The sequence below is a fragment of the Macrobrachium rosenbergii genome, chromosome 5, assembly GCF_040412425.1.
Source record: "Macrobrachium rosenbergii isolate ZJJX-2024 chromosome 5, ASM4041242v1, whole genome shotgun sequence".
In the NCBI taxonomy this organism is placed as follows: domain Eukaryota; kingdom Metazoa; phylum Arthropoda; class Malacostraca; order Decapoda; family Palaemonidae; genus Macrobrachium; species Macrobrachium rosenbergii.
The window spans coordinates 63,534,467-63,606,555 of NC_089745.1; positions in this window are offsets into that span (position 1 = coordinate 63,534,467).

A 72,089-nucleotide genomic window follows, 5' to 3' on the forward strand; every position below is an offset into this window, starting at 1 on the left:
TCATGGACAGCTCTGAAGCATCGACTAATCACGTTCCTTACACAACGCCCTTCTTGAGTACGATGGACAGCAATACCCCAAAAACAAAAACTTCAATTAATTAAAACAGCATTACATCCATTATCTTTATAAATAACATCAAGAGGCGCCATTACGACACGAGAGAAAGCGCAAAGGTCTACATGTCATACACCGAGATAAACATCCACAGCAACAGTGCACAGGAGACCATCGTGACCAAGGAGGCATGAATCTCCCAGCCCAGATTTATAATAAGACCAATAAAGTAAAATGTTTATTGATTACGAAGTCTGATTGAAACCTTATAAAGCTACAACCAACCATAACATGGCAGAACCTCACCGGAGATCATCTTAACAGCAACGTAAGAATTTTACACCTATTTTTCCACAAGTCTGTTAAATCATGACTGAATGTAGGTAACCTGATGTTAATTAATAAAAGTTTGCAAATAACAAATGACTATGAGAATTTATGTACATAAAAGTTTTTCACTTAGAAAATAGGCCCCCGTAATAAAATGTGTACAGGATGAACAGATTTACTTGAAAATACAGGAATACACGTTTGTTTTTCAGTTGGAAAATGCTACGATTTTACCTTACTAAGAAACAGTTCTATAAACAGATATATATATATATATATATATATATATATATATATATATATATATATATATATATATATATATATATATATATAACTTTTCTGAATAAACACTCCATTAGATACCATCCAGTTTGAATGAGGTTCTTTTAGTAATTCTACTAATACACAGAACAATTGTGTATCTGATAAAATTAATATATATATATATATATATATATATATATATATATATATATATATATATATATATATATATATATATATATATATATATATATATATATATAATGCGTGTGTGTAAAACTGGCCAAACGAGACACTGGGGAAACCTTTGTTCTCCTACCGCGGAAATATTGTGTTGTTAATTGCAAAACTGTTCAAGTTATTCAGGGTCAAATTCCAGAAAAGAATAAGAATAAGCAAAAGAAAGGAGAAACAGCAACCTTATTTACTCTAATGTTTGATCTATTATAATGTTGATCTTTTACTTGTATTCATTAGTCACAGGAAACTCTTACAGATCCAGCGAGATGATAGTTACGAGAAACAAATCACGAAAAAAAAAAAGGTGAGACATAAAACCATAACAAAAAAGATGAAAAGCCTAAACAAATAATTATCATCAACTTTCGTTTTCTAAAGATTCAGAAATAGCAAGTAATATTTATGATACAATTATTTTTTTCCTTCTTCTTTTGCGGATGGCACAGACCGAACTACACGGCCCGACCGAGTCAGCTACAGCACTGCCGACAGACAAGGTGGTGTCATAGGCTCGCTTAAAGCGAGCAGGAACAGATACGAACAGAAATCGAATATTACAACGGCCCACCTCAGCATCAGTTCAGCTGTCAATCACTTCGAGGAGACAAAATTTGCAAGTAGGGCAAATTCGAAGTGGGGTAGGGGCTGGTGTACACATATACTCCCTATCACTACGGTACCTTTAATTTGTACCGAAAATATTTGCAGGAACACAAACACCATTTTCCCAACTGCCCAGCTTTAACCGGCAACCGAACAAACGCGATAACGGTTGGTGTCCCGTGGCAACAATATAAATAAACGACCAGGAAACATTTTTTTACTGAAAAAGACCATGCGAAAATCCTTATATGTATAAAATATACAATGCATAGACAACGGAGAGAGAGAGAGAGAGAGAGAGAGAGAGAGAGAGAGAGAGAGAGAGAGAGAGAGAGAGAGAGAGAGAGAGAGAGCAATGCTAGCGCCACAGGTAAAAGGGCATGACGCTGAAAATTCTCGAATGTTGTGACCATTTACGATACAGTGAATTACACGTCACCTAAAGGTTTGTTTGAGAGGAAGACAGAGTATTGTATCATCATAAGAAATAAAAGGATGACATTGAAAATTGTAAAATGGGATGCATTTATATGGAATTGTGACCTACACTCTACATTACATGCATTTTCTTTTGAGAGAGAGAGAGAGAGAGAGAGAGAGGAGGGGGAATTTGGTGCTACACTTTTCAAAAATTTCTATAATTACACGTTACACAGAATCCTTGAGAGAGAGAGAGAGAGAGAGAGGAGGGGGAATTTGGTGCTACACTTTTCAAAAATTTCTATAATTACACGTTACACAGAATCCTTGAGTGAGAGAGAGAGAGAGAGAGAGAGAGAGAGAGAGAGAGAGAGAGAGAGAGAGAGAGAGAGAGAACGCAGGATTTGCATAATTATTTATGATACAAAAGGAAAAGAAAATTAATAAAAAATCACAAGTGGAAGGACTTGTCTTATCGTACCAGTTCAAAGACACAAACACTCTTGGTCCAAGCCTTTACATAAAAATAAGTCGTCTTCCCTTATTCGTGTTTTAGAGGGTTTTCAAGATGGAAGACACATCTAGTAATGAGATACACAGGGACTCAGGAGTTTCTTGCGGCATCTATGTTTACAGAATAAGTAAATTAAATTTGGTATTAACATGCAAACAATTTTGAGTAAAAGTACAAAGGAGTTGCGCACGCTACTTCCGTGATCGGGGCCATTTTAAAAGCATACAAAAACACATACTTCAATAGGGATACATCTTAATGTAAACTTCTCTTAACCTTAACCTATCCTTGACTTCGAACTCGGTGCCCTGACTTGGTCGGGGGAGGGTGAGAGACCGGTTTCCTTGCGCCGGCACCCCCAACGTGACACTTTGCATGGCTGACGACGTCTGCACCACTATTCCTGAGTATTACCCAATTTTGTGTTGAGATGGGAATGAATTGACCTACTGGTGTCGAAGTAAACGATTTAATTTTTCCATGCCTAATTAGGGAGCAGCTGAGTACGATACAGCAAAAATGGCTGCGTGGAATTACTCTAATTCTAGAAATAAAAAACACCTACAGATTTGCTATTTACATCCTCTGCAGTTGATGAATTTAGACAAAGGCGTCCTTTCGCAACGGTTCAGTGTGGAGGTACGAATAGAGAGAAACGAGTGAAACAATAAACTATAGGCTTTCCTTACGGTAATATAAATAAAAAAAACCTGTAATAAGATTCGTAAATTTAGCGTATAAATAATTCCGTCTGAATATGCAATTTCGTTGTTGCCGAGTAAACGAATAACATTAAATAAATTTGCTAAAAAGTAATTCTAAATAAAAAAAATTAGTTTTTATGTATGTGGGTCACGCCGCACAAAACTAGCAAGTGCAGGTCATTACTAAGTGTATTGGCAAAAATCTCGCAAACAGGCATGAAAATTACATAGCTATAGACATAAAAAAAGTTACAAAAATTTACTTGAAAATCACACGAAACTAATGAAAAATTCCAGTGCCGGCCACAAAATTCAGCTAAAGATAACAACCCCTTCAAAAACCCCAGAAACAGAGTAATTACAATCCTCGCTCAGACCCTCAAACTGGATACTCCTTCTGAGGCTCCCAGCTGGAAAGCTCAACAAACACTGATCCCGTGGCAGGGAACTAGACAATGATATCACAGGCTGAAGCAGGATAGAGTCATCGAGATACTTTCTCTCATACAAGACCCCCAAAACGTGAGGTGGCAAGAGCCGTTGCTAAGGAAAAGATAAATTTGCATCGCTTTCAGGTTACTTCAAATCATATTTTTCCATGGCATGTCCCACGTTTATCCAGCTTCTCTTGTTAATACCAATATAGAACGCTAAAGAAAGGAAAAATGGAGTTTCTTTGTTTTGAATTATAATTCCCCGCAGCGCTATTCCAGCGAGTTCTGAGCTCTACAACAGACCCGGAAGCACAAGTAAGGTTCATCTGGAAATGCGGACATTATTATGAAATTAATGTATCATAAGCCGAAAACTTTTATGCTGTCAAGAAACACAACGACTCTGTGAATCTGTTCATATGGCATATAAATGTGTCTAAAACAAGCATAATTAAAAGGCCACCTTGAACATAAACACAACACCTAGCGTTAAAAAAAGAAAAATGAAAAAATGAGGACTATTTAAGAGAAGTGGAATGATTCAGTATGTAAATCAAATGAAGAAGGAGAAGGATTTTCAACTTTACAGGTACTTTAAAGATACTGGGAACTAAAAGAGGCAATGATATGACAAACTGTAATACATTCTTTTCAAAAACCCGAAGATCTATTCTTTCCTTCCTGTTTGGAAATCTCTCTCCAAGGACGATGATCACCACCTACGGAAAGAACCGAGTCACGATCATTTCCCTTTATTACGACAGCTGAGCTACAGTCCAGACATTTTACAATTTTGGACAGACTCTGCTAAAAATAACTTTAACAATACATGCCTACCTTGTACTGCTCCCAAAGTACCTGTCAGTCGTACATCTTGAGCATAATTTGGCCACCAAGACTTGTGAAGGAGATACGAGTCGAAGAATGGAAAAAAAAAAATCTGTCCACACCAACCCCCACGGAATATTTTAGATAGCTGCAAATAATACCTGCAGCAACAGAACTAACAAGTCCCACAAAACAAGATTTATCATTATTATCTACAACCTGCACAAATTCATATGGAACAATCCCCTCAAAAAGTAATTACCAAATCTCCACATAATATAACAGATTATTATTACTATTATTATTATTATTATTATTATTATTATTATTATTATTATTATTATTATTATTATTATTATTATTATTATTATTATTATTATTATTATTATTATTCACAACGACAACAAATTCAAATGGAATAACCCCAAAAAAATCGTAATTAACACGTTCTCACAAAATATATTGCAGAAAAAAAAATAGTTAAGAGAATTATTATGAAAGCATATGGAAACAACACTTAGTGATATATGCAAATGAAAAACGTGCAAAAAAAGACGAATAGACAGGTAATCAATGCATCATAAACTTTTACAACATTCAATTTACGCTGTTTGGAAGTTTCACAGTAAAACAGAGAAAACCCCTTTGAGGTGGCCAATATGATATTGTGGCATCTCAAAAGAATTGAGTTCCTAACAATGTGTGAAAGGAGTAGCACACACTAGCCCATGAAGCAAAAGCAATAGACGTGGTAATGAATATGTTTCCGAATGAAATTACGGTTTTGGAAGACCATACATTATATCTTTCAATGGTGACCTATTCATAATAGTCGATGGTCTGGAAAGGAAACCATTACTTCAAGCATTTGTGTCTAGAAGATAAAGGTGCGAGGACACTGTACCATGCGCAGAAAATATGAACACCACTAGAACAAAAATAACAAGAAATATATGAAACTAAATATATTAAATTGAATTAACATCTGTGTAGATAAGAGACTTTTTTGGTTACATTAGATCAAATCTATTTCAGCGGCTGAAAACTAAAGTCGAAGCTAACAGTAAGTACTGTAAGGCGTCTCTATACGCACTGTTACCAATGTCCAGGGAATTATTTACTGGAAGTATTGTATCTGTGGTAGATATGTGTTAGGAATAAGAAACAACTTAATTTTACAGTAAGGGGTGAGAACAGGAGTTGTATCCAGTGAATACTGTGTCATCAGGTCTTCAAGTCCAGCAATTATTTCACTAGGAAAGACCTAAAGGAAAAATGCTCCACTATACTTCACTAACCATCAAGAACTGCTTGCTCCTGGTCACTTGAAAAAACCGCGAAGATCAGTTTTTTTTTTTATTTGTAAACTAAAATTTACAAATAGAGTAACTTCAGGTTAACCAGAGGACATTATTTTCAAAATGAAGGCAATCGATACTATGAAGAGCCAAAGGGCCACATTTGAACAAACATTTGGTTGCTAAACTGCACTGCAGTGACAAAAACCTATTTGCCGTCCTTGGACGTAGAGACACCCCGAAAGATATACACTACTGACGAGTATAACATACAAACGACCACACAAAAACAAAAAAGATAGCGGCTTACCACTGAAATAAATGTGGCGGTTGCAAATAAAGTATAGTATTTTAGTTCTAAAGCAATTCAGTATAAATTGCTGGATCTGAGAACAGTAATTGTTTAGCGACAATACCACAAGCACTTCAAAGCGTAATGGTTTAGTAAATCAGATGGAATTATTATACCTCATAAGAGCTTCTTGAAAGAGACATGCACCTCCCATCACGGGTGGAACTTGGAACAGCATATGAAGAACCTCTACTTGGATCCCAACCTTTGAATCAGTGCTAGTAAAAGATATACAAAGAGGAACATGGCGCCGAGGACATAAATACCTTATTCACCTAGAAAATGGAATCAAGACCATCACAAAAAAAAAACCCACACTCAAAAAAGGGAAGAGGAATCTACAAGCCATATTGGACTGCTGCCATTGTAGTAACAATAGCGTAAGAACAAATCTAAGGCAATGGCCGAGCCGTACGCCTGAACCAGACCTAATACAAAATATCAGTCACTTGACCCATTTAAATGGTTCATGTAACTGAATGCAGGCTAACAATTTGCAACACATGTAAAACAAACCCAATCAGACGAGAGAAAAGCAAAAACCAATCAGACGAGAGAAAAGCAACTAAGGCAAAAAATAAATACATGCCGGCAAACATATCCGCAGTTTATAATGCAATAATTTAATCAGAGAATCATGAAAACAGTTTATTACAAAAGATATCAGTATCTGAAATGAATGAAAGAATGAATACTACGGATAATACAATTTTTTTAAACTAAATAAGTGCTTCTAAAACAACATTCCAAATATCTAATAAAATTCAGACACTAACATCACAATGCAAACAATTAATCACATCATTAAAACAAAATATAAAATCCCGCAAAAACACGCACTGGCAAACTCATAAAAACATTTCAATGCTGATGTTTATCGCAATAAACTAAATATCTGGCATCTACATGTTACTTTCCTACTTCTAAGTTAAAAGAGTGTATCTCCATCTTATTGCTGTTCACTGTACTAGGTCTTTCTAAGACGGAACGTAAACAAAACTCAGTCTAAATCATGGAAGTGGAAACACACATACACACGCACGAACTTCCTAAGCCAAGTTCATTTAGAAAGCAAAATACGATAGACAAAGATTGCGTATAAGCATGCATATTGAATGGATCTCCTGACTTACCCACAACGATCAATAATGTAAAATAAAGCGTACTTATGAAAGGAGAAATAAACACCAAATAGTTCAGCTGGTCAAGACTAAAGGTGTCCTCGCAAAAGAATACGAATTACATAATTACGAATAATATCCATAAGTAGAGTCTCGAGCCGTAAGCAGTCCAAGGGGTTCAAGTCTGACGATCTCATCATTCCTACTTGAAGCTGGAATCGATCTGGGACACAAACACACGCTCGCTCGCTCGTTCGCTAGCAACTCTCTCTCTCTCTCTCTCTCTCTCTCTCTCTCTCTCTCAGCGTGTGCGCGTTCATCACCATTTCGCCATCGGACATATCTTTTATTTTGCGTTTCACTTTTCTCGTACAATAATAGTCTGAAAGGTTTGCAATTAAATTACCATCACATCATTCTTGACTGGAAATATGTTTTCAAAATCCTTCAATTCCTGTAAATAAATCCGTTTGCACTCATGTATGTATGTATATCATTGGGATATTTGTTGATCTGTGCCGCCCTGTTGACTATTCTGCTTCGTTCGATGGTTAAGCAATTCAAATATAGAAAGCTGGTACCCAGGCCGACTATATATATATATATATATATATATATATATATATATATATATATATATATATATATATATATATATATATATATATATATATATATATATATATATATATATATATATATATATATATCACCATCAAAATTAACAGGATATCTTGAGCTTTCACACATATTTTGTAGGTAACGATATAATGCACAGCAATATAAATCCTTATTATTATTTTCTGTGTGTAGCTAACTCAGTATAACAACGATATTCTACAAGTAAAAAACTGAAAGTTTAGCCTTGCCGTCCAATAACCAGGTTGTCCCTTTTGTAGGTCGTTCTCCTACTGACGTAAGCAGCGATTCAAGTATCTGATAGTTAGGTGATATTGATGGGTTGCAATCAGGGTGGCTAGCAACCTTATCCTAAATGGCATGCCAGTAATTATACATATATGTTAGGGGCATGGGGGTATGTAGCCCTACTCACTGTATAAAGAAAATACTGTTAAGTTTTGGGGTTTTTGACTGCTTGGATATGATGCCGAATAGAATAATAAAATGCATGACAGTAGATTAGTTTAAGAGAGATAGCTGGATGTTTTGGCACTTAGTGGAGAATTGTGTGTGTAAGTAAGGGATGGACTAAAGATCATTGTCTGGGGTATCTGAAAGATTAAGAGACAGAAGACTACCACTTTTATTGTCAAGAAGGCTGTGGGTGTGTGTGTGGGGGGGGGGGGGAGGAAGCAGTAAAAATGTACTAGTTCAAAGACAGTATGGATAGGCTTGAGTGTGACAGATGAAAAAGATGTGACTGGGGGCATATATGGTCAAGAAATGAAGAAAAATGACTGGAAAAGAGTAGTGTTAAAAGCGTCTGAACCAGTGCCTGGTTAAATTTATTAAATACTGAAAGGTGTTTTTGCTACGTGATTTAAATACAAAGAATGAGATGGCAATGTTTGCAGGTATGGAATTTCAGAAATAAGGGGAAATGTGCCTGGAAGGGTCTTCATTGTTGGCTGTATACGGTTTCCTACAAGAACATTCCTAAGTATGATTGGGAAAGAGAAAATGTAAGGAAAATAGGCTGCTAGATCAAGTGTTGTACACAGTTAATGGAAAAGCAGATTGTTGGATGCAATGGGGAGAAGAGGAGTGGCCAGCTGTATATCATTATTTGGACGATGCAAGAGTCAAAATATACCAGCTGGAGAGGAAGAGGAGAAAATGTAGCTGTAAATGCAAAAAAGGCAAGCGAGTTTGATATAAAGGAAGTGAGAATTAAGGGCATAAAAGGAGAAAATTGATGACACGGACTATGGCTAAATAAACAGATGTGAAAGAGGTAGACAATGAGCATATAAAAGTCAAGGATGTGGTTTTAGAGTCAGTAGAGAAACTGGGTAAAGGAGGGTAGGAAGGGCCAATATAAACTGTAAATAGCTGGATAAAGAAGAGATGTTATTGAGGAAAAAAAAAAGAGATTATCTGAGGTGCCACTGCATAACAGCAGTGAAGATCCTGTTCAAGTATAAGGAAGGAGGACAGGGTAGCCGAAAAGAAAATGACTGAGAAAAAGGTTAGTAATAAAATTAGATGGGAGAACGTGAGCCATGGTTAATGGGCAATTGGATCTAAGAATAAGGGATATAATAGAGAGGCAGTGTCTCAAGTAAATGGATTCCTGAGTCAGTGGCATCAATATGTTGAAGATTTACTTCACTGAGGAGATAAGAGAGAGGGCCAGTTGAATGATGCAAGAGAGCACATGTGAAAGTGGCTGTTAAGTACAAAAGGAGGGAAACTGAGAGGCTGAAGACTTATAGGACATCAGCAGTTGATGGGATTATATATTACAGGTGAGATGCTGCACAGTGGTGGTGATAGCGTGACTGAGTATTGACAGGGGTTTGTAAGGTACGACTGTATGAGGAAAATCTCCCATACAAATCAATGAAAGGAATTAGGAGCAAATATAACAGCTGATGGAAGGAAGAGAGACGATATGAGTCACAGAATAAGTGAAGCAATAAATATGGTTGGAATATACATGATTTGGATAATATTTGTCTGTTACCCGAGGAGTGGAAGAGAGGAGTAACATGCAAAACTGGCTAACTTAGAAGCTGTACAGGGACTGGGAAATAGCCTTTTCATCCATAGAGGTTCAGGAGGAATGTATGAAGGGATTCTTAGCCAATTTTCCTCTACTACAGTGAATTATGGTTGCTGAATGCAAATGAAAGAAAAAAGGTTGAAGCTGATGAGATGAATTCTTTGCATAATATATGTGGCATATGAAGAAATGAAGGGATGTGAAATACACAGGTATTTATATAAGTGGAACGCTTAGTAGTGTGACTGAAAAAGGATTACGGTGTTCTCAGATAGCTTGGGCATTTAGAAAGAATGAAAGACAACAAGTTTGTGAGAAATTACGAATAGTTCTGAAGTGTTAGAAGTGGGGAGAAGAAGCAAACCCAGAAAAGGCTGGATGATTTAGTGACAAGTATTGAAATAGAAGGACCTTAATATCCAGAAAGTGAGAGAGTGCATGCAAGAAAGCCGTGAATGGTCAAGTGTGTGTCGGGGGTTAAATGTGCCGCTGAAGAGATTCCATAAAAAGCAGCTAATTTTGTGGAATTTTCTGCATGGCTGGTCCATCTATAATTCGGCAGTTATAGTATGAATATGTCATTGACCATTTATTGGTTTTTCTCTTGGACAGCTTAATGCTTAAAATGACTCAGTCTTTAGCCGCCCAAACCGGACATCTAACCTGGAGGTAGGAAACAAAGCGCCCCTGGGAGGTCCAAGAAAGCTGGGACCCGTGTAGTTTGCAAACTGGAATTCGGGGGAGGATATATGTTTTCCATCACCATGGTGGCTACCACGTTGGGTGACTGAAGACTTCCAGCAGTGGTCTATTGCAGCTGTGGTCTCCTCTCTCCGCGATGAAGGTGCATGCTTCTGCACGTTCTCTCCATATTATGTAATAATAATAATAATAATAATAATAATAATAATAATAATAATAATAATAATAATAATAATAATAGTAATAATTCCGAGCCCTTTAAAGAAGAACCGGGGAAAAGTAATTTTTTTCAAGTGTCTGTGATGTCAGCCAAAGTCCTGCGATTAAAATGAGAAGAGTTTTAAACAGCGTTTTGTCGACTTCTTTTAATTCATCTCATCTTTTCTTCTGCGTGCGGGGTAATGACGCAACATCAATTAAGGAAGAAGCCGATGCAGTCCAATATCAGTCAAGTCTTTGTTTGCATCTTCTCTATTCACAGGATTTGGCAGACAATTCGTATTCTGAGAAACAAAGTTTCCTGTTTTTCTCCAACAAAGGCAGAGAAGGGAAAAAATCCGTCTTTGTTCGAATTCTGTTGCTCGCGTTGACCGACGCTCGGGAAGAAACCTGAAGCCCAAGGCATATAAGGTGTTTGACTCATCACAAAAAAGCAATGGATCAGATTCTTGAGCTAAAACTTCAAATGTCTCTGTTGGTTTTGAGGTTCCCCATGTCCACATCAGGCTCCTTATCCCTTTCAACACCTTTTCAGGCTTACCTGCCTTAAGGAGCCCCCTAGGGTAATGGATTGTGCTAGCACAAAGTCGGTTTCCTCTGCACTAGCAACCAAACTACAACCAATTAACGTCAAGTTGTAATGTTTCTCTTACATTTTATGATAACCTGCACTTATAAATAGTGTCTCCAAGGTCTGGCATTGCAAATTTTCACCCAAGAGTCATTTCAATTGTGAAATTAAGTGTTGAGAACGCTGAATCAATCAGATAAACGAAGATATAATGGGATCACAAAATAACGAAACCTACACCCAAACGAAGATAGAAATAATTGGAAAATTCGATAAAAACCCCGTGAAGCCGATTGTTTCATGAAACTTCTGCATCCCAGTCCACCTGGATCCCATGCACAACGTCCAGTAAGTAGATTAACTAAAAAGGCAGCAATGTGAAATAATCCACCTTCAGAATAATACTGCAGTACTTTCATTCACAAAGAAAAAATGAATTACTTCCTGAAGTAGAAAGCTTTCTGAATTCCACCTAGTATGAATTACAATGGTTCAATCGAGCGTTACTGCCCCTGGTGTGCGTGCAACTTATGCCTCCTAAAAGACTCTCAAAGACTCTCCCGCTCCCCATCTCCACCAACAATATGGCCCTTCTGACCCTCTCTTTTCAGAGACTTCGGTCCTGGGCACTGTCTTTACAATGAATTATCAAAGAGGTAACTCTAAAGAGTAGAAGAACCCACTGAGATTGGCATATGACTGTCTTCAAGCACTCAGAAATATATCTTTCACTGCCTATAACATCAGAGTGTGAAGGTGACAGCCGATATCAACTTTCTGGTTTCTATCAATCTAAATACAAACAGGTATATATGCTAAAACTTTTCCACATTCATATATAAATGCGTCCTAGGGCTGCTTTGTACTTTCGGACTTGGAGATTCCTTAAAACGATCAAATTTCTCATGTAACAAAAACCTAAAACAAATTATACTGCAGTAAATTTAAAAGCTGAAATGTGCTTGTTCCAGGAGAATCTTCGTTGTTAAATCACAGGGAAAAATCTCTTAGAGAAAACGAATATACATGGAAATTAGCACGAGGGCATGTATCATAGACTCTCTGTGTACTTTATGCGCATACTTTACACATACATACACAAACGTATATATGCATACGATACAAACATATATACATTTGCAGGGTTGGGTTGTCGCCTGTAATACGACTTTTTGTGCTATTTCATAACTCCATTTCTTAGATATTTTTCAAAGAACATGGGAGAATTGTGTATATTATGGCCGGTACTGTTAATGCATAAACAAAAATCCTAAATTGATCTTCAGATTACAGCCCAAGACTTCTGCGCTAAGGAAAGCCATTCAAATTCAGTGGTTTATTGTGAGATTTTCTTTCTCATGCATAAAACCTGACAGATATTTATAAAACCTTAACAAGTTAAGCATCCAAGCAAATTATTAGCTGAAAATTAAGATAAACTGTCCTAGTTCACGAAACGAGGAGGTCAAATAAACTGAATTACTTTCGACTTAACGAAGAGAAGTTGAATAAATCTCGCTCTGTTTATTATCATTTCCTGTAAATGGTCACTCTTAAGCTGAACATTGGTTTGCTAGTTTGTGGTCTTCTCTGGCGTGTTCCGCACGTGCCCTCGATGAATAACAATCATGATAACAACAAAACTGGCAAAGAACCACTATCGATATGTTCGAATTATGTTTGTGCGTTTGTGAAGCGTTTAATGAGTGTGTACATATATGTGGCACAAACATTAGCAGAGATAACAGTAAAGGAGGCGACTCCATCACTCTTAAAATATCCAAAATCAATGGCAAAATGAAAGGGGGCACAGGTGCGCCCACAAACGCATAAACACTACTACTTCCGGATGGACGGACGGAACAAACAGAGCGCACATGAAAAGAAAGTCTGAATCGAGCAAGGTTTTTATCAGGCTCTTTGTTCCGTTGGTCTGTATTTACTAATTAATGAGAGAGAGAGAGAGAGAGAGAGAGAGAGAGAGAGAGAGAGAGAGAGAGAGAGAGACGCCCTTTCACGTAATCAGGACAATGGCCTACCTAGGGGGAGAGAGGAGACTGCTGCTGAGGCCCGACGTCAGAATGTCTCTGTCTGTTTTCTGTCTGTCTGTACAAAGTCAGAACTAGAGCATATGCCGTATACCCAGTTCAAGCATACGGAAGCTTTTCTCCCCATTTTGTTCTCTTCGGCTGACCTTCAGAGTTCTGCTAAATGATTAATTAGAAACTCAATATACACTTAATAAATACCCATGAATTTTCTTCTAGGTTTGTCGTGAACGTAATAATAAACTTTACAATAAACTGCAATACTCGTATTATTCTCTCTCGTAAGTTCTCTGTTTACTTATGTAAGTTAGACCAATGGACTTGTCAAAGCAATCAATTACAAATGGAGAGAAACAGAAGCAGCTACCCATAGCTTGTGAACCGTTAAAAAATAAGCACAGATAAATACGCGCTCGCGCGCACACACAGATAAGTGTTGCCTATGAATCATTCGCAAGGAATCTCACGTATGACGCGTCCCTTGCAGTACGTCTTGTGCTCCAGTTTAGTTTGTTTCTTCTCAAGTGCTTAAATAGTTAACAGCAACGTCAAGAAGCCTCATTTTTCGTGTAAATACAGAGCGCTGCGAACTGACCTGATTTTGAAAGATTTCAAAATCTATGGAAAACAGAACATGGCCTTTCTTAAGTCAAAGACCAAGGCTTGAAATGCCAATAACAGTGATTAGCAATGATGAAAATATGAAAAAGAGCAAATAAATTTAACTACTTCTGTCGCTTCGTCAATCTAATATGATAATTTTACGATCACATAAAGCTCTTGAACTAATGACGAAAGCCTAATGGAGAAAAACTATCTTGCTTTTACTTTTAGGTTGTTTTAATAGCTTTTTGTTCATTTAATGGTAATAACAACTTCCCTGTTTAAAGACGCGAAGATACGCATTATGAAAATAACTTAATTTACCATTCATATACAATAACCACACAAAGAGCAGAAATGAAGCGAGTTATTGGATCTTCCTTACGGCTACTTGCCTCTTCAACATTCGTTGCAGTAAAGCCCCATAAAGTAACATCTTTACCAACATACCATTTTATATAAATGATCAAATTTATGGCTTTCTAGCAAATACTTTCTTAAGATGCCAATGCAACTCGCGCGTGCCCTTATGAATAGGGCATTTATATCCTCTTGAACATGGCACTTGACAGACAAATGAAAAACGAGCCAACTCTAATCCTCACGAAAACAAGACAATAAGATCTGATATGGATAAGATCTTGAATGAAACTCAATACAAGCAGAGGCTCCAAGATCAAAGCTCGCGATTTAAAATACGGCTCCAAGGCAAATTAGGAACATAAAATCCCATTTCACTTACCGTCATCGACTCATCTTTCGATTCTGTTAGTATCCATTAGGCAGCAAGACGTCCACCTCAGGACGCTGTAAAAATGAAAAGGAGAATCAAGGAAAGATTGCATAAGCTCTGACGTACGTGCACGTGTGCTTAAATAAAAAAAAAACTTGCAATTATAAAAGATATCGTTATACGAGCCATGGTTTATTTCCTTGCGAGGAAATGTTTATTCAGTTGGAAAAAGAGATTCTTATTTCTTAAACATAAGTTAATAATTAAAATACGATATTTGCATTTCTCCGATAGGATTTATGACCTAACAAAAGACTGGACTTTGTCTGACAGTCAACTTACTTTTCACAGAACGAAATTCAAACCACACAAAATCTTTTTCACAAGATACCGAAATAACCGTGTATGAACTCATGAAGTACAAATTAACTTCAAGTTTCTAATTTACTTTTCTTTTGACATACGAAAATGGAATTTATCAAATACTAGTTACCTCATAATGGCAACACTGACGAAGGAATTGGAATGCGAAAGCTAGGAGTCTGGCACAGGCAATTACGGAAACAAAGATGCTCAATTTCGCTAGGCAAGAAAACGTTTCTGAAAAAGGCTGAATTATAAAAGTGATAAACTAATGTCTGAAAAAGTGACTGAACTATATCAGACACGAACCACCTCCCAGCAAGCACGGTATAATTTGCAAGACAATATATACCAACACACAAGAAACGGATTTGCCAAACACGGCCTACATCTTGACATAGCAATTTCAGGCAAGATACTTAAGATGCAACGTGTAAAATGAGTCCATAAGAAACTGCAATATGAGAGACAGTAATTACTTATTGACACGAGAGACGAATCTAATATTAATGAGCTATTTCCTGAGATTGGTAGTATAAAGGGCATCTGCACAGCAGAAACATGTCAAAACACTCGTTGCAACACATCGCATGCATGAGCCAACAAATTTTTTTATTAACCGGTATTTCATGCCATTATCCAGTATTTGCCAAATGTTAGTCCACCACTTACGGTCGTTAACTTGTTTTTAACCTTTGTGTGACTTATATGAAGTAAACCCCGTAGGGAGGTAGTGCCGTAGGTGCACCTCACGCGCTGCACTGTAGGCATTACTTAAGGTTCATTGCAGCGTTCCTTCGGTCCCTAGCTGCAACCCCTTTCATTCCTTTTACTGCGCCTCAATTCATATTCTCTTTCTTCCGTCTTGCTATCCAATCTCTCTTAACATGCTTGAGAGTGCAACTGCAAGGTTTTCCTCTTATTACACCTTTCAAACCTTTCTATTCCCAATTTCCGTTTCAGCGCTGAATGACCTCATAGGTCCCGGAGCTTGGTCTTTGGCCTAAATTCTATACTCCATTTCATTCCAATATGAAGTAAGATGACGACGTGTGTTTATAAATGTTTTACTGAAACGTGGAAGCACCCTAAAGCCACTGAGTAAACTGAACTTCAAGATTCAAGAGCCCATTCATGGGTAAAAATTAGTTGTGCAAACAACAGTCAATACCAGTCATAATATATATATTAAATAATGTTTAATATCAGTATTATAATAATAAGAATGGTAAAATATATTCTTCATACAATCGCAAACTCTCCTGTCAATGTAAGGATTTTGATTTCTCCAAATTTGATAGAATGATTATTCATTCAGTAAATCTTTCTTCCTTGTTCCCCCCTGAGGGTTTCTTGTTAAAAATTCAAGAGGACACTGCTATCCATCATCTTTAATTACTTTTGCCACGGAGGTTATGTTTGTGATTCAGTTCGTTTGTTTGTTCTTAAGGAAGATTGCACAAAAAGTTGCATGTTCACGAACGTTTTACCAAAGCTAGGCCTTGCGATTAACAGGAGGTAAATTAATTTGGGAGAACTGGGGAAGCTAGTTCTGAGGAGAAGGGAACTTCTGAGAGGTGGTTTGCTCAGCTCTGGCAAAGTTTGTGGTGTACAAAGGCCTTTTTTCCTCAAGTAGCAGATTATTGAGTCATTTAAAATTCTAGAGATCCCTTCTTCTCAGAACTTATCTAATTACTTGCTGTCAGTCACGAGGTTTACATTTGGTAAAATATCTGTAAAATCCATGTATAGTTTCTTTACGTAAACATACACTGAACCAATAACATAATCTTCATGACAAAGGCAATACATTTTTATTGATAGCTATAGAAAAAATGTAGGTAACTTAAACGCTCTTCAGTATTTTAGTTTAAGCTCTTGAAAAAACTTTTTTTGGTGAGGTCATATAATTCAAATTCAAAATCATCTTGTCTTTTCTTTAAATCAAATTACTAAAACTTTCTATCAACCTTATCCACCATGCTGGGGATGCGCCGTAGGTTTAAATTGGATGAATTCAAATAAACAATAAATCTATCCTCATCTTTTCTCTATGTCTCCTTATTTTCACTGCAAGGTAAATTATACGTTTTTTCTATGCAGGTGCTATTTTGGTCCCTCTTTCGAGAAGCTGGAGGGGACGAGTACCATTTCCAGTTGGGCAGTCTCATAACACATGCTAATACTGCTTCCATTAATTTTCATTGGAAATCCACAATTCCAGAATGATTGGTTCGACGACTACAACACTCTCAAATCATATTCGTGCTTCTGTTTTCCTTCTTTCCTAAAATCTTAAATTTCTTTCATCGCCCGGGATTGCCTGCCCATCGACTTTTGCAAAACAAAATCAAAATTTGTCTCGATTATTATGGAAAAATCCTAAGTTGAAACATTAAATGTTGCTTTTACAAGTGCATGCTTTTTTGAAACCCACTTTAAAGTATCAGACCTTAAATCTAGCATAATAAGAAGTCTGGGAATCATCTAAGTTCCTCGTTGGGCAAGTGGGTTTCGTTCTCAGCTATCACCCTGCTGGCCGCAAGTTCGCATCTTCGACCAGCCAATGAAGAATAAGAGGAATTTATTTCTGGTGATAGAAATTCATTTCTCGCTATAATGTGGTTCGGATTCCACAATAAGCTGTAGGTCCCGTTGCTAGGTAACCAACTGGTTCTCAGCCACGTAAAATAAATGTAATCCTTCGGGCCAGCCCTAGAAGAGCTGTTAATCAGCTCAGTGGTCTGGTTAAACTAAGGTATACTTAACCTTTTTCTATGAAATTGTATCAATGCCTCACGGCTACTGATTTTCTTGAGCAGTAAAAGACAGAAATTAAAGACAGGTCACAGAGACAGCTCGCGTTTTTTCTTCGGTTCAGGTTCTGAAACCGCGTAATGGGACTTCTTGGTTAAGCAGCACCTAAGAGTTCTGGGCTATTAAGCCAACACGACACTTGCTGAAATTGTCTCTTTGAAAACATATTAACCATCAGATCGATATTATCACTTTGCCATATTACTGGTATCTTATTTTCATCTTGCAATCTCTTCACGAGTGGCGATGCTTCTTCCTACTTGGCGGTTTTTTGGTTCATTCTTCATTTCTCATACAAAAATACATATACGTAAATATGCATATGCATGCTTGGGTGCGTTTACACACATACACATACACACACACACACACACACACACACACACACACACATATATATATATATATATATATATATATATATATATATATATATATATATATATATATATATATATATATATATGGATACGAAGCTTATCATACCCATAATTATTGAACAATAAATATCCCCTTAACATTGAATTCATTTAATCTTGGGAATGACTTGCATCCAATGGCAATTATAAGTGCTACGTGCACCTGCCAATCCTGGCCGGAGCAGATGCACTTATCAGTTATAATTCCATTTGGGTGTAAGTTATTCCCTAGGTCAAGTGAATTAGCTAATGAGGGAGTACACACACACACACAGACACACACACATATATATACATATATATATATATATATATATATATATATATATATATATATATATATATATATATATATATATACACATATACATATACATATACATATATGCTGCGTACGTATGTACATTTCAACAAGGGCCATTTTTCTTCATGGTTGGATGATCTGGAAACAAATGACAGAGCCTCCCGTTTCCAAGCCTCTCTAAGAATGAGCAGGCTAACCCCACCTGCCTTCCTTGATCCATATTCACAGCTGCTGGGTCCACTGGTGAGTGGCAGAATGGGATCGTACTACAACACTTACAAATACTAGGCTAGTGCTCTACTACTGAGTATACATAAGTATACATATGGGTAAAGAGAGAGAGAAAGACCAAGAATATAAACTTTGAGAATACTGCAACAAAATGCATTTTACATGCAAGACCAGGGTAAAAGGAAGGGACATGCTCAAAACCATGGAATAAAGGCAGAACCTGAAAATTTACTGTATGGTGGCATATCAATATGAAGTGATCAGCTCACAGGCAGATTGAAAAACAACGGGTCGTAATTTTTTATTTGAGGTCCTTACAGTGCACATGCTTTTATTATACCGAAGTATTACTCGTTAAATGCATATGAATATAACGTAAATTTTTCTTAAATTAAAAGTTTTGTAACCATGTAGTGTAAAAAAAAAAAAAAAAACCTAAATTTGGTAATTGGCACAAATCTGAAGTTACAGTTGTTATAAAAATATTTCATCAATTTCATGTCTTGCATGATAAGTCATTTACATTTGTTATATAGGAAACTCAACCATGAACCGATCTTTGCCTTTCCGCAAGGAACACATCTAAGGAGTTTTTCTCCCCGCGACAATGGACTATTTTTGCTCGGTCGCCGAGAACTTCAGCCGCACCATCTCTTAATCCCTGTCTGATAAGAATGAGGAGCGAAAGAGCATGAACTAACAACATGGCCACCGCAGTTGTACCTTGTTAAGAATATTTTCAAATATGGTGACGACAGAATGCAGTTACTTGACGCAACTGGTTTCTTGTTCTTTGAATGGTATACAACGCGTTCCAGAAGTCGAAGAAAGGGAAGTTTGTGAAGATTTAGGAAAGTACTTCCGTTCAAGGTAGAAGTAAAACTGCAAAAAACCTTAGTTATTTGCATCTTTCCTAAATGGGAGAGATTTTGTTTGTCCGTGGTTTTGTATGCAGGATTGTTAAGCGTAAATTTTCATAACTGATTTCTTGAGCCATATATGGCCATCGACGCCATGTGTTGCGTAATACTTTAGCTACTAGAAAATAGAATTCTACCCCATATCACTTGAGGGTGAATCTTATTCTGAAAATCCAATGTGTTTGTGAATCACAACGACCATGACCACACTGCTGATCGGTTTCTTTAGCGCAGTAGGTTTGCCAAATGCGAAGCTTGATCTCATCTAGTTGACCAAGGAAATTAAAGTACGGCCATGATCATTTGATTCTTCACTTAAAATTTGAATCGGCATCACCCATACACGTTATCTATGAAGTTAGATATCTTTGTCTTCAAAGATATGAAAATGATGGTTCTTTAAAGAAGGTACAGAGAGACAGACATGCAAATTACTCTACTAGATGCCCCAGATGGTGAACTGGGGCATAAAGAAGTTTTTGTGGATCGCAGTCCTCAAGCAGTGGCAAATTCCTATTTGACCTTTGACCTTCAAGTATGACATTCACCTTGAATCACTCTGCACATCAGTATCATTATTAGAGTGTGCATGTCGAGTGTGATATTTATATCTCTGTAGTTCAAATTTTATGGCATGGGTTGAATCCTGTATGACCTTTGATTTTTAAGCATGACCTTGACCTCACTTTGCAGACCAACTTTATAAGTGGAGTATACGTGCCAGGTATGAAGCTTCTATCTTGTATTGTTCCGTTTATAGCCAAATATAAATCCTCGCTTGCCCTTTGGCCTTTCAAATGACTTAGAGAGTAGGAGAGACAACATACGAATGTTTAATCTCTGTCACCAATACGTGTTATAAGACAGTTTAAGACTTTAACCTCAAAAATACTAAATCAGAGGGACTGACATATTTTATCCTGCAGAAGGATAGGCACAGAGACAAGGGGACAAATAAATTACTGGATATCTGCGAACAGCAAACTAGGGCAAAAAGCAAATGTGCAGGGATTTCTGTCCAAAAAATTTCAAGTTCCGCTTACTAACTGCAGCCATGCTTCCATACAGATTTGAAATGTACAAAATTTGTTTCTACAGGGAAGTTTGTTGAAATATTCATAATCACTGCTAAAGATAACTAAGCCAAAATGTTTCAAGCAATCTTCCCAAAAGGCTTTGAGAATTGAAAGGATAACACCTTCTGGAGTGACCCTTTAGAAAACAAGGCGCATGGCAATTAAATGTTTATATATACTGTATATATATATATATATATATATATATATATATATATATATATATATATATATATATATATGTGTGTGTGTATATATACTGTATATACATACACACACAGTATATGTATTGTACATCGTGAGGTTTGTTGTGAAAACCAAGGTTCTCAAAATGTATGTCGTGCCCGAGTCCTGATGTTTAAGTTATATTTGTATATATACGTACACAGACACACGCACACACACACACATATATATACATATATATATGTATGTGTGTCTGTGTGTGTACGTATATATACAAATATAACTTACACATCAGGACTCGGGCACGACCTACATTTTGAGAACCTTGGTTTTCACAGCAAACCTCACGATGTACAATGCATATACTTAATTTTCTTGTCATTGATGCGTTACCCAGCCGAGCACAAGTGCAACTGTATGCCATAATGTAGGCATAAACACACTGAATAGTGTGTGCTCGTGGTTCTTGTAAGAGTGTGCCAGCTGATTCCACTTATATCAAGAACTCTGCATATTTTTTCCTGGTTCAACTTGAATGGACCCATTAGGTATTATTGCTCATAATGATTGAGCAACGTGGTCATCTTAGCAGAATTGAAGGGTTCTGTCCCTCTTTCTAAACATACAAGAATCATATTGAGGTTTTTGCCATTCAGGTGTAGGCAAAATCTATAGAGAATGGTAGTTTATTTTTCACAAGACACATGATAAATCAGAACAGCCAGTATGTGGACCACTGTAACTTCTGCCAGAACTGATGTTAATTTCTCTTCTTTCTGGCTAACATGCCCACAACTGCAACTTAAAATATCTTTCAAGGGGTGGGGGTGGTGTTCCATAAGTCTTGACTAAATACCCCTCCACCTAGAAGTGAGGCTGAACCCTACAGCACGGGTGCCTCACAGGCTCTGCAACTTGCCCAAGGGATGACCTAGAGGTAGCTGTAATTAAAGGGCTCGAACTGTGCGCACGGAAGGCATTTTTTTTCTTTTTGTGAATGAAAGGTCAATAGAGCAAGCAAGCCATTGCTCTTTAATACCCCAGGCCAGACAGAAACAAGAAAATGGACGGATGGGGGTGGCCTTAGCCGGACAAGAGCGAAAGACCAGCGTCATACGAAAGAGGGAAATTTGAAAGCGGGAAAACAGAAGGAAGCACAGCCTGAGAAAGCATACCAATAAAGCGGACAATCTGAGGATTGCTGATGTGTCGGGGAATGCATAGAAAGTTCGTATTTCGTGAACCTAAGGCAGCAACAATCGATTGTGTATCCTGGCATATGACGAAACTATGCATATAAAGGTGTTATAAAAAAAACTTTTGTATTTAATGAATGTTATTTGAACCTACATGCGTGCGCATTTATAAAGTTCAACAGATGATTACACAAAGTAAGAATATTGATGCATGCGTATATAAATGTGTATGAACATATACATCAGCAGGAAGATACAAGAGTACGTCAAGTTTTCTGTTTACGTATGAAATTGCACAACGTACAGTGAAACACACACACAGAAGAGCTGCACGTGTGTGCGTGTGTCTGTCCGATTGGGGCCACGGGTGAGAACATGGGGAGTTTCCCTGAACGTTCCCCTCTCTCTCTCTCTCTCTCTCTCTCTCTCTCTCTCTCTCTCTCTCTCTCTCGCTCGCTCGCTCTCGCTCTTGCTCACTCTCCCTTCTGGTGGAGGGTGTGACTCATTCCCCAATCCTGCTGCAGCGTCATATCCGCCACATTCACTTACAGGCCTCACTCACTCACTCACTCTACTCACTCACACTCGAAGGACACTAAATTTACACTGAATGTTGGTTGCAAATGAAAATAACCACTAAAAAAACCCTAATCTCTTCAGGTAAGTTTTTACTGCTTGCAAGACGAAACTACCCGTCAACTAACTCAGTCACTTATTGTTGTAAACAGTTTTCCTGTGTATTATGTATACTAAGACTTGCCTCAGAAACTAAAATTTAACACATACAAAAACCTCGCAAGTAGAACACATCGAATGAAACTAACGCGACTCATCGTCTTAAAGTTTTGTCGCAAGGGAGCTTTGAGAGAGAGAGAGAGAGAGAGAGAGAGAGAGAGACCGTGTGTGTGTGTGTGTGTGTCTGTTTGTGAGGGAGAGATCGCGCGCGTGGAAGTGTGACGCACGAAACATCGGTTTTACCAAGAAGTCAACCTCGGGAGCTGCTGGCGTTGTTTGCTGGGGTAACTCCAGGAAAACTAGTCACATCGCGCGGTAACCAAGACTCTGTTTATTCTGTCTTTGAAATTATTTTCTCTGACGGTAAAATAAAAGCAGTTGATTTAAAAGCAATTTTTTAAAAATCCACGGAACTTACAAACAATATTAACAGCATGAAAACAGTTAATGTTGTTTGTATGGTTTGTAGATTTTACAGAAAAACTTCGGAACTTTGTCACTTAAGAATATTGTAGTCGGGGCACAAAATCTTTATTTTTATTCTTTAAAAAACTGTTCTTCTGACAAAAGACTCCACTTTAAGAGGAGAGACACCTAATTCGATATCCACATGCAAACTTTATATCTTACAGAATATGCCGCTTTATATACTCGCAGATACATGTATGTACAATATACAGTGTATATATACACACACACACACACACACACACACATATATATATATATATATATATATATATATATATATATATATATATATATTTACATACATGTATATATATACATATATATAATATATATAATACACATATATATATATATACTATTTATAAACCTATACATATTAAGCTGTCCCCCTACTAAAGGGTTGTTACTGCCACACTGTGCTTTAACAGATATGATAATGAATCCTTGCACAAAAAACCTCCAATAGTTTTAGCTGCTTCGTACATCTACACAGATGGCTCACGTAGCGCTTGAAATATCAATGCACGCTGAGCCATTTACAGCTTTCTTGCACACACTCCCTTGCTTCCTAAATATTAAGGCCCTCTGTTCTGATACCTCTTCCACACCAGCATTTTCTAGATCATTCCCCCTCCCCACCCCCGCCACCTCCCTCACAGCACTTCCGAATTACACTGATAATCGTCCTCCATTCTCTCCACATGATCGAACAGTTTCAAAGCATTGTGATTCTTCTTTTCACCTACACTAACATTGCTAACATCTTCACATTTCTCATCCGTTCAGTCCTTTTTATGCAACATATACTAGTAGACAACTCATCTCAATAGTTTCAACCTTCAATTCTTTCATTCACCTTCAGAACACCTACACTCCAATTCCCTAACAGCAAGCTTGATCGACTACACCATCAAACATCCCAATTTTCACTTCCCTGACATACCACCTCTCTTCCAATCTTTTGATGCCACAAACTACTTTCTCTTTAACATCCAAGCTACTTACACAATTACTGTTTCCTAATAAACTCTTGACACCTGCATCCCCTCATTGGTCTAACCCCACATTTCTCTTCCCTTATCAGTCTTTCTCTCACCTGCCATACTTCCACAATGAAAACTCCTTTTCCAGTAAATTTAGTAACAATATGCATTTGCAACACTTACAGTCACATTGAATTCCTTTCACCATTTCTTTTGGACCTTTTTCCTTATTCACACAAATATCACAAACACACTGGACATTCACTCTATCCCACTGTTACTCTATATCGCAGCATCTCACTTATAATTCCATGAAATACAGGAATCTTTCTGTTCCTCAACATCTTAAATGCACTCCTTACACCCTTAGCAGTCACTTAGACAAGTATTCTCAAATTTACATGAAACCAACTCATTTTTGCATCACTCTGCTCTTCCAAATACTATTGCATCAGACAGCTCTCCAAAATACTCTTGCATGAATTAGCTCTTCAAAATGATCACTCCATCAACACAAGACTACATTCTCTTTGAAATGCTGACAATAAAAAACGGTATACCAAAGCTATTACATTTGTTTCTCTTCATCCAGGCATCCATTTCAGAAGATTCGGTTGATAGAACTATGTCCCGAATCCTTAATATTTAATTATTCATTTGAGATGTGTGGGTGATCCGATATAATTTGTTTTACAGTCTACTTTTTGGAAACCAAGAACATTAACCGCAAGAATAAGAAGAGTTAATTTTCATTAGTGGCAAAATATTACAGGGTAAATGTATTGTAAATGAGGAAAAATATTCTGCTAGGTATTGCCACGACCTTCTGTCTATGATGACACCTTTGTCTAACCATTCTCCTCCTCTTCTTGTTTCTCTGGGTATAATGACGTGCATATATGCATTACGTACCATCACGACCACCTCTACACATTGTGCGATGCATATCTTTCTTTTTTTTTTTTTTTAGTACACACACTCCTGCATCCTAGATATTAGCCATTCTTGCTAATATCCCTTTTCTTCCACACAAGAGCGTTGGCTCAACCGTCCTTTCATACATTCTAACTTGGCTTCTGTGACTGCTCTATCTTCTTGCTCTTTTGCACACATCTGCTACCTTCCTTGCTTCACCTATTTTTGATCTTCATCTTCTCTCATCCTGCCATCACCTGATATATTTACTCTTAAATACTTATACAAATCAACTGTTCCCACTTTTCCACCGTTATTATTTACATTAATATTTGCATTTATCCCTCTATCTTCCTGGTTTCTGTTTTATCTTCACACTTACACTGAACTCTCTTTTCTTGAAACTTTTCAAACTCTCACAGCTTATGGAGCTTCTCTTCACTCTTCCAAATGAGTTGTATACCATCTGCAAATATCAATCATTCCACATTCCATTCACGATTTATATTCATATCACGAAACTTTGTACCTACATTTTATTTTTTTCTCTCTGACTTCTCGCTTCATTCAGTCCATAACAATACTAATGCCATGGAAATATAACACATTCTTTTCTCAGACATACTTTCATGGCTAATCCGTTACTCTCCAATCTTCATAATCTTACATACATGTTGCTTCCACCACATAAACTTCAAAGCACCCTCAGAAATTTACCTTCTATTCCACAATACGGATTCTGTCATAAGATTTTTCTAGGTCCATGTATGCTTTTACTTTCAAACTTCTCACATAACCATTTAAAAACAAACACTTAATCGAAACAAACTTAATCCATACTGTTCTTCAATGAACAATCCGTCTGTTAACACACTTTCTCAATCAAATTCCTATAATACCCTTTCTACAGTATGGTTAATTGTATTACGCCTCTACCGTTCTTACTCGTTCCTGTATCACATTCACCTTTATACAATGGAACGGTTGTTCTTCTCGCCCTATCCTTTGGAAACTTTGCCATCTAAAAACACCTTAACCCCTGGGCAGCCACTCAGTCGCACTATCTCTTCCTAAGGTATGTATATCTATCTACACACACAAACACACACATACACACACACATATATATATGTATATATATATATATATATATATATATATATATATATATATATATATACTGTATATATACTACATTTTCTCTATAGGTTTTAAAACATTTAACCTACAATAAATGAAATTATTAGAATGTACACCAAGAAACTTTCATATAAAACAAAACAAGACAATTAAGAATACCAAGAGAAATTAAATGACACACTAGACTTGATGGAACAGCTTCTAGGCACAGTGCAACACCTGATGAAGAACAGAGTCGAAATAGTTACGGATACGGAAATTAAAAAATGAACTACAATGAGGGTGTTCCAAGCTGAAGCAAGTACTGCTTACATGGTACTTAAAAATTATCTACCAGGTATGAATTTTGTAATTCAAGTCTTGTGATCTAATCAACTGAGAGGGAGAGATGTTTCAAACATAAGTGATTTTCATCTGAACCCGCTTCCTAACATATTAGTGGCAGACTGTCAAGTTTGATACAGATTTTTGCATGACAATTCTTCCTATGCTATGGAAATTTCCGAAGAGTGATATCAATGGGTTGCATTTGGTTCATGTTCTCATGCCTAAAATGTCTTTCACATTTATCTGAAGTGTTTTAAACAACTGTCAGACTCAGGACAGGCATTCGAGGATACATTTACTAAAATTATTACCAAAATATTAGGGAAATTAACAATGAGAATTTTAAAACGTCACATGTGTTAAAGAGTAAGATAATGGCAACAATTAACTTTTATGGTATACTAGCAGATGCAATGAAAGATGTAAAGCCATTCAGGAGGGATGGATGGATAGACTGTGACAACGGAGGGCACAGCCCAGGACCAGGACCCAAAAAGCCATTCAGTGAAAAGGTTAAATGATACGATAATGATAACTAGAAATATCCTTATAGTCTAAAAATTTCAGACAGATTCTCCATGAACATGGAATCTCCATCACTGATCACTATACTTTAAGCAATATACCAAAGTATGCACAACTGACAGCAACTCATCACAGTGACAACAAATTCGGGGATACTGCTGCCTTTTGACAAACATTTTTAAGGATTAGGAGAGTGCCCAATCCTCAGATAATTTAAGACAATTTTTCTTCCGTTCTGCTTGGAAAGAAGACACCCAATAACATTTGCAGCTTTTCATGTTTTTGCATTCTGTATCGTTGGTTAGAAGAGGAGCAGATCATCTTTCCTGTCATTTCCTTAAAACATACTATTTTTTTTTTTAGATAGTTTATGTCCAAACTGTAAATTGTTTATTACATGAACTACTGTGAGTAGCTGTTTTTCACATGCTTTTCAACGTCCTCTTTTCCAGAATCCCAAGACGGGCTAGCAAGAACAAGAAGTTTTTTCTAACTAAATATGCAGCAAAGCTACTCCTGAGCTTAACAAAATCAATGGGCATTCAGCTGATTTTATCTGAGATTCTAATGCATTTCTAATATAAAAATTAGTAAAAAACAAAATCTTCATTCATCGAGTGGCATACAAGATCCTAGGCTTGGACTAAACGGGTTACCTCTGCTGTATATACTGAAGGCAATCTGGTAGTTTGGCCTCTTCACGCACAACACCAACTTCATCTTCTGACCATTGCGCTTTACATCATGTTCTAAAAAATTTGTCTACATCTCAACTTCTAACTTTTAATTTGTACTGATGCTCTTTAGCAACAAGAGATGGCGGAACTGGAAGAGCTTTCTCCTCTTCAGTTTCTTGATGAGAACTGTTTCATAACCAAGAAACTCTAACCCATCTTTAGATGAATTCTGAAGATCTTAAATTTTTACAATTCAAAATTCTGTAGCACTCATTAATGGGTTTTTGTGCAATCTTTTGAGGTGCATGGTGTATTGCAACCCAAGTCTTTCTCTTCTTTGGCCTATGGGTAGCTCACCAGAATCTACACAAATGCTTGCAACTGGAGAGGCTTTCAAACCTACAGTGCAAATTTTATGTATTGTGTGGTAGACAACATTCAGCTCTTTCAACATTGACTGAAAGGCAGAAGAGTATATATGATATCCATATTCAACCTAGACCTACACCTTTAACAAAAATTTCCCATGGCTTCCCAATAAATCTGAAAAAAACCTTCAACAGATTTAGGTTTTTTATTTAGCTTTCAAGGTATTCATATGATTCGTCCAAGTGAGTTTTTCATGTTACATCATGCCATAATACTAGACATCACATCTTCAAAATCTCATGACAATAATTTTTGATAAAGAAAATTTAAATCCAAGAATGTTCTGCACAAACTGATAGGCAAAGATAGCATCACAGCCTGTACAATACAGGGAATAATCTTATAAATATAGTGACCCTCTGTCAGGTGGCATAACTTTAAACTCCCAAGGCAAAGCAAGTAGCATTAAGAAAATTTCCTTGGTGCCATATGAAATGCAGTTTTCAACCCCTCTTTCAAGAATCTGTCAGATAAAAATGTATTTATGGATCTAGTCATTTCACTTTAGGTACCAACGTTCTAAAGTTAAGTAATATCGAAATGCAAAGTAGTAGCATAGGATTTCCCAGGTCTGAGAATACACCAATCGTTTGACACTGCTTGGCAAGACCTTGCTAGATTTAATTGGATGATTTTAGTAAAGGATCCAAAGTAAAATGATCCTTGTTAAAACCTAACTGGAAGGAGTATGGTAGTCCTTTGGTTTCCAAATGCCACATCAGCCTAGTAATGGCCAACTTCGAGATCAAACACAAATCATTTGTGTAACAAATATAAATTTCTGCCTCACATTAGATCAAACACAGGGCTCTGAAATGATTTCAAATGTCAGGATGATCATCTTTTCCATACACTTACAAACAGGACTTGTTTGTATTATAGGTCTATGGCTGGTGGCTTTGAAAAAAAAAAACTTTATTTTTGGCAAATTTCACAGCTTTCTGGCATAATTCCAGTTCCAATATCTTATCACTTATTTTTACATGAATCTCCTGGTATCTTCTGGTTGGCTTTTTAACATTTCATAAAGTGTAGCATCTTCTGGGAAGATGCTTCGGTGTGGTTTACTGTATTTACGAGTTCTTTCATAGTGAATTTGGCACAAGGCTCATTACATTCACCACTTACCCAAGGATGTCTGGGTTTCGTGTATTTTCTAGAACTGAGAACAGTTTTAAGCACTAGAAATCTATAAAAAATGTAAACTTTGTTCATTTCCATAGCAAAACCAGACTCACTTGTTAACTTTCATAAGAACTTTCACGGGTTATCAATGTTACACTGTTATGTAATTGTAGCATCTGAGGAACTGTCTTTTTATCTTCGGGAGCAATTCCTTGATATTTTTCTCAGTAAATCACAGGACTTGTTCCACCATGGAACTGCTAGCGTTTGTAGCTTACTTTAAGATTTGGGAATGGACTTATTTGAATCAGTAAGAGTATTCTTGCTGAAGCAATCCTATGCTTCCGAACGAGAACTGAAAGATTCAGACTAGATCCATAAGAATCCTTGCTTTGAACTTATTCCAATCCACTTCTGTTTTCTTCCACTTTGGTGGAAATTTGTGTGGGGATATTTCTCACATAGTTGAGGTGGTTTAGAAACTGGTCACTTCCAGTCAGATATTTACTTACAGACCAGAAAGAGCCATGATGAATATTGGAAGAAGATATACTTGAACCTATGGCTGACAATGCATTATTGCGTCCATTTGGTATGTCACCGAATCATTATATAGTCTTAACTACTATAATGACGTCTTATATGGTTCTTTACTCAATATCAATGTGTGCTTGGCGGGAGAAAGTTTTTACTCGTTTACTTCCACTTAAAATGAAAAACGCTTATCATGTTCAGTTTGTTCATTTTCATCTCCTTGATTTGAGGATGCACTGTCATTTTCAGTTTCAATACAGGGGCATACAGCTTCATTTTGGCCTTATTTCCTCTAACTTATTTTTTGTGGCATTTCTTCCCCTCTAAATTATATATTTTTATTCGGTGGTCTGTAATTCTAATGGGATATTTCCTCGTATCCAGTGTTAGGAATTAGGCACAGTGAAGGGTTAGAAGTTGTTTGGTCAACAGCTGAAGGTTGCTATTTTGTTTTGGGAAAGGTCTGTTGTCACTTAGAAGGGATTTGAAGCTTTCTTCAACATTTGTTTTTTCTGTCTGAGATAGCAGATGATTTTGGAGAAAGATTTCTTTTGCAGCTGGAACATTATTTAATGAAATTACAAACACCTTCAAGAACGCTAGAATAACCAGAACATTTTTTGACACATAACAAAAACTTCTTATTTCAGCACTTAAGGTTTGGATTGTACCTTATCAACTTCAAACAGATGAGTTCCCTTAAATGATGTCTAGTTAGGAATTTAACTGTAATTACAAGATAATAAGAATGCTTTCACCGCTGCCTCCTAATTTTCTTGATTTACATACGTTTGGTAATTCATCATTACTGAAAACTTCCATAGTTCCCGTGAACAGAACAGTATTAACGTTTCCTTGTTGATGAGCTTTGAAGGTATCTAGAAGCTTTATCTGCTAAAATCCCCTGCTTTTAAAATGATATTCTCTTTCATACTGTTTTAGACTCCTGTTAGGAATACTGCTAGCCTTCTTTCCTAAGAGTTCAGTAGCTATGACCATGTTCGTAGCCTCCAACTTGGTGTTAAAAACCATACAAGGGAGAGCGTTTTTTTTTTTATTGTCTTCCTTTGCCTCCTGTGGAAAAGTTAAATGGGCCAGCCTTAAATGTTGATATTCAACAGAGGGCCAATTAAAAAGGCCTTTTCCTTGCATAGCAGATTCGCCATTCGTAAATGCAACAAAAATCAAAGCTCCATTGCTTATTAGCCAATATTGTTCTTATTCTTTCCATTTCACCACTTATTTTTATTTTTAGAAGATATACCTTGTATTCTTTGCATTTCACCAATTATTTTTATTATATTAGAAGATATACCTTCAAGCAAGGACTACATCCCAAAGGCTTGTGTGTCTCTAGTTGCACAACAGGATCCTCAGGGGATGACGGAAATGTAAAGCAGATAACGCTGAACAGCTAAATAGAAGATATAAGACTGGAGCAGTTAAATAGTAAATCGTTTTTGTACACACACTACATTCGGTACAGGGATAATAATGTATAGAAGAAAGAATAACTGTAAGTAGGCTTAAGGCAGCTAGCTCAATGTGTGTCTAACTAGTAACACTTGTTCTATAAATTCTGTGAGTACGAATATACCAATTTCCTCCATTTCTGACAGAGGATAACCACTCGTGAATGACATAAGATTTCCACCTAGATCTTATTTAGTGGTATCCTGATTAGCGATAAGAAAGACTGGCACCATATTTCCACTGTAATTATCTATATATATATATATATATATATATATATATATATATATATATAATATATATATAACACTTGCACTGAAGTGTTTGGCTGTATCAGGTAAACGGTTATTTAAAACATGGTACTCTGGCGATGTAAAGATGGGTAAAAAAATAAAGGCTTTAATCAACTCACAGTTTCTGGAAAGGGAAGTGAAGGGTTTAATAAAAAAAAAAAAATGAACCGACGAAGATATACTCGATTTCCAAAAAAGTACAAAATACAAAAGATAACAGCATGGGCATCAGTTCCAAAGCCTTGTGAAAAAATGTGGTGTTTAACTAATGACAAAGTTCCTTTGAGAATGAAAGAAGCAGGAGCAAATTTCTAGACGACCAAAAATAATGACTTTATTTTTTATTGACCAGTAAAGGTTCTTTCTTAAACCATTCTAATTTGGAGAAAATATTTTTAAGGCAGTATTGAAGCATTTCAGACATCCAGTTTCTATTTATATTTGCGTTTGATGCATGACCTGTAATATGGCTACCAGTCCTGGCGATCACTAAGAACAGAGAGCATTTCTTTATTCCAGGAGCCAGTTGTTATACTTCCCAGCATGTCTTTCCAATAAAAGCAAAATTACGATAACCAAAAGGTTATTGTAGAATATTTACATGAATGCATAGTACTTATGTTGTTCATAGGTTGAAATATTAAAGCATATTCATTACTTGTGCTATTTATGGAACATTCATGTCATTTCCCATTAGTGGGCTAGCTTATGGAACATTTCCTAGTCCTTTTTATCCACTTGAACATTTCCATTTTGCTGATGTTTGTAGGCCCTTTCCGGAAATGTAATGATTGTCAATGGAAATGTAAGAAGTGTCAAATTTAGACCTTCTAAACCTGGAAACCACCAATATAGTGTGTTTTCTTTTTTGTATTCGAGGGCTACTAATATGGAAATCAATGACCATATTTAAATATAAGTATGAACATCCAGTGCAATGAAGCATGCAAACTTCGACCAGCTCTAATCTAATTACGTCCTCCACTTTTAAAGACAAGCTTCGGAGAAGAAACAAATGAAATATATACAACTTTCAATGAAACGGGACAAGAATAGTATCTCATTTACAACTACTGCAAAGAACTGAAAACTATCTGTAAGGGCCGACACCTTCTCTCCAGCATTGTAACAATTCAGTCTATGTCCAGGAAATCCTAAGTCAGGTTATGCCTTATATAAAAATGTTCGTAAAATATGAAGCGAGTGAGTTTGTAAATTATTTCAAGCAGCAAAAGACCAAAAATGTAAAGTTTCCCATCAAATTTATCGACAGGACAAGGAAGGAACACACAACAGCTTCTCTTCTTCCGCTCCCTTATCCGTGGATCTACTCCCGGTTAACCTATACTTGCAAGGTTTCCTACTAGAAGAATTATGTAGCTGGTGATCTGCGATGCTTGCACAACTTAGGAAAGTATGCTCAGCCTAATGAATATTTCCCGGAAAACCATCTGCACACCTTGTTGTTGATATAAATACTAGACTCTTGCACCACTCTTACCTGTGTACTTATGTAGGATTACTAGTGTTATGTTAGCTAAAGACTATATGTCCATAAGCAAGCACCATTTACTCAGCTTCCTGAATTACCAATAGGTGGTATCACGTAATCATTGTAAACTATGGTCTGCTGTGGGAATCTCGAAATTACAATTTTTCTTCTTGTTTCCTAAAAAATACATTTTCAATAGGAATGAACAAACATACAAACGTAAGTGTCACCAAAAGCAGTGATAATTTCATCAGCTCGGTCAAATCAATGGTCATGGAACACTCACCTTTACGTGTCCAAGTTCTCAATATGAAAATTCCACTAAAGTGAAAAGATCTATCTAAATATAATTGAGTGACGTAAATTCAACAACAGATAAAAGTATGTTAACTCGGTAATTAATTTTGTATACATAAACGTACGCCGGCGAAATGAAAGCAGTCCCAGTGATCGGGGAACGTTTTTGAAAATGTCTCGTCCGAACGCTCGAGCAAAGGGGAGCGATGGCTGAGCGAAAAGAGCGCTCCATTCTTTTCACTGGCTGTCGGCGCGGGTGAGCGAATGGCTGGCTGACGTGCACCTGATACCACCAGTGAGGTGGCATTAATTTCAGTTGACGTCGGAATTTCAGGGCGTTTCTTATCGACACTGTCTCTCTCGGACTGAAGTTTGTCAAATCATACACTGGCTTTGCCACCGGTTACAAATTAGGGAGCTCGTCTACAGGTGAGGAGGGAACAGAAATGGCTTGGACCTTTGTAAAGTAAAGGAAGAGCAACGTGCAATGCACACGCACGCGTACACACACACACACATACACACAAACACCACACACACACACACACACACACACACACACACACACACACACATATATATATATATATATATATATATATATATATATATATATATATATATATATAATGGCAAATATTATGCTAAAAGCACATATATAGTAGTTTGGGTCTGCTTTCCGCATACGCATAAAAAAAAAGGCTCATTTGTTGAAAATTTCAGGAAAAGGCCCTTGTTTGGGACAATGAAATTCTGTTATAATATTCAGCTACCTGAACTCACTCATTTTTTAATGTATAAATGTCCTCAACTTCTAAAGCTCTGATTAGATTCCCTTGAAGAAGAATATACAGTATGTTTGTGAAGCACATTTACCCGGTAAATTTCAATCTCAAGAATTTCCTATAACGATACATCTGTGCATTCCTTTGTTGCCTTTGCTCTGAGATACTACTAAATAACAAGTATTTATCAGTTCTATAGTCTGTTTATTATGTCTAATAATAATGTTACATAGCTGAGAGGCAATGTATTCCCAAGTCCAAGAGTAAAGAGAAGGGTCGCCGAGGTCAACGTCTTGAAATGGATTTAGGATACACAATATTCCATACAGAACGTTTTCATGTATTCCCCATATACTTTAATGCACATTAGAATAAACACACTAAATATTATAAATAATATGTAATTATCGACATTTTCAAAAGACTAGATTCTGCTTAGAACCTGGAGCTGAAGAGAATTACTGCAAGTGAAAACTTTCGGGTAGGGAATTTAAACGGAACAGCCACTGTGAGTTTGCGTGAACTCCCTTCTAGTTTAGTTCACCCAGTCTCTCCTGGTTGATGATGTTCGATCTCCTCAAGTTAAAAAGTATACCTTAGTTTAAACAGACCACTGAGATGATTAAAAGCTCTCCTAGGGCTGGCCCGAAGGACTAGACTTATTTTACGTGGCTAAGAACCAAATGGTTACCTAGCAACGGGACCTACAGCTTATTGTGGAATCCGAACCACATTGTACCAAGAAATGAATTTCTATCACCAGAAATAAATTCCTCTAATTCTTCACTGACCGGTCGGAGACTCGAACGCGGGCCCAGCAGAGTGCTAGCCGAGAACTATACCGACCCGTCCAACGAGGATCGATCTCCTCAAGTCACTGTGATATTATGCGTGGCCATTTTTCCCATATTTTTTCATTCTTCACCTATATTTACCTTGTTTTCTCATCATTCTCTCTTTTCCATTTTCTGAGAGATGCCGACCAGATATCTTTCTTAAATCGTCCACACGGACGATTTTTCTGTTATCTTTTAATGGCGTGATCACTATTTCTTCCTCCGTGGTAATAATACACTAAATGTGAATGCAAGTGCAATCCATAAATCAAGTGTTCGAGTAGTTTAAACTGTACCTCTGTAAACACCATCCTTTGTTCATCACAGAATAACAATCCCAGACATGACGTCATGGAAGAAGAGAAAAGAGCTTTCAGGTACCCTTAAACCTCAGCACTTTCAATCAAGAGGGAAGTGGGAAGACTGAACACGGCTATTCCAGTACTACTGTATATCTCCTCCTCGTCCCAAAGCAACAATCAGCTAGAAAATTTAGACCTCGAGGTTGACGTTTTACTCATGTATTTGCAGATATAAGAAGGTTGACGTTTTACTCATGTATTTGCAGATATAAGAAGGTTGACGTTTTACTCATGTATTTGCAGATATAAGAAGGTTGACGTTTTACTCATGTATCTGCAGATATAAGAAGGTTGACGTTTTACTCATGTAATTGCAGATATAAGAAGGTTGACGTTTTACTCATGTATCTGCAGATATAAGAAGGTTGACGTTTTACTCATGTAATTGCAGATATAAGAAGGTTGACGTTTTACTCATGTATGTATCTGTTAGATATAAGAAGGTTGACGTTTTACTCATGTAATTGCAGATATAAGAAGGTTGACGTTTTACTCATGTATCTGCAGATATAAGAAGGTTGACGTTTTACTCTCATTTTACTCATGTATCTGCAGATATAAGAAGGTTGACGTTTTACTCATGTATCTGCAGGTTGACGTTTTACTTATCTGCAGATATAAGAAGGTTGACGTTTTACTCATGTATCTGCAGATATAAGAAGGTTGACATGTATCTGCAGATATAAGAAGGTTGACGTTTTACTCATGTATCTGCAGATCATGTTGACGTTTTACTCATGTATCTGCAGATATAAGAAGGTTGACGTTTTACTCATGTATCTGCAGATATAAGAAGGTTGACAGTTTTATCATGTAATTGCAGATATAAGAAGGTTGACGTTTTACTCATGTATCTGCAGATATAAGAAGGTTGGTTTTACTCACATTGATATATCTGCAGAGAAGGTTGACGTTTTACTCATGTATCTGCAGATATAAGAAGGTTGACGTTTTACTCATGTAATTGCAGATATAAGAAGGTTGACGTTTTACTCATGTATCTGCAGATATAAGAAGGTTGACGTTTTACTCATGTATCTGCAGATATAAGAAAGGTTGACGTTTTACTCATGTAATTGCAGATATAAGAAAGGTTGATCATGTATCTGCAGATATAAGAAGGTTGACGTTTTACTCATGTAATTGCAGATATAAGAAGGTTGACGTTTTACTCATGTAAGGTTGACGTTTTACTCATGTATTGCAGATATAAGAAGGTTGACGTTTTACTCATGTAATTGCAGATATAAGAAGGTTGACGTTTTACTCATGTATCTGCAGATATAAGAAGGTTGGTTGATTGCGTTTGACGTTTTACTCATGTAATTGCAGATATAAGAAGGTTGACGTTTTACTCATGTATCTGCAGATATAAGAAGGTTGACGTTTTACGTTTTGACGTTTTACTCATGTAATTGCAGATATAAGAAGGTTGACGTTTTACTCATGTATCTGCAGATATAAGAAGGTTGACGTTTTACTCATGTATCTGCAGATATAAGAAGGTTGACGTTTTACTCATGTATCTGCAGATATAAGAAGGTTGACGTTTTACTCATGTATCTGCAGATATAAGAAGGTTGACGTTTTACTCATGTAATCTGCAGATATAAGAAGGTTGACGTTTTACTCTGCAGATATAAGAAGGTTGACGTTTTACTCATGTATCTGCAGATATAAGAAGGTTGACGTTTTACTCATGTAATCTGCAGATATAAGAAGGTTGACGTTTTACTCATGTATCTGCAGATATAAGAAGGTTGACGTTTTACTCATGTATCTGCAGATATAAGAAGGTTGACGTTTTACTCATGTATCTGCAGATATAAGAAGGTTGACGTTTTACTCATGTAATTGCAGATATAAGAAGGTTGACGTTTTACTCATGTATCTGCAGATATAAGAAGGTTGACGGTCTGCAGATATAAGAAGGTTGACGTTTTACTCATGTATCTGCAGATATAAGAAGGTTGACGTTTTACTCATGTATCTGCAGATATAAGAAGGTTGACGTTTTACTCATGTATCTGCAGATATAAGAAGGTTGACGTTTTTACTCATGTAATTGCAGATATAAGAAGGTTGACGTTTTACTCATGTAATTGCAGATATAAGAAGGTTGAGTTTTACTCATGTATCTGCAGATATAAGAAGGTTGACGTTTTACTCATGTAATTGCAGATATAAGAAGGTTGACGTTTTACTCATGTATCTGCAGATATAAGAAGGTTGACGTTTTACTCATGTATCTGCAGATATAAGAAGGTTGACGTTTTACTCATGTAATTGCAGATATAAGAAGGTTGACGTTTTACTCATGTAATTGCAGATATAAGAAGGTTGACGTTTTACTCATGTAATTGCAGATATAAGAAGGTTGACGTTTTACTCATGTATCTGCAGATATAAGAAGGTTGACAGATATAAGAAGGTTGACGTTTTACTCATGTATCTGCAGATATAAGAAGGTTGACGTTTTACTCATGTAATTGCAGATATAAGAAGGTTGACGTTTTACTCATGTATTTGCAGATATAAGAAGGTTGACGTTTTACTCATGTATCTGCAGATATAAGAAGGTTGAAGTTTTACTTGATTGCAGATATTTTACTCATGTAATTGCAGATATAAGAAGGTTGACGTTTTACTCATGTATCTGCAGATATAAGAAGGTTGACGTTTTACTCATGTAATTGCAGATATAAGAAGGTTGACGTTTTACTCATGTAATTGCAGATATAAGAAGGTTGACGTTTTACTCATGTATCTGCAGATATAAGAAGGTTGACGTTTTACTCATGTAATTGCAGATATAAGAAGGTTGACGTTTTACTCATGTATCTGCAGATATAAGAAGGTTGACGTTTTACTCAGTAATTGCAGATATAAGAAGGTTGACGTATCTTATAAGAAGGTTGACGTTTTACTCATGTAATTGCAGATATAAGAAGGTTGACGTTTTACTCATGTATCTGCAGATATAAGAAGGTTGACGTTTTACTCATGTATCTGCAGATATAAGAAGGTTGACGTTTTACTCATGTAATTGCAGATATAAGAAGGTTGACGTTTTACTCATGTAATTGCAGATATAAGAAGGTTGACGTTTTACTCATGTAATTGCAGATATAAGAGTAAGAAAGGTTGACGTTTTACTCATGTATCTGCAGATATAAGAAGGTTGACGTTTTACTCATGTATCTGCAGATATAAGAAGGTTGACGTTTTACTCATGTAATTGCAGATATAAGAAGGTTGACGTTTTACTCATGTATCTGCAGATATAAGAAGGTTGACGTTTTACTCATGTATCTGCAGATATAAGAAGGTTGACGTTTTACTCATGTATCTGCAGATATAAGAAGGTTGACGTTTTACTCATGTATCTGCAGATATAAGAAGGTTGACGTTTTACTCATGTAATTGCAGATATAAGAAGGTTGATGTTTTACTCATGTATATCTGCAGATATAAGAAGGTTGACGTTTTACTCATGTATCTGCAGATATAAGAAGGTTGACGTTTTACTCATGTATCTGCAGATATAAGAAGGTTGACGTTTTTTATCTGCAGATATAAGAAGGTTGACGTTTTACTTGCAGATATAAGAAGGTTGACGTTTTACTCATGTATCTGCAGATATAAGAAGGTTGACGTTTTCATGTAATTGCAGATATAAGAAGGTTGACGTTTTACTCATGTATCTGCAGATATAAGAAGGTTGACGTTTTACTCATGTATCTGCAGATATAAGAAGGTTGACGTTTTACTCATGTATCTGCAGATATAAGAAGGTTGACGTTTTACTCATGTATCTGCAGATATAAGAAGGTTGACGTTTTACTCATTAATTGCAGATATAAGAAGGTTGACGTTTTACTCATGTAATTGCAGATATAAGAAGGTTGACGTTTTACTCATGTAATTCAGATATAAGAAGGTTGACGTTTTATCATAAGATATAAGAAGGTTGACGTTTTACTCATGTATCTGCAGATATAAGAAGGTTGACGTTTTACTCATGTATCTGCAGATATAAGAAGGTTGGTTGAAGGTTGACGTTTTACTCATGTATCTGCAGATATAAGAAGGTTGACGTTTTACTCATGTAATTGCAGATATAAGAAGGTTGACGTTTTACTCATGTATCTGCAGATATAAGAAGGTTGACGTTTTACTCATGTATATCTGCAGATATAAGAAGGTTGACGTTTTACTCATGTAATTGCAGATATAAGAAGGTTGACGTTTTACTCATGTATCTGCAGATATAAGAAGGTTGACGTTTTACTCATGTATTTGCAGATATAAGAATATAACACCATGAACTCTGTTTAACCATAATTACAAATTAACATGTGACAGTCGTTTATAGTCTTTTCCTCTTTACGGGCGTTCACTTTCACGAATTTAGAGATCATGACGGTTATATCCACAATATTTACAATTATTTGTTAAAACAGCAAAGAAGTAAACGCGTAGAAGTAAGCTTTATGCCGAGGTCATTTTGGCTTGAAGAGCAGTAAAGATCCAACGAAGCTAAGCCAGTCAGCAAGCAAGGGGGAATGCTTATCACTCAAAATTTGTGCACCTTATATTCATCACGTGCACGTGATGCATTTTTTTTACTCTGATTCAGTATAGAGGAATAAATATCTATTTGCTTTCTGTTATAAAGTAGGCAATCATAGTAATCAAATCATTCAAACATCAGTGACAATTTGAAAAACAGAATTATCGCGCCGGAAGTATTTCTTTGTCCCTTGCTCCCTGTAAACACACACACACACACACACACACACACACACACACACACACACACATATATATATATATATATATATATATATATATATATATATGTGTGTGTGTGTGTGTGTGTGTGTGTATACTAATATAGAATAACAACTTTGCATTCTTTCACACAGCTACCACGTGCCTTGCCCTACTCTACTCAACTACAGCATGCATATTTACTTTTGTCCTTCCTAGATCTGAATCCTATGGCCTTCCAGTTTGGTTTCACGGATGCAATAACATTCATCTTTTTCTTCATAAAAAATCTACTAGCTTATCTAAACGACATCCTTGCTTATTCAGGACAGGGAAGCAAAGTCACCATACGGTGGTGGGATGATATTGCTCTATTTTTCCCAGAATCCTGCAAAAGTAGATGAATAGGTAAGTAATTGGCATTTCCAAGATGTTCAACCCTATAACAGGTGCTTCTTTGCCCTGAGACAGAAGGTCATTAGCCCTCATTACGGCACAAGTTTCCAGGCAATGCTGTTTAACAGTACAATTTCACTAGCCATTTTGAAGCTTGTTGTGTTACAAAAAAGTAAAATCATTCGGAGGCTTCTGTGATCCCCTGAACTCTATCCACTCAACAGACGTATTTCAGACTGACTGACTGACTAATTATATATATATATATATATATATATATATATATATATATATATATATATATATATATATATATATATATATATATATATATATATATATATATATGTATGTATATATATATATATATATATATATATATTATATACTGTATATATATATAAACAGATTTATTAAGGAAAATTCCCAGAGGAAAGAGAAAGGCATTTCAGTCAAATGACATATATACGGAAAAACTTAAATGCCTAAATGTATCAGTATGATAATACCAGATTTTTCGTTTCTAACATCAACATTTCTCCTGCAACAGGTCCGACGAATGCTAGAGTCACTCACAAACACGAACAAATAACTCAGTGAAAGATACAAATCTGAAAAAAAAAAAAACTGTTCATTTCCTCTTAGAAGCAACAACAGCGGCTTGTGCAGCACACCTTAGGCAGTACCAAAGGTTCTTTAGCATTGTCCCGCGGCACCGAGCTCCGAGCTCCGAGCCGCATTATTTCAGACCTTTGCTTTACAGTGTTACCGTCAGGGCTCTTTCACATAACTTCTGAAGTTATTCCGCTTTTACCTGCTCCAATTTTCCCGTCTCAGTTTAGAATAATCCCTCAGGCTAGGTCTATGAATGTCTACACTAGAAACTTGACTCAGTGATCTGGTTAAAAATACTTTATAAGGAAATGCTACTCATTTGCATATGCCACCAATGTCTTACAAGTGTAAATCCCAAAACCTGAAAGCACAAGCACAATATACCGAGGGATGAGTGGTCTGTATCTTTAGAATTTTTCTACCTTAAGGAATGTGCATCTCGTCTAAAAACATTTTCTCACATTAGATTTGATTTCATTTCCGTTCTTCCTCTTGACTGTCTGTAATCTGCTACTAAAATTCATATCAGTGCGAGCTGTGTTTAAGCACTTAGTTTAGCCCACTATTCTAAATTTCTCGTACCCCTCATGATATGGACTTTGTATAAATAACCGTATGCAATCTACGATAAGGCAGAAAGATCTTTCTAAATCCATCATATCTCTAGTATTAATTCCTAACCTTCAGACCTAGCATAGCTCTATCAAAATCTGAGGTTTTGCTGTCCATACAAGAATTCCTATTCAACTACGTGGATTCTTTACTTGATATCACAAGCCCTATACTATAAACCTCATTCCTAGTTACAGACCTTTTATTGTAATTCTTTGTGTGGAACGTTTTCTCAATAATATATTATTCAGCTACAAACCACTCACTGATGCACGTGTACAAGCTAAAATAGAAACGAAGTTGTAAATAAAGATTTTAAGCACTTGTTATTACATAAGTTTTTACGTGGTTTGTTTCTTCCTGCACTTGTTGATTTTTTTTATTTTTGAGACATGGTTGCTAATTTGGGAAGCAGGAACCTTCAGGGCTCTCTCTCTCTCTCTCTCTCTCTCTCTCTCTCGAGAAAACCGCCGCGCGAGATATCGTAAAACGCCCCGGTCTACATTTATTATTTTTCGTTTATTTTAGTTACACAGTCTTTTTCTGGTCATATGTTTGGACGGCAGTAAATAAAGGAGAGGATGTAGTATATTAAGTTCTCAGACAGTCAAAAGCTCTTGCAATGTGGCAGTTCAGCACATACGTCAGAAACGCAGTGGAACCATTTTGGGTGGTTCAGTTCTAATTTAAAGTTCAAGTATCTATACAAATAACGCATTTTCCATCTCTTCATAGGTATTCCTATATCATACCTCTCAATTTAACAGGAATTAAAAAGACAAGTGGAATCATAACCAGAAATTATTTTTGGCCACAATGTAGTGAAGATGCCAAGAACTTTGTACAAAATTGTGAGGTTTGTAATAGAAACACGGGTAACGTAAATCCAAAGGCTCCACTTGAAAAATATCCATCGGAACTTCAACCGTTCAATCACATCACTTTTATAAAAGTGACGTGATTACCCTTTAAACATTTAAAACTCACGAGGTTAAACTGATCCATTACAAAATACAGGAAGGAAAGTTCCCGAATTATTGAAAGCCAAAATAGTTTGATAGCAGTAATGATGAAAACCGTCATCTATAAGGAGAAAATCAAGTGACAAGAAAGAGAAGCCCAACATGGCCTGTGGACAAAATTTGCAACAGTTTAAAGTCAGCGCTAGAATGGAGACAGAGAATCCGCTGGTAAAACAAATGAAAGCGCATGTACAATATATAATATCAAATGAAAACACTTGGCTAGGGCATCACATAAAATTGTATAAGGTTAATCGTATGCACAAGGAACTCCACAAGGCGCCACAACGAAGAAAGACGAGGAACACAGCTGGATTACAAAAAAACCCCGGGAGAGTTCAGAGGCTCCAAGAGAATGGGAGGTTCGAATTTGTGAGGGGAATTCACACCAACAAACACATACGAATCGCTTATCCCTCTCCTTCCTCTCGCTCTCCATCTTGCACGCATCAAACTGCAGACACTACTACAAATGGACGAACACTAATTATAAATATATACATACATACATATGTATATATATATATATATATATATATATATATATATATATACATATACAGTATATATAAATATATATATACATACATACATATGTATATATATATATATATATATATATATATATATATATATATATATATATATATATATATATATATATATATAGATATAGATAATGTGTGAGATATGGTAGCGATTTTTTCCACTTTCAGTGTGTCTTAACTCTTACTATAAACTACAAAGAGAGAGAGAGAGAGAGAGAGAGAGAGAGAGAGAGAGAGAGAGAGAGAGAGAGAGAGAGAGAGAGGAAATAAATGATCTGAACATCATGAGTGTATTGTCCCCATATTAACACTTACCTGTCTTCATTAACTAACAAAAACCCAATTATGCATATCATTTACCCGAAACAATGCATGTACCTTTGCTCTTCATTTGCATGTAATAAACCCCTGAGATACACATCCTAAATTAAGCATCTAAATGAATCTAAATTAAACAAATGTCCCATCAAATAACAAACAGATATACGTAGCTCTGCACGTATTCAGAACTCAAGCTCGACTTTTAAGCAAGTCGAGCGTTACCAGACTTTTGCACGTCTGTATGTTACTATCGAGCGCCACAAGCAAAACATCAAGATGTCTGCATTAACATTTTGTGTAAAAGGTAGTGCCAAAACTCTCTGTCTTGACACAACCTCGCGGAGAAAACAGAAACGTTCCTTCGCGCAGCATCACCAGACTTGAAAACGTTACTACAGAGCTCCGCGTGCAAAACATCCACGACAAGGAGATGTTGGCGTGTCCAGATTGTCAGTCTGTGCATCGACTCTAGAGAAGAAGCATATTTGATATGGCCCGAATTCAAAGTGCAACAGCAGCAGCAGCAGCAGCAGCAGCAGCAGCAGCAGGAGGAGCTGCAGGAACAGCAGTTCGAGGCCCTGGAGACATTCTCGCTCAAGAACACTTTCACTTTTGCTCGGGCTGCACGATTCTCCACGACTCGGCCGCCTGACATTCCTCCCTATTTGCTTCAATATCACTTATTACTTCTCTCTCTCTCTCTCTCTCTCTCTCTCTCTCTCTTATTGTTTTCATTTTCACGCCTAGCAATTTTCATCGGTCTGTTTTTTTTTCCTCTCTTTTGCTTTGTGGGATTTTTCACTTCGAAGGAGTTTTATCTTCCGAATTGTTTCTGCTTTTTGGTTTAGTTTTACTCAGTAACGACTTATACTAGCTTTTTTTCCCCTCTTTTCCGTCTCTTCCACATCATGCTGCTTCATAACCACTTTCAAGATGAAATTGCACAAAAATGTAACAGCAACATGCCAGCAATCTTTCTTATTTTCAAAGTTTCTGTTATTGTGTATTTTAACTGTTCCACATCCCTTTGTGGAGTTTACATTCTTTGTATCTTTTTCATATACACGAACATATATTTTCATTCCATTAAAACACGCAAACGCTTATACACACACACACACACACACACACACACACACACACACACACACACACACACACACACATATATATATATATATAATACATATATGTATGTATGTATATATCTGTTTTAGCTATAAAAATCAACATAAGCGTAACAAAACAAGAGGGCAAATATAAACAGTTATAATGTAAAAATATATATAGCTTGGTGTAATACTATTAAAAGTTCTGTTTCTTAAAAGAACTATGGGTAGATTAACTTACAATTTGGCGCAAGTGATTTACCGAATTAAAGGAAGAAATTAATGTACTGTTATATTGAAAATTCCAGTTTTCTAGTTCTTCGGCAAGTTTTACGAGCCTACAGTGATGAAAAACTTATTCCACTTTTACCTTCCATCAAGCTAGAAAGCAATATCATGACTAGATAATAGCTTCGTTTCTTGAACTTTTTTTCCCTGCAGATAATTCTTGCCTAGTTCTGCCTTGCAAAGTTTCCCTGAAGCCTCGAATGACAAAGTTTACTTGAAGCCCTGCCAGGGAAGTTTCCCAGAAGCCTTGCCTAGCTCATTTTTCCTGAATCTACTCAGACAGAACTTCCCCGAAAAGCCTTGCTTGGAAAATTTCCCTAAGGCCTGTCCTGAAAATATCTTTCTGAAATCCTGCCTGGCAAAGCTGCTCTGAAGCTTGCTTAGCAATTTTCGCTGAAGCCCACCAAAATAGAAGTTTCCCAGAGGCCTTGCCTAACAAGGTTTACTGAAAAACTTGTTTGGCAACCCCTGTTTGATAAAGTTTCTCTGAAGCCTGTTTCAGAAAGTTTCTACGGTGCCTTCTCTGGCAGTTCCCTTGATTTCTATCTTTCTAAAGTGTCTCTCAAGCCTCGCCTGACAAAGTCTCCATGCAGATTTACCTTACAAAGTTTCTCCGAAGACCTGCCTTGATAGTTTCCCTGTAGTCTTACCTGGAAATATTTCCCTGAAGCTTTGCCTGTAAGATTCTGACATGATTCGTCCTCTATTATTATCATTATATTACTCAACGTGAGAAAAGGTGGAAAAGATCAATCATTCTAAGCAAGCTTATGAAAAACACAATGCCCATAATAATGTACAAAAGGAAAAATATCTTGAACATCTATAATATGCAAGCCATGGTTATAATACATGGTTACCAATTATATCCATTACTTTATTTAATTAAACTAGAATATTTTAGCCTTGCAGTATATTCATTACGTGAATTGTGACTTCTGAGTAAAATTTCACTAGGGTTCATTAAATAATGTGGAAAATCACCCATATGAATGTTTAGGAATGTGTTCAGTTAATCTACGATCTTAATAATTGCTTAAAGGCAGCAATGAAAATTATAATTTTTCAACAAAACCTTAAAAAAATTTTGCCATATCTGGCTGGTATTGGAGGACATGAAAGAGTGGTTGCACTAGGTGATTTAAATCCAAAGCTAACAAACAGGGAAATGGATACCCTGGTGTAAACGATTAGTGAGATCTGTATGGATATGTCTTGGGAAAAAGGCTTCTCAGAAGAGGCTGACGTATTTGATCATTACTTGGTTGGAACAAAAGCTACGATGTGAGTTCAAGTTGGAAAAGAAGGGGTGAACATATGGTTATAAATATAATTAAGACGGGGAATTTGATAAGAAAGACATGAGAAGAACATGCCAGAACATGGATGAATTATGAGCTAAGGTTCAAGACGTTGAGGTGGAAGGAATGGATCAGGTATTTGTAAACCTGCGTGATATGGTTGTAAGGGCAGAGAGAGAGAGAGAGAGAGAGAGAGAGAGAGAGAGAGAGAGAGAGAGAGAGAGAGAGAGAGAGAGAGAGTTTGTGGGTACATAAGGTAAGTGATGGGATGAAGAAATAAAACGTTTAGAGAAGGAAATAAGATCATCATTTGAGATGTGAGGAAAAACTCAGATCATGTGAAGGTATACAAAAAGATGGGTCTGGTAGTAAAGAAGTGGAGAAAAAAGGCAGGGGAAAGGATGTTCACACACTTACTGAAGAATAAATTGTAAATATAGATCAAAATCAAAGTCCTAACTCAAAAGGACTGAGTGTCTGGAAGATTTGTTGGTTATGGAGGAAATAAGAAAAGCTGAAGGACTCATTAGCGGAAAGAGTTAATATACGTTTAGGTATAAGATGTCTGTTTATGATGTAAGAATGGAAACTAAGAGTTAGGTAATGGAAAGACGCCAGTAGTAGATAGGATTATAAGTGAGATGCTGCAACAGTGTAAATAACGTCTTTGAGTGGCTGACCAGGGTTTGCAAAGTATGTCTGGATAAGGGAAAGGTTCTAAAAGAATGGGTGAGAAGAATAACTTTTCCAGTGTACGAATGTTTAGGCTCTAAGGACATAATATCACTCAGTATACCAGGGAAGATGGATGTTAAGATTTTGACTGAAACAGGAAGAAATGACTGATGGACTGATAACTAGAATAGTGTATACATAAACAGGGATGAGGGTTTATGAAAAAAATATGTGAGAAGCTGTTAGTGACATATGGATCTGGGAAAGCTTAAGATACCAACAACAGAGATACAATGAGCATATAGGATTCGATGTGATGGTGATGAACCTCATGTATAGGTGTATAAAGTGGCTAATGCTTTAAATCCATAATTTAACATAAATGTTTGAATGAGGCAGTAACTATCATGTTTTTTTCCTGAAGATATTCCCGGTTAAGGGGGAACAACTTATATATATATATATAATATATATGTATATATATATATATATATATATATATATATATATATATATATATATATATATATATATATATATATATATATATATATATATATATACATATATTATCTACAAAAAGGCATAAATTTGCTTTTGGTCTGCATGATTTCCCGTTTGTAACAGACGCTGGTTCATAGCTTTCATACACGTGTCTGTGAATATGAAACTAGCTTCTGTTAATTTCCTTATCGCTCTTTTGGGATGTAAGCATATAAGCATAATTACATAAACAAATACCAATACAGGGAAGATGTTCATATAGAATTCACTGTTTCACAATACTTCAGCTCAATAGAAAGCAAGTGGTAAATGGACGTCTGATACAGAGGCGACAGGAGTTACAAGGACCAAGTAGTGGCTTTAACCACCAAGGTGGATTATTGACTTGGTCTATTTGCATATACCCTTGTTTAATTCAGGAGCTATACTCTCAATCACCCCATCTATTCCATGTTACCACAGTAATCAAGAGTGTGCACGTGGCCGTACTAATGTACAATACACAGAAATTGTATGCTTCTACATAAACTTTTAACAATTAGCAATCAATCAACATTAACTTTAAGCATGTCTAAGCAAGTTAGGTTATAAACGCGTATCCCCTCTTTAATAATCAGCTTTTAATTTTTCGAGAATTTAACTCTCACTGAATAGTGCATTAGAGTTATTTATCAGGTCGATGATTTTCTCTGAGACAGTGCAAAAGCTTTAAAATATATCCTCCTAACTTCTTGGACACTTACTCGTCATCGGCCTATTTTATATGGCATATCTCTAGATGTCACCCATCGTACAATTTGTTTGTCTATTTATTCACAAGATACTTCAAATAGTAGGCTGACAATGAAAGCTATTCCATAAATTATCCCATGTCTTTTATGATGAGACATTTTAATGATATTTGTTCTAATAAGGATTATTGAAAAAAGCTGTACAGTGCATTCACATTAATGTGACTGATGGTAAAAAAACACACACAAATATGAATAAATATGAAATGTGTAGGAAATTTTTATGAAATTCACAGCGTATTTCATTTTCTCTTTCTTACAGCCAAATCTAAATTCATTACTATACTGTACTGTACTGTACTGTATTCATTAATAGGTTTCTGGTCCATGGTTACTCCAACCCTTTGACAGTGTCACCTCAAGACCTTAAATCTGATTCACAAGTTTAGACAAAACCCTACTAAGGTGGGAACCGGCTCATCTCTCTTCTTTTTGTTTGTATGTTTCAGATTCCAGGACTTTGTAGGTCAGGTAGCCATATCAACACAGTCATGAACCATTAACAGTGAAATCATATTGACATGCCTACCAACACCAACTTCGAAAGTCTAAGGAAATTCAGATATTTTTGATAAATTACCATGCTCAACAAATTTATTATTGTATTTAGATCCTCAAAGGTAAAACCTCAATGTAAAATTTTTAGCCAAGAAAGCTTTGGCATTTTGTCATCAAAAGAAATAAATTCTTCAATGACATGTCTTGTTGTCTCCTCCCCCATTTTTGTTTTATGTTTACTGTAGTTTATCTATTTAAGTGTAAACTGTTCTCATCTTGGTTTCCCCTTTGAACTTAAAAGTGCATTTAACTCAAGATTGTACTTTCCCATACACCACTATCAAAATCACAGTGAGTTCATGAAGAAAGTTAAGTTTGTGCTGACAAGGACAAGTGCCAATACAACACAACTCATCTTTAAACTGGTGAAGAAAAGACTGGCGTGTTCCATATAGGCCTGATGGCCAAGAACAATGACGCTATGATTTTGGCTCGTTCGTAACTCATCAACACTAGGTCATAGCAAGTGATGAGACGATATCACGCCGGTGAGTTATTAATGGAGGCCAACAGGTCAAGGAATAAAAGGAACCTTATGTCGACGGTGACTGATGAACGATCAATAAAGAAGCCGTGAGTATATGAAAATTTATGGAATTCATGATCGGAATGAAACAGACGAAAGAAAGACTTGAGACACGCCCCAAGACAAACGATATATAAGGCAGATGATAGACTACCGACTCAGAGAAGAAGAGCAGGAGTAAAAAGATTAGACAGTCAGCGTGTGAAATGGAATACAGAATTTAGTGCAGAGACATGCCTAAGCGGTGGTGAATGAACTTAGAATAATTACCCCTCTCGAAATCAGCTTAGAATTGGGTACAAGTCTCAGGCAGGACTTAGCAAATAACTCCAAAGTGCAGCTATAAGAAAATGGTGGAACATTTATAATTTAAATAAGGGAAAATAAATAAAAACCCCTATCAAGTCACTTTCTTTAAGAACCCGAACTTATAATTTAACTTGTACAACGGTTACAACAAAAGAATAAGAATTATGTAAAACCGTTCCTACAAAAGATAGATTCCAAGTTGAAGCAAAGACGCCTCCCGGTCACTCTACCTTAACTGGATTGGAAGAAGCCAATCTAGAAAATATATATAATCGACACAAACATTTACCCACATATACAAATACATATATACCCCACATACTCATATAATACAGTACATTACAATACTTCAAATTCACACTTCAAATCAAACAAATATGAATGCCATACGACTGCTTCTCACTCTTTAAAGGAATTGCTGCAAAAACTTACGACTGTGAAAAACCCAAATTAATTTTTTGAAGGGGTTGGGCGACCTAGGGTGATTTTCAGACAATTATAACTGTAAGGAAATCGTCCCTGGGGAAGATAAGCCTGAGTACACGCAGGGGATTAAGGAATCTCCTGACAGGATGACGAAGTAGAAACTACCATGATGAAGAGAATCCCTAATTATTATTATTATATTATTATTCAAATTGTGCTTGCATTTGCTTGACGCAAAGCTAAATGCATATTAATTTGATAAGCATGCTCCAGCAGAGCAAATCCCCATGCATGAAAAAAGCGAAAAAAAGGGGAAACAAACTTGGAAACATTGTGCTATAACACTAAAATCAAAGTAGCATATGGTAAATCTAATTGCAATATATCCACAACACATCTGTGAACAAATATGAGCATGGCAGTATTAGAGTTCTGCACTACACATATTTTCAGTACTCAAATAGCATTGGATTAGTGATTATAGATCCTAACTTCTCGAACTGATGAAAGAACATCACAATTTTATCGTTGCCTTCATGCACAGAACATCAGCATTTGAGCAATAAATGGTTTCATATCTGGCTGTTAAAAACGTGGGTTTCTTTATGGAAGGGAATGAGTCTTTTTCTCAGGAGGATAACCTATAAACAAATTAGTGAGTTAAGCAGCAATTAGTGGCTTAAACAAAAAGGGGTTTCTTGGCTGTCTCCTCCTCTCACTTGGGTAATTATACGTGACTTCCGAAAACCATGTAATTACCTTATTTTTGTCACAAGAGGCACGTTTTATTAATTTTTTCTTAGCAAAAAAAAAAAAAAAGTCCTGGTTGAATATGAGAGTTGAACTTACTCTCAAATGTCTTCACGTTGAGTTCTGTGTCAGGATGCAAGAAAGCCATAGTGGAGTTACTTCTGAAATTATGAAAATTAAAAAGGAAAACCAAGGACTTTTTCTTGTGAACACACTTTGCCAAATGTTAGGCCAACTAGGATCTTTATATTGAACTGAAAATCCTAGTCAACTTCAGCATGCATTTGCCTTTAAAAAATGAAGGTGTCACTACAGTAGTTTTTTACAAAATCACTGGAACTTTTTCATCTATCAACTTAGTCTCAGGCCAAACGGATTTGTTGTTCTATAGAGCATCTCCATAAAACTGGAGGTGCTAACACGGCCCCCACTTTCTGCAGTGATTTAAATTCGAGTGTCTTTTCCTCATTTCCCAAACCTGCATATCCTCCGAGAGGTCACCACCTGGGACAGTACTGCTCTGACCTTTTAACTCAACCCCGTTACCTGCATCCCGTCATGTTCTTCAGTGCTGGACCCACCCAGCAATCAGCTTTAAATCTTCAGCTGCATTTGCTTTTCACGTTGCTCTTCTTTTGGAACTCAATCATTTTTTATCTGTTGACCTCGACTAGTGTTTAGATCCACAGCATTCGCCGTCAAAGAAGAAAATAAATCTTACTGATATAAAATGGCTCGAAATGCATTCTGTAACAAGAGCGATAACGGCACCTATGAAAAGAATAATAATAATGGTAATATCAATAATCATAAATAGTTACACAGTTTAGCCCTGAAATGACAAAAAAAGGAAAAAAATTAGACATCAGACAAAGCTTGACGCGTTCTGATATACAATTGGTCTAAATCCGGACATATTCTTCAAGATGCGTCCAAAACGAACAGTATTCTTGAAGTGTGATAAATGATTCTTCAGGTATGCTTATTATCTAACAGCATTTTATAAGTCCAACAGATTTCGCAGTTGTGTCCTAGCCATAACAGAATCTTCGGATCATCTAAAAGCCAAGACATCTTTCAGACGTTCTCAACATATTCTTTAAGAGTGACCAAAGCCAACACAGTACTAGGATAACATATTTTTCAGAGTAGCCTAGAGCATAATACTGTATATTCTCTATATGCGTCCAAAGACCAACATATTCTTCAGCACTATTTTCTACGATATGTCTAAAGCCAACCATATTCTTCAAAATGTGTCCAAAGCAGACACAAGTTTTAAGATAGGCTTAAAGCCAAAATTATTCTCCGGGCAATCAAGTTTAAAATGTTCTTCAGCCGTATCTCGAGACCTACAAATTATTTAATCATGTCAAGACTCAGTTTTGTGCAAAACTTTTCCACTGATATTTGCCTTGGAACTTTCAGCAACAAAGAATTAATTTAACCTAACAAAACTACACATCGAAAACATACGTTTTCAACCCAAGAACTGATTTTATGGCAGCTTGTGTAGTTTGTATCTTAACTAACATCAAACAGTCACTACGTTTCAATTTTTAAATTTTATTGATATCGAATTATAAACGTATTCGAAATAAGGAAAAAATAAATGAAATGTAATGTCAGTATTACAAGTTACATTTCATTCCAAGGAAACTTTTTCAACAACTGCTCGCTGGAAGATTCCATTCTGTGCAGTGCTTAAATTTCAAGCTCGATGATGGAAGATACTGTTCTTTGAGTAAATCTAATTACCGTTAGCATTTGTCATTAGGAAGATCCTTTTCAAGCGCAATTAATCTCCACGTTCTCTCCCTGAAGAATCATCAAAAAGAAATGATTTTTTTTTAGGCAAAGAAAATCTGGATGGCAATTACTTGTCCCTACACGTGATGCTTTGTCACATTATTGACCCAAAGATTACTTCTGAAAATAGAACTCAATGATAAAAACTGTGTCAATTAACAGACAAAATTCGTTGTATAACGACCATGAGCAAAAGCTCGGAACTAAAAACGAAATTCATGTAATAATCTCTTTGATATATACTGAAGTTCTCTCTCAAATGAAAGAAAAAACTTCTTTTATGAACAATTTACAAAAGCACGATATCACAATACGTTCATCAACCTACAATCCAATTAGGGATAATGAACGATTGCAAAGTACTGGAAACTGATGCTAGTATTTTCTAGTAGTTAATTACCAACGCCCTTCAAAAAGTAATGTTGATTTGCTAAGATGTTTTCTTGGTACTTTATTTTCTCTTTTCTTTATCAACTCCTGGAAACAGAAAATATTACACTTACGAACAAACTCTACACGAATACCTTGTAGTGTAAGAACTGTAAGAGGACCTTGCCTTAAAGACTGTCACATGAACATGTCTTCTGGTACACTCTACCTTCTTGCCACCAAAATTTACACCCAGTTAGCTATTTATTTTATATTTGTGCAAAACTAAAGGCAAGCATGTCCGCTTAATGCCATGTCCAAGTGGACTACGGTTTTACTACAAACACTAGCAACGTATTGCTAAGTTTGAAATCTCGCAGCAAAATGCTAAAAGAAGTCAGAAAACTTGTTCGTGTGACGATCTCACGTTTCTTCAATAAAAAACCTTCCATAATGCTAAGGAATGTAAAGTTCATATCAATCGTAATAACCCTTTCTTGATTCTCTGATTTTCAAAAGAATATCTTAAGCTTCCATTAAGGACCCCATGAAGAACGTTCAGCATTCAATGATTCAACAATGCTGTGTCACACAAACAGATGCCTGAAATTGCTTAACGCGCCTCCACCATACTTTACACAAGGCGCCAACAGTCGTGGCAAATGGAAATCACCCAAGCTTTCGCTTGCCTGATATAACCGTGACAATGTTAACCTCACTCAATATGCGAGAATCTAATGTTGGACTAACATTCAACAATACAACAATATAATGAGTAGTTCACGTAACCATATGAAGAAAAAAAAAAACCGTGCTCTCGTGACATGCTTTAATATTCCAGGAATCTTTTGGTAAACAAAGGAAACCCAAGGGGCTTGAACTGTTCCCCCTACGGAGTCCACGGCAAAGAAAAGGCACAACGGCAAACTTCACAGGGCAGAATATTGTAGGGGAACCAACCTAACTTGCTTTACTCAGCTTAAAGGGAAAGACGATGAAATCACTAAGGACACAGTGTCCAGATAGTAGAGGGGAATTAGCAAATCACCCGGACAAAAATCATATGAAGCTGAAAATTGGCACAGAGGTCGGGGATAATGTCAAGAATGACAAAAAAGAAGAAGAAGAAGAAAAAAAAAAAAAGGCCCCGCTGACTGGGAGTTGGGAACTCCATTTTTTTTGGGGGGGGGGGGGCAGACGTAAAATACAAATGGCCTAGGGAAAGTGACGGAACTGTACGCATGCAGGAATGAGTGCGGTTTGCTTTTGACCATACAAGTCAATAAATCATAGTGCCAGATCTTTGAAATAAATGATTTAATCATACTAAACTGAACTCGATCTATGAAGATGAGAAGAACCCAATTATCGTCAATCCAACCCTTTTATTTAAAGGGCTGGCAGCTATAGCAGAAAGAGAGGAGAACGCTGAGCAGTATTTGACTGAGCTTACTCACTGCCCTCAATCTCTGTTTACAAATGAACTCATGAAGACACCAGATAAAGCATCCTTGAGAACATTCTGTTGACAAATGATGTACAGAAACCAACAGACGATGTTGTTGGTAAATATGTAATTGACGGTGGGGCACTCCTTCACCGAGTTAGTTGGCACAAGGATATGTTGTTTACCAATATTGCAGAAGCATATGAAAACTATGTCAGGAAGAAATATGGTAACTCATACATTGTCTTTGGTGGACATAACGAGGCTTGCACATCGGTTAAGTCTAATGAACACACTAGAAGAACAAGGTCCAAAGGATCTTCCCAAAATGTAGTGATAAGACAAGAAAATCAAGTGCCATATTCCAAGGAACGTTTCTTATCAGACCACCATAACAAGAGCCAGCTAATTTCATTATTGTCGGATTTTCTACGAAGAGATGGACCAATGGTGCATGTCTGTGAAGGTGATGCCGATACTAAAATTGTGGCTACAGCTTTGAAAGTTGCAAAGGACTCTACAACAACTGTTGTGGCAGACGATACAGATGTGGCCTTAATGTTATTATATTACTGGGTGAATGACCTATCAGAAATCTTCTTTCTTCAAGAGCGGACAAGAAATGCTGGAGCATAAACGAACCTGTTCACCAAGTGACGGACCTGAAACAGCATCTATTGTTTATTCATGCATGGTCTGGCTGTGACTCCACCTCAGCTATCTTGGGTAAAGGAAAGCCAAGCTCTTTTGGACTTGTTAAAAAGTCAACAGTCGTCCAATCTGCCTCTGACACAATGTCTGATTACTGGGCCACTAAAGAAGAAGTGGGGTATGCTGCTGTGAAGGTATTCACAGAACTAGATGGTGGAACTACAGACCCTTCATTAAGAAAGATGCGGTTAGGATACTATCTCTTTCTGATTTATCACATGGTAAAGATATCACCTAGTATATCAGAACTTTAATCCTCTGAACTTCAACACCGGGCTGTGCGCATCCATAAGATTTTTTATCTTGCATATCACGCCGCACCCTGTCATTAGGCCTAGTGAAGATCATTTTCAAAATATGAATTTTATAGTCAAAATTCTTTCATCTTAGCATGCGAAAGATTACAATTTCAATATCGTTAGAAGTAAACAGAGGATATATCTTGCTTTTTGTCAGATCACTTGAAAGTTGAATGAATCCTATGTGGACCGGAGAGGGTTAAAATTGTGCAAATATTTGTTTCAGGTACTCAAAATATCGTCAAATGATTTCTGAAGGTTTGATAGAGCCCAGAAACTTCCTCCAACAGAGGGAGCAGCATACTACCATGGGCAAAGAGTTCATTTGCAGATCATTACATGGAAAATACTTGACGATAAACTTAACTTAGAGCCTACTAATTGGGGTTGGAAACAAGTAGATAACTGTATAGTTCTTATACCAACAGATGAAGATATTGCACCTTCGAATTTGTTGAAAGTCATTCGGTGCAAGTGTAAATCTTCATCAAAAAATCAACGTGGAACAAATTTGTGTTCCTGTAAAAGACATGGCTCGAAATGCGTGTCAGCATGTCATGCATGTCACGGAGAATATTGTAATAATAAACAGGTAAGTTACGTTCTTTAAGATTCTGTTAGTCAAATATTCTCAACTCTTTATTTCAATGTTGAAGGAAAAGTCATAAATTAGAAAAAATAGTTGAAAACATTTTACAATTTTTGCTATTTTCTGTTTGAAATATCAGCATTGTTTTCTTAATTCTAACGTTTAGAAGTTTAAAAACGAAACGTTCTGTTTCTTTTTGTAGGCAGTTGAAGAATCTGGTTCCACTGAAAAGGAAGATGATGGAATAGACATCCTAGAATCCATAGAAGATGATCTATTCTAACAGAACATATTTTGATGAATCAATAATCTATACTGCAGAAATTAGTAAATATAAGCTCTTCTTATCATTTAATATCAATTCTCCTGTACCTAATTGGTTTAAAGGAAAAGTTCATATCTGAGCAGTTCTAGAATAAAATTTCTTATCCAATGATGTATAAGCTTTAATGATTTGGCCATCCCAAGTTTTTGACTTCCCGTCCAAATACCACTCCCCCCAAAAACAGAGTTCCCATGTTCCAATCAATGGGGCTTTTTTTCTGATGTTCCTGACACTATCCCTGGCCTCTATACCAATTTTCAGCTTTATATTATTTTTGTCCGGGTTAGGGGGCATTTTGGCCTATTTCCCCTCAACTCATTTGCTGTTCAGACTGTAATTAATTGTAAAGCAATTACTCACACAGTGAACTACAGCTTACTCCTTTCAGACTGTATGGTCACTTGGATATTGCATCATTAGGGTGATGCCTTCTGTAAATCTTAGTACATGGAATTCTTGTGACTTGACTGAACTGTGATCATTGACAAAGCAATAACGACCATGGCAAAACTCTACAGTGCCAACGATGCCATTACTTATGAAAATTCATTAGCAACAGAATTAACAGTGAATTACCTCCCTCGTGTAGTAGGGACTAGCGCATTCTCCACATTAAAAGTGACGATCAATCGTTGTTGGAGGATTATTTTGAAAATGACGCGTCGGTTTCTAGCCCGCCGATATTTTTTCAGTGGTTCGAGTCTTGGATTAAACAATGATAAAAATATATCAAACTGATACTACTTTTGCTCATCTAAGTAATAACAAACAACATTTACAATATTAACAATAATATTCATTGCCGGACCTTCTTCTTCTTCTTCTTCTTCTTGTCCTCCTTCAACCAGCATATAGCTTAGTTCTCTCAGAACTCGGATTCATTTGTTACCGATGATAACCTTTTTACCATTTCTTCCTACCTCAAATTTCTCTCTTTCTCAGCTTTCCTTACTACAGTATACTTGTAACACGCTAACAATTTCAGTTGCTACCTTTTCCTTTCAACAAACGCACTTCAATTTTGTATCTATCACCCCACAATCATAAATCACATTCACTCCCTAATACTTGCATTAATCAACCAACTCAATTCTCCCAGCATTCTTATTAATATTAATTTCTCCTTTCTGGTAACTTAGACATTGCTGATAACCTACAAACACATATACGTAAAGACGTGGTGCGCACGCACTCACACATATCGATACATATATGTATATATATACACGTATATATACGTATATATATATATATATATATATATATATATATATATATATATATATATATATATATATAAAGCAACAAATATAGTTTAAATTGAATTTATTATACAATGGGAAAACCACGCGCCCAAAATGATAAGTGCCTCTGCTCAGGCCAGGAGTTGAAACTGATCCGTCAATAGTCGAGTGGTCAAAAGTCAACTGTCTATCGTTGTTTCTAAACCAAAGGCTCAGGTTCGAATCCTATCCGGGCCAGCAGCACTTCGGGTGTTAGTTATTCCCAAAGCATAGTGAACTGGGTATTAATCAATATTTGTGGCTTAATATCTGGGAGTAAAAATTCTATATATATATATATATATATATATATATATATATATATATATATATATATATATATATATATATATATATATATATATACTGTATATATATATCCATCCATGTGTTTGTGTGCGTGTAACAGCCACAGACTTCTTGAATTATCGATTGCCCAGGTTTTTGGATACACACATCACTACAAAGTCTTGAATCTCTATTGGGGAAACGAATGAAGAAACCTCAACTTCCATTGGTGAGATTCAAACGAAGTGACGCTCGATGGTTGAAGAGAGAGTTATCTAAACCATTTGTCGGTATATACATATATATATATATATATATATATATATATATATATATATATATATATAAATATAATATAATATAATATATACATATATATATATATATATATATATATATATATATATATATATATATATATATATATATATATATATATATATAATGCATGTATCGTTTTTGGATTATTATTTTTCACGTTTATTTTCTAACGCCATGCTCAGTAGTCGAGTGAATTTCCTAGTCGTAACAAAATTATTCGCACTTTTTCTTGGTAAAATATCACACTTAGCGACCAAAGCTGTAAGTACACTTCATGTTATGAAAAACGAATTGTAGAAGTAAACTCTACGGAAACTACACACCCTTTATTATATATATAATTAACAACACAAAATATATACAAATATATTACTGATGAGGTTTCATACACTACTCCAACAAGGTCGCTGGAAATTGGTCGATAAACTTCCCGGCTCTGGGTAGGCCTAGAAAACGCACAAACAGACACCCTCTCTCTCTCTCTATCTCTCTCTCACCCTAAACTCACACAAAAGCAGGCAGACAAACATATTCTCTCTCTCTCTCTCTCTCTCTCTCTCTCTCTCTCTCTCTCTCTCCCTAAACTCACACAAACGCAGGCGGACAAATATATTCTCTCTCTCTCTCTCTCTCTCCTAAACTCACACAAACGCAGGCGGACAAATATATTCTCTCTCTCTCTCTCATAATATAGATAGAATAATGACTAAAAATCGTAGTTATTTGCATCTTTCACAGCTATAAATTCTTATTTACTTAAAATCAATTTTCCTTCCATATGAATCAATTATCACCAGATGAGAAAGTGAATTATCATCAACTGGCGTCACGAGAGAGAGAGAGAGAGAGAGAGAGAGAGAGAGAGAGAGAGAGAGAGAGAGAGAGAGATATTATGATAAAAACCGGAGTCACAAGAGAGAGAGAGAGAGAGAGAGAGAGAGAGAGAGAGAGAGATTGATAATCAGCGAGACAAAGGACCCGTTGAGGCGAGAAGAATCTAAAATGAAAGACACACCAGAAGCAAAATAAACTAAAATCATGTCTTAATATTAAGTTCATACACATTTTCAAGATAAACACTGTAACTAGAACTGACCTAGTTCGGAGTAAGTGGTATGTTTATATAATTCATTTTGGCATCACAATTACAAAGGACATCGATGCTGAGACCTTCCTATACTGGGAGCTGATAACAGAAAACTTTCATTGTGGCGCAAAACAACGTCAATAAAAAGCGATATAAACAAATCATATATCTTAATCACTTTGAATGAATGTTCCTTGCCAACACATCCCTACAAAATGAAGCAACACAGAAGAAAATCCTCAAATATTTCTGCTCTACATCAAAAGGCATATAAAAATTCATCCAACACCACCTGGTTCTATGGGAGTTTAGACCCACAAACCTGCATTAAAGGGTAACTTCGCAGTAAGAATGAAGCTGTTGATCATGTCTTCAGTTTTACATGAACAAAACAATCCTTGGACGCACAAAAAAAAGAAGAGTAAACTGAAGTATACCATATAATAATGCGTTAAGTAGGAAAGAACAAAGCATATCTCCCTTACCAGACCGAAGGAAAAATTTCGTGAATGATGACATCAACCTATGTTGAAATCTGCAACATATATGGAATACCATACTATAAATATCATAAATACTATAGATATCATAGAGGTTTCTATTATCACAAATATAAAATACTTTAAAGTGAAAGAAGTGCATCTTTTGTTTTTTTTGTTTTTACTAATCATTAGCATCGTTGTTAATGTCATAAAATTTACTGTTCCTTAATTTGCTTCCCATTCATCAATATTTTCCTGATAGTCAGTGTCATGGAGGACACGGAAATTTACTGTTCCTTTCATGCGGGAGTTTAAGCACTGTGACAAGATTAAACACCAGACTATATCTCATACGGGGTCTATTGCATAAGAGAAAAATTGTATACTCCATTTTTAAATGTCTAGTCATTCTCATTGATAAAAAGACGGGGTAGGGTGGCATGGGGGGGAGGGGGGATTCGGGGAGTAAGAGCATTGGGGGAGCAGAAGGGAGGGAATTGCGCACCGGTTTGGCTTGGTGCTTACGGTAAACTATTCTATTCGAGTGATATGCCCATCACCGCTTTAACGTATACCTATGGTGTTTTCTGCTATGTTTGCGAGTTCGAATACTCAGGTTTCATACTTCTTGACATCTGCTAAAACTTTAAAGTGTTATAAAGAACATACATGCGTTTGCTCACGTTCCGTGCGGATGACGGAGGGGATGGGGGGAGGAGACGCGAGGGCTCTGAGAACCCCCAAGCCAAAGGGGGGAGACTTCAACCCCCCTACTTGTGTAACGGCTGCCTCCAACCTCCTCTATACAGACCCCTCCTCCATCATAATGGTAGCCTTCCCAACAGCCCCCATCCCCTCAGATTTTCCACCCTCAACGTTGCCCCACAATCTCGCCATCACCTCTCTCTCTCTCTCTCTCTCTCTCTCTCTCTTCTGTGTATGTTTATTCGTTTGCCTTCTCTCTTAAAATGGGATTCACGAAAAGTTTAGCATGCACTCATCATATACTCTTAAATAAGACAATTGATAGGATGTTCAGGTTTCGGTTCTGTCTGTCTGTCTGTCTGTCTCTCTCAAAACAGTGACCCTCATATGAGCCCCTCCTCTTTCCTTTCTGCCCTCCCCTTCTTCAAAATACTCACGGTCTCTCTCTCTCTCTCTCTCTCTCTCTCTCTCTCTCTCTCTCTCTCTCTCTCCTCATATCCCCTCCCCATTCTGTCATTAGCTCCTCCACCCTTCTCCCTAAGTTATTTCGTCTTTTTTTTTCTAATCCCCCTCCTCTCTCTCCCTCTCTCTTTCTCTAAGTTTTTCTGTCGAACTTTTCCTTTAATTTGAGCGTTGCGTAGCCCACCTATATACTATTCTCTTTTCCCCATTCGTCTTTCCCTCCGATATCGCTTCTTTCTTCCCACTTCTTTTACTCAATCTTTGATCGCGCATTTTCGTTTTCTTTCTTCTGCTTTCCTTCCATATTTCCTCATTTTATTTTGTCAGCGATTCCTACGTACCCTTTCTCTCCCTTTTCTATTCTACTTTCTTCTCTTGTAATTTAATAATCCTCCGCTAACTATTCTACATTGGCCTAATTTTCAGGACGGCTGAGCGTTGCCAGAGAGAGAGAGAGAGAGAGAGAGAGAGAGAGAGAGAGAGAGAGAGAGAGAGAGAGAGAGTTCATTATTAAATGTTCCATGATTTCTTGAAACTGGAAAAGAACCAACTCTGTTAAACGGTACAATGAGCTAGAAAGAATTAGACAGTATTAGTTTCAGAATGTATGAAACCTGGCCCCCAACCCGCTTCCCGCACCTACCCGTAACGCTGGGTGTGTGTCTGGGGCCATTATGAGAGCTAATCACAAATATAAAAACGAAATTCCTTTTGGTAAAATACCTTTAATTTCACGCGAACGTAACTGACCTGGAGAATGATGAATATTGTAACTCCCCTACACGGCCTACTTCAGATAGTGACGGATTCTCGTCTCACCCGACCTCATCTACATGGAACGAATGAGCCTTTCACAACGTTTGCCCCCAAAAAAATTTCTCATTAGGACAACTTTGAGGGACAGTTATTCGATTTTTTAGACAGGCATTCCAAACAAAGAAGGTACGGAGGCCTCGTCACCAGGACTGCACGGCAACATTTAAAAAAGGATCGATGTACTGGAGGTAAGGTGCAAGGAACTAGATTATTCAAGACACCTGAAATAAACTAAGCGAGGCACAGCCCACTGACTAGTACAGCAGAAGACCGGTTCGAATTTTGCTCCATAGGTATGGCTTTTATAAACCAAAATCGTATTCTTATCGCAAAGACCCAGTGAATAATATATCTAGCCTAGGACGGGAAATAAAAACAGTGGGCTGAATTCTTAGAAACTGATGAAGATGCCTCTTATATGGAAGAATACAAGTCAGGGCAAACAAAGGTAAGCAGATAATACGAAAGCGTCGTAGTAGAGGAAAAATGTCTGTGCTATCCTAGGGTTATTGGTTTCCATTCAGTAAACACAAGATTTAGTGGCTTTACAGTCAATGATACAGTGTCCAAAACAATATCTGCTGAAAGACGTCAAGAAGCCAGCTTCAGATGGGTAGGCAGATGAACTGCTTTTGATACACCGCTACTGGGGAGAGGGAATATATGAAGCGCCTAAAATGCAACAGTAATATACCAAGAAAGGATAGATAAGGCTAACATAAAGCTTTGATAAATTGAATTAAGAAAAGAACTTCTTTCCAAACTTCTTGTGTTGCTTGTTGGTTGTCCAGAGTCTGTAGGTCCACATCAAGCCTCCTAATCCTGCATCTCCCACATTTATGACAAGGGCCTGCACTGCCATGATAATGATATAGCTAAATCTAAACCAGCCAACCACCAAACAGAACAGAAAAAAAAAGACATGGTGGGTGAAGAATCTGTTCGTAGTTATTGATCTAAACTATGGTCGAGGGTTCCCCACTCAGATGATTTGTTCATCTGAGGAACTGGTAAATGTGGAGAGAACAACTTGAATTTGAAAGCAAATGTAAATGGATGACAGGCTGAAGAAGAAACATATAAAAGTTGAATAACTGGAAAAAGCAAGGTCAGGAGCAGAGGAAAATTGAAGGTTACTGACAAAGAGAAGGAAATGCTAAGCGAGAGAACAAATCCCTGAGGAACACCACAGGAGATGGAGAACGGGACAGATATTACACTGGCAACAATGAATACAGAACAGACTGATAAAAAAGCCACGAAGGCGTGATGCCATAAGTATGATGTCTATTGAACAAAACCTTTCTCAGATTGCTGCCCTTTACGGTACGATTTCTTTCTATGGCTTGTTTGTGATGCAGCATACAGAGCATGTCTTGATTAATGGAGAAAATGAGAACTTAATGAGAAGAGAGATCAAGAGATAAAAAAAGATTTACCCAACTCCTGCAAAGATCATGTAATAGAAAATTCCTTGTACATCTTCCTTGTGGAAGCCAAACTGGTGATCTAAAAGGTGAGTAACCAGCTGTCCTACAATTTTTCAAGTGCAAAAAATTATCATTCTGGCTTTTGTTCATACCTATTTTCACTGTTGCTTAATAGTGAATCTGTAAAATTACATACCATTTATTTATCATGGGTTATCATAACAATAAAATTGATCAGTCTTATCTTCAGTGGGGTATCAAATCATATCACTTTGTTACTTTTAAAACTCATACTACTGAACATTCAATATTGGTATACATTTGAACTAAAGTTGCACTGACTATGGTAAATTCTAAAATGCTATACAAAATCTAACTTACCCTAGTGCTTTGTAATGTCCAAGCCAAAATGTGTTTCTGAGCCTAGGGAGTCGTCAAAAGCAGCATCGAATTGTTGATGCAGAGTTATAAAATAGCAAAGAATGGTGAGCTTATCTTCAATGAGTTGTGATAATTAAATGCATTTGTCTATGAGATCATCAGTTAGCACTTGAAAAGTAGCTTGCTTACACTACTGCATGACTAGGTCCAAAAGCAAAGTTCCCTCAACAAGCACATGGCAAAGCAACTTCTAACTCATAACTGAATTATGCACTGAATCCGCAAATTTTCCGAAATCAAATATCATGTGTCTACAAACAACCGCCATTGTTATGTCATCAGTTTATGATACTGTTGCTCCTTGTTTGCGTAAATGCAGCGCTATTTCAATCTAATTATTTAGATACTAAATCAAAATTAAATACTTTCAAATCTGAGCTAGTGTAGGAAATAAAGACTTCACACTTGAATCTTCAGCTATTGGACACATATGATACAAGGTATATAAAATAATTAAAGAATTCCGTGCAAGCTACATTTTTTGCAACCATCTTACACATGTCTAACAAATTCAGAAGGAAACTCATTACTTCTAACCATAAAACATAAATTATCAGTCCTAAAATATTCAACAAGATGGTCACTCAAATGTCTGTAGAACCCATTGCACAAACTACTCCATTCCTAGTGTCACGTGGCAACAAAAAATTTCTGGATTTCTTGCTCCACTTACCGACAACTTGTGAGAAAGATGACCTCGCCCATGGACAACATCAGTTCTATCTGCAACCTACCCCTCTCTATGTTAGTTATTAACATTCAAATGTCAATACTTTTCCCTTTATCAAACATCACAAATTTGTCAAGTAGTTCCCTTACACTTTCCAAATCTAATAATAAAATCTTCCTTGTCTCTTTTGCCTCAAATTTTAGTGTATGTTAACTGTAACCAGAACATTCTCATGGCCAAGTGCACCTTCAAAAAGTTAATGCATTATGAGAAACAGCAAACCACGCATTTTCCTATAACTACCCCTAGTAATTTGGGATGGTTGAAGTCAGAAGGCCATTCCTCCATAATACATCTGCCAAAACAAATCGTGAAATGAGTTGTTGGATAAGATCATTAAAAACACTACCCTCAATAAGCAATTAAGGTGAGACGAGGATGTACATCATCATTCAGACTGAAAACAAAAATCATCCAGGTTCTCAAAAGTTCTCTTTCGCTCAGTTTTAAATGAAATTCTTAAAAATACATCGCTGAAGATTTATTTCACCATTTTAGTGACTTGGTGATTATGAAAGTTTGATAAGTAACTTTACTTTAATTGAATTATATCAACGGTAATGAGGCTTTGGCTTTGTATATTATCACAATGCATACTGTCGGATAGTCACAGCTATTCATCCAATTTCTGTAATATTTGTAACTTTTTCCTCCACTCTCCCCAACATACGAGTACAACCAGAGGGGTACACAGGAATATGCTCTGTGAGTTGGCTAGTTAGACTTTCGCCATGATTTCCAGTGAAAAGGCATTGCTTCAGAATTTACAACCTGACCTCACAGCAACTAGTGCTCCCAGTCTCACGACCACAAAGATCAACGCTTATCTTCAGTAAAATTTCTACTACAACTTATTATGACTATACTACTCTTGGGGATTATCTGCATTAATCATTCAAAGTTTCTTGCTCCTAATCACACTACTTTGAAATCACTTCTAAAGGCAAAAATCCTGTTCCAAGAACATAAATTCCGAATTCTGGTGTCTTACTAACAAAATCTAGTTTAACTGAAACTAGATGATGAATTTATATCCTTGTGAAATAACAGTCAATGCTTCTTTCATTCCTATTTTCTCAGCAGCTACCTTAATCTTTCTTACCCAACAGTTTCGTATTTTTACATCAACCGAGTGCTTCTCCTCTTGGGAAATAACATGACATCAATTTGGGAGTATATTCTTGCACGTTTCCTAGTGTTCAGTCATCATCTTCACCTTAATTCAGTCATTCCGACTGGGATTATTCAGAGATTCTTTTCATCATTACTGCTCTTTAGCAGAAGCTTCTACCATCGCATAAATGTTCAAAACTTTTAACGCAGGTTTTTCAAGAACGTCAATTTCTCGCGTCTTGTCATGATTAACAATATGGTTTCAAAACAGCAAGATCTGTGAAACTTTTTTTTTCTCTTAACTTAAAACTTTTTCCGTTGCCGTTACTCTGCTCATTGCTTTATCAACGCTGGTTATTCGTTTTTCTTGATAAAACTTAATTTACCATAATCCAAATAAGCAAAATAACTTTTTAAAATTAATTTTTTTTTTTTTTTTTACAGAACGAAGGCCGTTAGTGTAGAAACGCTGATGACCTTTTCCATCCGACTGAGACGAAAGATCAAAGCAGAATCAATAACTTGTTTCTAATGCGAATATATTGGAAACTGATTTGTTGAAAAGTACTGTCTTTACTAAGGCTTACACTTAATTAATGCGTTGAGATCAGCAACCCATGGATTGGATTGTCCAGTATGTTAACTGCCTGCCTCCCTCGCAAAATCCAATGTGCAGGATTACTCCACCTTACTATATATATATATATATATATATATAGTTCTGAATTTCCTGTCGCTTAATATGACCGAAGTCGTACAGATACTAGAGAGTTATCGATAACGATCTGGCCATTATCTTTGTGTGTAAACTGTGAAAAAGAGAAGCAATAGCCCTAATGAAGTTTTCCATACCTCACCATCCAGAATTATCGAGAACGATCTGGCTACTATCTTTGTCTGTTTGTAAACTGTGAAAAAGAGAAGCAATAGCCCTAATGAAGTTTTCCATACCTCACCATCCAGACTCTAACTCTTTTCTCGTGTTACTTTCTCGTACGATAGTCGGATCCTTCTTTGTTCTAATGCTAAGTCTCTCATGACTGCAAATTGCTGTTTCCTCTAAGTTCCTGCTTCTTTTATACAGGCTTAAGAGTGTTAACGAGTATCACTACATAATCACTAATAGGCCATGCAATAAACCAGTGGTTTTCAACCTGTGGGCCATGGACATCTACCAGGGTAGAACACGAGAAAACTAAAAAAAAGAAAAAGAAATAGAAAAAATAAAAGTTAAATATTTTTAATCTACCAAACTAAATGATCGTGGCATATCAGATTATATATATATACATACACACACACACACACACACACACACACACACACACACACACATATATATATATATATATATATATATATATATATATATATATATATATATATATGTATATATATATATGTATATATATATAATTTGATATGCCACGATCATTTAGTGGGTAGATTAAAAATATTTTTATTTTTTCTACTTTTTTTTCAGTTTTCTCATGTTCTACCATGGTAAATGTCCATGGCCCACCTGAGAACCAACAGGTTGAAGACCACTACCATAAATAAATATCTTGACCAAGTAAAAACATACAATATCACAAAGAAATCAAGAATTTAATATGTCAAGAAAGATTAAGAGATTTAGAGGATGGACACAAGGGAGTGGAAAAATAATACTGAAATATAAGAAAAACGATTGTGAAATATCAAAAGGAAAGATAAACAGAAAAATGAAAAATTATAAGAAAAAGAAAAGTTGTATCTTACCTTTTGACGCGTGAATGGGATTCCATTATTGAATAGCTGAAAGGAAAAAGAAAAATGAAATAATTTTATAGTACATCGTGTTGAAATCCTGATTACAGAGAAGAAGTTAAGCAAGACTTAAAAAAACCTACGTTCGAAGAGCGAATAATCTTGCTATACCTCCTTAATCATATCAATTACTGTACTCCGTTTTATTTCAGACAAATTATGAAGTCCGGACAAGAGCGACATAAAGAGCACTTTGCAGATGTATCACCCCAAGTACCCGTTACAGTATTATTATGCAAAAATACCGTATAACTTTTTTATTTTCATGTTTCATAATCTATCCATTTGTTGAATATTGTATTACTTATTCATGAAGACTCTGGGTATGTTAAAGCTGCCTAATTCCGTGGTCATATGTGACACAACCACACAGAGAGCGAAAATTAAAAAGAAATCTTTTTCCGCAGATCATTTCACGCGACATTTGCAAAAGTTACCTGGGCTGTATTACACGCACAAACTATACATACATGCATACATGCGTACACAAACACACACACACACACATATATATATATATATATATATATATATATATATATATATATATATATATATATATATATATTAACTTTATCACTTACTCAATTGTTCTGTGCATTAATACAATTAATAACAGGACCTCATTTAAACTGGATGGTTTCTAGCGGAGATATTTATTCAAGAACAATTACAACCTTTCTAGGACTAATAGTTCCACGGATACCAGACGATGAGTACTGTTATATAATATATATATATATATATATATATATATATATATATATATATATATATATATATATATATATACTTTCTTTTTCTTCCATTGAATGCCAATGCACATGTGGCATCTATTATATTCAGGCAACACTTCTCCTATTCCTTTATATCCTGGCAAAGAATTTGATGACAAAGATGAAAATAACTGACGTTATTACTTTTTTATTATTTAACGCCGACAGCTGTTTCTGCTACCAGTTTTAAGCTGTCATCCCGGCTACACCTGTTTTACCGCGGAACTATACTCCAATACAGAGGAACGTCAAGCAAAACAAAAAAAAAAAGACTGAATGATTAAAACCAAAATCCGAAAAACGTAAAACTAAGCAAAGAAATTTCACAGATCAGGAGGATTCGTCATGAAGATTCACAAGACTGGAGCCATTCTCGTGAATAACATACTGCATTGGCGTTTCACGAAAATTGTTTAAGAGAAAGTCTGCCCTCCCTTGCCAATATATATATATATGCATATATATATATATATATATATATATATATATATATATATATATATATATATATATATATATATATATATATATCATCATTAATCTCAAGATCTCAAGAAACATCCAAATGAGATTGCCCGGCAAACGTGCTTTTTTAGCTTTTTCTTTTCCTGCATGTAACCAACCCATTAAATTCTGGACATTAGTAGATGAATTTTCACATTATCTTCATCGCCTAAAAAAATAAAAAAATTAAATGTATCTTACCTATCCAATAAGAAACGTACGAGCAAGATGCGTCACTAAATTTTCAATTGCCTTTAATATTATTTAAAAATATACAGAAAAATCAGAGACAGAGTGCTAAGCATATTGCCCTTTATTTTCATTTAATTTTGGTGTGTGTGTGTGTGTGTGTGAGAGAGAGAGAGAGAGAGAGAGAGAGAGAGAGAGAGAGAGAGAGAGAGAGAGGAGAGAGATAAAAACATTACATTCTTGCATTCATTAATGCAAGTCACATGCACAAAACATATTGATATTTGCCAGAGAGAAATAACACCCTAGAACTGGATGAATTCTACGCGTCTATTATTTTTTCTCAAAAACTGTAAGTATATTTTTATCATGGTTAATTTTCTCTGTTCGTCTATGACTTCCTTCTCTACCATTCGGTCGTTTTATTAGCAACACAGGAAGTAAATAAACGTCGAATATTAATTATACAGGGTTATTCCCTGAAGAACGGGTTGTCGTGGAGTATTTATCACCTTATCTCAGTTTTAGAACACAAAAACCAGCGGATTTCCTTGGTTCCTAATTTCACAGTGGCAGGACATCGTTCGGGGCTTTGGTTCAAAGGAGTAATCTCTACTCCTGTCATTTGTAAAACTTGATTTTTATAGACTATTAATGAATTAACACGCTTTGGGGATAAAAAACCAGCTCTAACTTCTCTGTTGTCTGAGCGTTGAATGGAGATCAAATCTCACGTAAGGAATGTCATTCAACTCTTTCTAAGTCTGTGCTTCTTTCTTCATTTTCACATGACACCGGGTGCCGTCTTTGTCACGTTAGTTTTATCAGACTCTGATTTTTTTTCCGTCACATGGTTGAGTTCTTAAACAGCGGATGTGCAACCCTGATCAATTTTTTTAATCTCTGAATCTCGTGTATCTTATCTTTAGATGATAAACTGGTAGTGGGTTAGTAACTTTCTTTGAATATAAATTTCCCTCGTAGAAACGTACGTTCTCCTTCGCGACCGAGTGTCAGTGAATTCCTTTCGATATGTTATCAATCATTAACGACCAAAGATGCCTCCTTTCTAAACAATGTCAACAAAAGTTCCAATATACCTAAAATGATTCAAAAACAAAAGGAAAAAGAACACAAGCAATCCACAGATACGCAGGTACAGCGTAACCCAACATATGAAGCATTCGGTAATATTCGAGCATATTCATTAAGTTTATAGAAACGGAAGCGCCTGATCAAAAAAGGAAAACGATGTGTCTCATATCCACCAGTTAAAACTGGCTAAAAATATATCACATTTGAAAATCAGAAGGTTTCGAGAACTCGGTTAAAGATATTCACACATTTGTACAACGATTCTTGAAGATCTGCAAGAGACAAGAGATCATCTTAATAATGAAAACCTTCATCACAATACCACATGCCACTGCACCGTAGAAGTTAGAAACCATCGACCACGTTTTCAAAGCCTTCCAAAAAATCTGCAATGTGTTTCCCCTATCGTCGGTTGAAATATACCCCAAGGTCAAGGCTGAAGGAGACAAAAAGTTAAGTATACCTTAGTTTTACCAGACCACTGAGCTGATTAACATCTCTCCCAGGGCTGGCCCGAAGGATTAGACTTATTTTACGTGGCTAAGAACCAATTGGTTACTTAGCAACGGGACCTATAGCTTATTGTGAAGGAGACAGAGTGAGAGAGAGACAAACCCACGAGTACTTGCAAAACTTATTCTTTCCGAAATATGTAAGTCTGGAAGATATTTGAACAGCCTATATTGAATTATATGGAAAGTAAAATGCAGCAACGACCTAACAGCAACAAGTGCCAGTGGAACAAGGGGCTCCAGAGATATTAAAGAAACCGTTGGTTTTCCCAGCAAAGTTTGGCCTGTTCATTTTCATACCTTATCACACTGAAATTTTAAAGACAGGAAATATTTGTGTGACTGACTGAAGACAAACTAGCGTCGTAAACATACGATCACTGACGTCGTAATACGAACTGCTAATTGCAGATTTACCTCACACTTCTTCACTTCACTGAAGATGAATAAGTCCTTTGGGATTCATTTTCTAACGAATCTGGTGACCAGTCCCGGATAAAAATAGAAAATGAAGTGCATTCCGCTTGAAAGAGATGACACTGTGAGCATATTTCGCAGGTTCTTCCCCATTTGTCCAGAAAGTACTCCATTTTGAGCAGCCACTGATACAGCGTGTAATGTTATTTGCAAAGTTTCTTTAGGAAAATTGATTAATTGAGTACTCCTGCGTCAGGATTCAGAAAGACCTTCACGGTAAAGTGTTCAAACGTGACGTGAAATTTCCACGAATCAGGGCAATAAATTTTTGAACATTAAATTCAGTATTACTCCATGTACACATTAAGGTAAGCGTTCTTGTGTCTCGTTTTGCACATAAACATACGTTTCAAATCTTATTGATTTTCTGTATAATTATCGTCTAAAATAACCTAAACGATTGCAAGTGTAATAAAAGCAATCACAAGCAAATTACTGACTTCACACTATCTATCATTAATAATTATTAAGGTGGCTAATGGACTTCTATTGAGAACAGTGTTTAAATGCTTTCCAATTAACAGGTATTATCTAATAACTTGCAATAAAAAATTTTTTTTATGAAAACCGATAAGAAAAAAATAATACAATTGTTCAAGTTCATAATGACAAAGGTATGATGACTTAAGTTACTGATTGGGGCTATGTTGCGAGATTCTGTCACAAGAAATATGTATTGGGGGCATGCCACTTTATCAGATATCTAACTTTCTTAGGCTTTACTTTATTGCATAGGCCTTAGAATTCTTAAACTGTGGTAAAGGAAGCGTTCCTATAAATAAGATTAAAACGCTGAATTTCGCAACTAACCTTCGTGGACAACGTCACCATTTACACATTGACGACAATGGACGC